Below are 72089 nucleotides of genomic sequence, written 5' to 3'. Positions count from 1 at the left end.
TAGAAAACTTAGAGGAAATGGATAATTTCTTGGAAACACATGAACAGCTTAGACTGACCTCAGAAGACATAGAAGACCCAAGAATAAATAGAAAACCAGTCACAAGTAAAGAGATCCAATCTGTCATCAAAAAGCTTCCCACAAATAAAAGCCTAGGACCAGATGGCTTCACAGGAGAATTTCACCAAACTTCCCAAAAAGAACTGACACAATTCCTCCTCAAACTCTTTCAAAAAAATTGATGTAAATAGAACAGTACCTAACTCATTTTATGAAGCTAACATCACTCTAATACCTAAACCAGACAAAGATGCTATGAGAAAGGAAAACTACAGGCCAATCCCCCTAATTAATATAGATGCAAAAATTCTAAACAAAATGCAATCTGAAGACACATTAAAAGAATCATAACAACACAACCAGAAGGGATTCATTCCAGGCATGCAAGGGTGGTTCAACATAAGAATATCAATCATTGGAATACAACACATTAACAAATTGAAAGGGAAAAATAAAATGGTCACCTTGATAGATGCTGAAAAAGCATTCAACAAAATTCAGCATCCTTTTTAGATAAAATCACTTCAAAAGGTAGAAATTGAGGGAAAATTCCTCAATATGATAAAGGGCATGTATGGAAAACCCATAGTCTCTAAATTGTGAGAGACTGAAAGCCTTCCTCCTAAGATCAGGAATGAGAAAATATGCCCACTGTCACAACTATTATTCAACATTGTGCTAGAAGTTCCAACCAGAGCATTCCAGCAAGACAAAGAAATACAAGGCATTCATATTGGGAAAGAAGAACTAAAACTGTCATTTGCAGATGGTATGCTTATATATTTTGAATATCCTGAAAACCCAATGACAGTTACTTGAGCTAATAAACAAATTCAGAAAAAAGGTGGGATACAAGATTAATATGCAAAACTCAGTAATGTTCCTATACACTAGAAATGAACTGACTGAAGAGACACTCAAGAAAAAAATTCCAGTCACAGTAGCAATTAAAAAAAATCAAATACCTAGTGATAAGCTTAACCAAGGATGTAAAAGACCTCTACACAGAAAATTACAAAACTTTACTAAAAAATCAAAGAGAACCTAAATTGGTGGAAAGATATTCCCTGTTCCAGGATAGGAATGCTAAACATCATTAAGATGTCTATTATACACAAACTGATCTACAGATTCAACACAATTCCAATCAAAATTCCAACAACCTGTTTTGCAGACTGGGGAAAGCTAGGTATCAAATTTATTTGGAAGGGAAATAGGCCTCGGATTGCCAAAAACATTCTTAAAAAAGAACAAAGTGGGAGGACTTATACTTCCTGTCTTTAAAGTCTACTATTAAGCCACAGTGATCAACATAGCAATGCAATGACACGGAGGTTGACATATTGATCAATGAAATTGAATCAAGAGTTAGGAAATAGACACCCAGATCAATGGTTGATTGATTTTTGATTAGGTCCCCAAATCCACTGTACTGGGACAGAGGAGTCTCTTCAACAAATGGGACTGGGAGAACTGAAAATCCAAATCCAAAAGTATGAAAGAGGACTCCACCTCACACCTTACACATAAATTAACTAAAAGTGGATCAAAGAACTATATTTTAGAGACAGTACCATAAAACTCCTAGAAGATAATGTAGGGAAACATCTTCAAGACCTAGTGTTAGGAGATAGCTGCTTTGACCTTACATCCAAATCACAAAAAACAAAAGGAAAAATAGATAAATGGGAACTCCAGAAAAATCAAAAGCTTCTGAAATTCAAAGGACTTTGTCAGAAAATTGAAGAGGCAGCCAATTCAATGGAGGAAAATATTTGGAAATCATATATCTGATAAGAGACATATCCAACATATGTAAAGAGATCCTACAACTCAACAACAATAGTACAAATAATCCAATTAAAAAATGGGCAAAAGATATGAAAATACATTTTTTGAAGAGTAAATAAAAATGGCTAAAAACACATGAAAAAATGTTCATTTTCATTAGCTATTAGGGAAATGCAAATCAAAACCACAGTGAGATATTATCTCACACCAATAAGAATGGCTGCCATTAAGCAAACAGAAATCTACAAATGCTGGAGAGGATGTGGAGAAATTGGAACTCTTATTCATTGCTGGTGGGACTATACAATGGTGCAGCCTCTCTGAAAGACAGTTTGGATTTCCTCAGAAAACTAGATATTGAGTTACCCTACAATCCAGCAATTTCACTTCTCAGTATATACCCAGAAAATCTGAAAGCAGTGGCAGGAACAGATATTTGCACACCATGTTCATAGTGGCATTGTTCAAAAAGGTGTAAAGAACTCAAGTGTCCTTGAACAGATAAGTGCATAAACAAAATGTGGTGTACACATACAATGGAATACTGTGCAGCAGTAAGAAAGAATGAGGTCCTGAAACATGACAACATGGATGAACCTTGAAGACATAATGCTGAGTGAAATAAGTCAGACAGAAAAGGAGAGATATTGTATGTTATCACTAATATGAACTCCCTGAACAATGTAAAATCAGTATCTTATAATGTAGAATAGAGTGGAGCTAGAGAGAGATGGAAGCTAGTGATGGGGGAATGATTACCTAATGATTACCTAATATGTACAGACATGTTAAGGAGGATAAAACTTATGGGAATGGACAGAGGTGATGACATTTCCTTAATGGTATTACAAATATCAGTGCCACAGTGAAGATGAAAATGACTGAAATGTCTTGTTTAAAGGTATGTTTCCCACAAATGCTTGCATGATCTACTTCAAGGGTTTGACACTGGCACAAAGAGTTAACACTGAATAGTATATGGGAAAAACTACAAATTGCATATTTTAGACTATATTTAATAGGAACATCTTATCATTAGCACACTAGTACTAGGGAAAAATAACCTGGGGCGAGAAGAAATTTGGAGTGTTTTGGGTTATGATAATTGTTTAAAATTGAGTGATGATTATACAACTAAGTGAAGATAATGTGAGATATTGATTGTTTATCTTGAACAGAATATATGTTAAAATTAGGAACGCCCTACTTAATAAGTCAAGTCCTCAATCTTATGGCTGTAAAGGGGAGGCTAAGCCTATCTATAATTACAGGAGTCACCCCCAGAGACCCTCTTTAGTTACTTAGATGTGACCTTTCTCTAAGCACAACTCTGCAAATATATTCATTACCCTCCTCCCTATATTGGATATGACTCCCAGGGAAGTGAATCTCCCAGGCAACATGGGACATGACTACCAGGAATGAGCCTGGCCCTGGCATTGAGGCATTGAGAATTCCTTTTTCACCAAAAGGGGGGGAAGAAAGTAACAAAATAAGGTTTTATTGGCTAAGAGATTTCAAATATTTTCTAGAGGCTATCCTGGAAGTTACTTTTATGCAAGCTCCAGCTAGATATTCCAAATGCCAACAGTATGCTAAGCCTTCTCTAACACTACTCCTGAAAATACTAAAGAATACCTAGGTCCCCATATGACACTCTGAAAAACTTTCACTCACTAAGTTTACTTTTCAGAAACTTAAATACTCCTATGCTAGGTAAGTCTCCAAACCCAGAGGCAAGAGCTTCTCCAAGAACATCAACCAGATACATCCCCCTTCCCTGTAATGTCAACACCACTATTCAACATGAACAATTTAGGGTGGTCACTGCCCATATATTCCTGAAGACTGAGACAGTGATCACACGAGAGGGAAGGGTAGCAACAGAAAAGAGAGGATTTAGCAAAGGATTATGAACAATGAGTCTTTACATAACTTTTTTTTTTTAGTTTCTATGGCATTAGAAGGAAATAACTGACATGCTGGAACTTTAACCCATAACATTCTTTCAAATTTGCTTTATAACTACCTGTGAAATAGCACTTTGAAAGTTGTCACCTTTCTGTATATATGTTGTATTTCACAATAAGGAAATAACTGAATTGATGAAACTGTAACCCATAATATACTTTTAATTTGCCATCTAGGTACTTGTTAAACCATACTTTGAGAGTTGACACTTTTCTGTATATTGTTATATTTCGCAATAAAAATGTAAAAAGAAAAAACTAAAAATATAATTTCAACAATAAAAAGAAAAAAATTATTGCAAATATTCAAACCTAACTGACTAGCAATGTCCTCCACCAAGGGGATTTAGAGGTTGTATTAGTTAGGGTTCTCCTTGGAAACAGAATCAATGAGAGATGTCTCTGATTATCAAATTGTAAAAGTGACTCACGCAACTGCGGGAGCGCATGAGTCCAAATTCTGCAGAACCGTCAACAAGCTGTCAACTCCAAGGAAGATGTCCGACGAACTCCTCGGGAAACGAACTGACAACTTTGACGAACTCCTCAGGAAACGAACCAGCAACTTTGACGAACTCCCCAGGAAATGCTTCACTGAGCAGCTGAAGAAAGAAGTGAAGGTTCTCTAACCCTCCAGCTTATAAGCCTCCAACTGATCATCTGGACCAAATCCAGCCAATTGCATTCTCTCACTGTGAAAGCACGCCCCTTGATGAGTCATCAGTCAGCTGAAGTCAATTGACTGATGATCCGACAAACCAGCCCGTTGGATTATTAACCAGCCTCAAATATCCTCACGGCAATCATCAGGCCAGTGCCACCTAGCCAAGTTGACACATGAACCCAACCATCACAGTCCACCTCTTGTCAACTTGCCAGTTGTACACATCACCTAAAACCATAACTTCAAAATGAACGTTACAGCTTATGCCTTATGATAAGGGGATAAGACAGAGAAGAAAGCAAAAATATTTTCTTTACAGACAAATACAAACATAATCATAACAAAACGAGGAGGAAATATTCATGTCATCATAGTCCTCGTTTCTGTAACTGGTCATGTGGCCGTAGTTCATATTTATCACGACCTTCTTCCACTACCCATTCCATATTCCCTTTACCCTCAGCAAGCACTTCAGCTGGCCGTGGTTCTTTGCCTGGTGGGGTGACCCAAACCTTCATTCCTGAAGTTTCTTGGCCATTGGTAGTCCTGCCTGGATTGGGTTGTTGCAGTTTTCCATTGACTTGAATCACGGGGCATGGTAGTACTAAGAGACATCCTAGGGGATCTCCTGTATTCCTGGAAAACTCTTCTTTACTTCCATTGTGTAGTTGCAGTGCTATTTCCCCTTGATAGTCAGGATCAATCACCCCAGCCAGTACAGTAATCCCCTTACTTGCCTGTTGATTCAGAGGCATAAGAAGCCCAAAGTGGCCAGGTGGCAGCCTTAACTTCCAGTTCAATGGGATTATTGTTGTGTTTCCTGGTGGAAGCACTCCTCCTTTTGGAACCAAGACTTGTAGACCAGCAGAGCTTAAACTTGCAGGGACAGGAAGCAAAAATTTCCCTAGTGGATCACTAGGAGTGATAGTGAGTGGTGCTACTCCTGTTTCCACCCCTTGATTTCTGGACCCATGAATCCTGGCTATGGGAGAAACAGCACCATAGAGTGGATGCTGATTCAGAGCATACACAGCCTCCTGGAGAACACTGTCCCAACCCTGCAAGGTATTGCCACCTAGTTGGCACCGTAATTGAGTCTTCAATAGGCCATTCCACCGTTCTATCAACCCAGCTGCTTCTGGATGATGGGGAACATGGTAAGACCACAGAATTCCATGAGCATGTGCCCATCCCCTCACTTCATTTGCTGTGAAGTGGGTTCCTCGGTCTGAAGCAATGCTGTGTGGAATACCATGATGGTGGATGAGGCATTCTGTAAGTCCACGTATCGTAGTTTTGGCAGAAGCATGTCGTGCAGGGAAGGCAAACCCATATCCGGAGTATGTGTCTATTCCAGTAAGAACAAATCGCTGCCCTTTCCATGATGGAAGTGGTCCGATGTAATCAACCTGCCACCAGGTAGCAGGCTGATCACCCCGAGGAATGGTGCCATATCGGGGACTGAGTGTGGGTCTCTGTTGCTGGCAAATTGGACACTCAGCAGTGGCTGTGGCCAGATCAGCCTTGGTGAGTGGAAGTCCATGTTGCTGAGCCCATGCATAACCTCCATCCCTACCACCATGACCACTTTGTTCATGAGCCCATTGGGCAATGACAGGAGTTGCTGGGGAAAGAGGCTGATTGGTATCCACCAAACGGGTCATTTTATCCACTTGGTTATTAGAACCTTCTGCTGAAGTCACCCTCTGGTGAGCATTCACATGGGACACAAATATCTTCATGTTGTTTGCCCACTCAGAAAGGCCTATCCACATGCCCCTTCCCCAGACTTCTTTGTCACCAGTCTTCCAATCATGTTCCTTCCAAGTTCCTGACCATCCAGCCAAACCATTAGCAACAGCCCAGGAATCAGTATACAGATGCACCTCTGGCCAGTTCTCCTTCCAAGCAAAGTGAACAACCAGGTGCACTGCTCAAAGTTCTGCCCACTGGGAGGATTTCTCCTCACCATTGTCCTTCAGGGATATCCCAGAAAGGGGCTGCAGTGCTGCAGCTGTCCACTTTCGGGTGGTGCCTGCATATCGTGCAGAACCATCTGTAAACCAGGTCCGAGTCTTCTCTTCCTCAGTCAACTGACTGTAAGGAACTCCCCAAGATGCCATAGCTGTGGGCTGGGAAAGAGAAGGTAAGGTGGAAGGAGTGGGGGCCATGGGCATTGGGCCACTTCCTCATGTAACTTACTTGTACCTTCAGGACCTGCTCGAGCTCTATCTCGTATATACCATTTCCATTTTATGATGGAGTGCTGCTGTGCACGCCCAACTTTATGGCTTGGTGGGTCAGATAACACCCAGCTCATGATAGGTAACTCAGGTCTCATGGTAACTTGGTGGCCCATGGTTAAGTGTTCTGTCTCTACTAAGGCCCAGTAGCAGGCCAACAGTTGTTTCTCAAATGGAGAGTAGTTATCTGCAGAGGATGGTAAAGCTTTACACCAAAATCCTAAGGGCCTGCATTGTGATTCTCCTATAGGAGCCTGCCAAAGGCTCCAAATAGCATCTCTATTTGCCACTGACACTTCCAGCACCTTTGGATCAGCTGGATCATATGGTCCAAGCAGCAGAGCAGCTTGCACAGCAGCCTGGACCTGTTGCAGAGCCTCATCTTGCTCCGGTCCCCACTCAAAACTAGAAGCTTTTCTAGTCGCTCGGTAAATGGGCTGGAGTAGCACACCTAAATGAGGAATATGTTGTCTCCAAAACCCAAAGAGGCCAACTAAGTGCTGTGCCTCTTTTTTGGTTGTAGGAGGGGCCAGATGCAGCAGCTTATCCTTCATCTTAGAAGGAATATCTCGACAGGCCCCACACCACTGGACACCTAGAAATTTTACTGAGGTGGAAGGCCCCTGTATTTTTGTTGGGTTTATCTTCCATCCTCTGTCACGCAAATACCTTACCAACAAATCTAGAGTAGTTGCTACTTCTTGCTCACTAGGTCCAATCAACATGATATCATCAATATAATGGACCAGTGTGATGTCTTGTGGGAGGGAGAAATGATCAAGATCCCTGCAGACAATATTATGACATAGGGCTGGAGAGTTGATATAAATCTGAGGTAGCACGGTGAATGTAAACTGCTGGCCTTGCCAGCTGAATGCAAACTGTTTCTGTTGGTCCTTGCTGACAGCAATAAAGAAAAAAGCATTTGCCAGATCAATAGCTGCATACCAGGTACCAGGGGATGTGTTGATTTGCTCAAGCAATGATACCACATCTGGGACAGCAGCTGAAATTGGAGTCACCACCTGGTTAAGCTTACGATAATCCACAGTCATCCTCCAAGACCCATCTGTTTTCTGCACAGGCCAAATAGGAGAGTTGAATGGGGATGTGGTGGGAATCACCACCCCTGCATCCTTCAAGTCCTTAAGAGTGGCATTAATCTCTGCAATCCCTCCAGGAATCCAGTATTGCTTCTGGTTCACTACTTTGCTAGGCAGGGGAAGCTCTAGTGGCTTCCACTTGGCCTTTCCCACCATAATAGCCCTCACTCCAGGAGTCAGGGAACCAATGTGAGGATTCTGCCAGTTGCTGAGTATGTCTATTCCAATTATGCATTCTGGCACTTGGGAAATAACCACAGAATGGGTCCAGGGACCCACTGGACCCACTGTGAGATGGACCTGGGCTAAAACTCCATCAATCATCTGACTTCCATAAGCCTCAACTCTGACTGGTGGACCAGAGTGACGTTTTGGGTCTCCGGGAATTAAGGTCACTTCTGACCCAGTGTCTAATAATCCATGAAATATCTGATCATTTCCTTTTCCCCAATGCACAGTCACCCTGGTAAAAGGCCGTAGGCCCCCCTGGGGAAGGCTGGGAGGATGATTAACAGTATAAATTTTTGGCAGTGTGACAGGGTCCTTCAAGGGTACCCGGCCTTCCCTTCATTCAAGGGGATCTGGATCCGTAAACTGTCTCAAGTCTGGGAATTGATTAAGGGGCCGTGACTCTCTGTTTTTGTAATTCAAGGGAGATTTCTGTTCACGTGGCCTAGAATTCTTCTGCTTATATAGTTCAAACAAGAATTTAGTCAATTGCCCATCTATTTTACTACTTGGTACTCCATGATCCACTAGCCAACGCCATAAGTCTCTGAGAGTCATATTATTTTGATTGCTGCTTTGAGCCTGTTTTCCATTATGGTAGCCATGACCACCTTGTCTGTGGTGATTAACTGCAGCCACTTGGCTTCTGCTGACTCGGGACCCGATTATCCCCATTGTGTTTAAGGATTCCAGTTCAGTGACAGCAGTTCCTACAGTAATATCTGACCTACAGAGAAGGGCGAATACAGAGCTCTTCAGGGATGATGGAGCTAGTTTCACAAATTTATTCCTTACAGTCCTGGTAAAAGGTGTGTCCTCTGGACATTCCAGGGCTGTGTGAGCAGGTCTTCCGTGATAAATCCACTCTAACATTCCAATCTCTCTAAGCCTTTGAATCCCCTCCTCCACATTATACCAGGGCAGTTCTGGCATTTCAACCTCTGGTAATGCTGGCCACTTTTTGATCCATGTTTCAGCCAGCCACCCAAACACTTAACACCATTTCTAACCCCTCGAGCTACAACATTGAATGCAGAATCTCTGCTTAGTGGGCCCATATCAGTAAATTCAGCCTGATCCAACCTTATATTCCTTCCACCATTATCCCACATTCTCAATATCCATTCCCACACATATTCCCCTGGTTTCTGTCTGTATAAATTGGAAAACTCATACAGTTCTTTTGGAATACAGCGTACTCCCTCATGGGTCACACTTTGTACCTCACCCTTTGGGGCTTGTTGGGACTTGAGCCTAGTTATAGGTCTTGAAGCAAAAACTGGTGGTGGGGGTGGGTCATGAAAAGAGTTAGAATTATCTCTCAAGCCATTCACCTCAGGACACTCTGTTGCATTTTCATCTCTTAAAATAGGATTAATCTCTCCAGACAAAAGAGTGAGGGTGCTTCCTCAGGGGAGGTGACTACAAGTTTAGCAGGCATTGAAGGGTTAATCTCCTTAGGTGGGGGTGGAGTGGCAGGCTCCTTAGGGCAGACTGGAGGCAGAGAAGCTGTTTCCCCAGGACAGCCCTCTACAGGTAAATCTAACAATGACCCAGCAGAATCCAGGGTTCCAATGTCCTCACTATCATTATTATCAATCCATATGTCCCCATCCCAAGTTTCTGGATCCCATTCTTTTCCAATCAATGCCTTTACTTTAACAGCAGACACCCTGAGAGGTTGAGATTTTAGTTTACGCTGTAAATGTGCTACTCGTACAATAAGAGACTGCATCTGATTTTCAGAAACCTCCAGTCTGCGGGCACAGGAAATAAGATTTTCTTTCAGGGCACAGATGGAACCCTTTACATCTGTCATACAGCATTCAGGTTTTGAATTTGAAGCCTTTAGCTCATCCCTTTCTCTTACAACTGTATCCAAAGTATTTAAGAGCAGCCAGCCAACATCATTATACTTCTTAATACTGCAAAACTCCGTGAACGTGGTGAAAACACTGTCTCCCAGAGCCTCACTTCGTACTAGAGCACAATTAGGAGAATCAAATGGTGCTATTTTGCATATTTCCTTTGCCAACTCCTGCCATGGACTGTTAGTACCCTCTTGATTATTGGAAATAGAGTCATTAGTGCCTCTGAATCTAATCAGAGTAGAAAACAAATTGTAAAAGCCCATTTTAAGATTCTGTTTCTCAAGAACCACTCTCGGTACCAAGTTGTATTAGTTAGGGTTCTCCTTGGAAACAGAATCAATGAGAGATGTCTCTGATTATCAAATTGTAAAAGTGACGCACGAGTCCAAATTCTGCAGAGCCATCAACAAGCTGTCAACTCCAAGGAAGATGTCCGACGAACTCCTCAGGAAACGAACTGACAACTTTGATGAACTCCCCAGGAAACGCTTCACTGAGCAGCTGAAGAAAGAAGTGAAGGTTCTCTAACTGTCTGGCTTATAAACCTCCAACTGATCACCCAGACCAAATCCAGCCAATTGCGTTCTCTCACTGTGGAAGCATGCCCCTTGATGAGTCATCAGTCAGCTGCAGTCAATTGACTGATGATCCGACAAACCAGCCCGTTGGATTATTAACCAGCCTCAAATATCCTCACGGCAATCGTCAGGCCAGTGCCACCTAGCCAAGTTGACACATGAACCCAACCATCACAGAGGTATAGTATAAGTTCTTTAGTTAAATAAAACAGTAATTTTACTGTGCTCCTGAGGAAAATAAAGTATAATAAAATAGCTTCAATTAAAGGGACAAAATGCATCAGGGCTCCATTTATCTTTTTCTTTGAAGGATTTCTGAGAAAGAGGATTGTGAGCAGTGTTCGTTTTAGAATAATGGAGCTGCAATTTTTTGGTACCCTGTATGTATTAAGAAAGGGCAAATATATGCAATCAAATTATACCAATGATAAACATCTTATTCCAATGTTAGGTAAAGATTTAGTGAATTTATAACATTGAAAAAAAATCATCCTTTCCTAACATTATGGTGAGTATTATTTTTATGAAAATTGGTGTAAGAATTCTTGGGCTGTGGCTTTTTTCTTTCTCTCTTTCTCTCTCTTCTTTTTCCTCCCTTCCCTCCCTCCCTCCTTCCCTCTCTTCCTCCTTCTCTTCCTTCTTTCCTTCCTTCCTTTCTTCCTTCCTTCCTTCCTTCCTTCCTTCCATCTTCCTTTCATTGTTGCTTGAATTTCATTCCATGGATTTTTTTCTTCCCTTTAAATTTAATTGCTTAATTGTTGTCTGAGTTTAAAAAAAATTTAACAGTTTATAGCAAATAAACTGTGTAATACCATCTTCTCTGTACAGCAGGGCCTTGTGTTTTCCTTGGAAACTCCTTAGAAATTAAATATGAAATGATTCAATACAAACTGGCTATCAATTTAAGGTATATAGCATAATTAGAATAAGATTTGTAATCTAGTTCTGTTGGATCTGTTCACTGCTTGTCTTTAACACAGTTTCTTTCAAAAACTTGAGGAATAATTTATGAAGCCAGCATAGTATCTGATCAATCAATAATATATTTTCATATTATAATTAAGTTGATTAAGAGTATCATTAGGAAAAAATAGAATAATATCCAAAGTAAGAGTAAGTACTCTAAATTATAATGTCTGGGAAAGTTTTTATGTTACAATAATATTTAAGATGGAAATTAGAAATTGTATAGGGATTATTTAATGATTCTACTTCCTACTTGTTAAAAAGCTTTGTCATACAATATCTCATTGATATTCACAATGTAAATAGGAAATTATAAAAGTGATCATTATTACTTCTTATTCAGAGCTTGTCACAAATCCCATAGCAAATTATAGATTATTAGTTTCTAGTTTGTTGTCCAATTATTACTTTTTAAAATTTTACTTTGTTCTTTTTTTCCCCAAAATAGTCACCTGTTAGAACATTGGAGATAAGAAAAAAAGGGGACCCCTGTGTAATTGAGACATAGAGGCAAACACAAAGTACTATAATGATACTACATCCTCACACCAAACACTGAAGGAGCATATAGCGCATGATAGCAAATAATAGGAATTGTTATCCCTTCATGAATGTACTGTATTGATTAGATACTGTACTGTATTCATTAGATACTCAAGTAAGAAACAGAATACAAACATTTTATTCTATGATCCCTTGGTATTACTTGTAGCAAAGTGACTTCTATTTTGATTCAGGTAGGCCTGAATTCAAATCTCAATAGTCCTTTTACCTGCTATGTGGTCTTGGTTGATTTATATAGCATGCTTGAGTCCAAATTTCATTGTGGTGAAAGAATTGCCTCACAGCACACTGTGAGGATTAAATAAGATGGATTCTGTGACAATCCCTAATAGAGTGTTAAAATTATTGCAGATGATCATTAAGTTCCAAGTTTTACCATAGTCACTAAGTTAGCAAGCTCTTGCCTAGATTTTGTATTGTCTCTTCCTGTCATTCTCCATATGAACCTATGTTCAAGAAGCTACAACCAACTTTAGGGCCCAAATGCAATACTGAGACACTGGAATGTATGTATCTCCTTTATCAGTATTATAAGAACTGTACCATGGAGACTACCAGTTTGAACAAATTTCAAATATATAAGCCCTCTGTGAATCAAACCCTTATGGAGATGCCCTGTGGGCTGTTGGCATCACAGAATCACAGAAAGAGTTGTAAGGTAAACCTCCGAAACTAATTATTGAGAAAGAGAGGGAGAAAGAGTGAGAGAGCAAAAGAGAGAGTAAAATTTGTGAAATAAATTATTCCTGATTTAACAGCATAGAGTAAATAACATAAAAAGTGGGAAGACAGGAGAGCTCAGGAAAGACTTGGATGAGCTGGGAGATCCTGAAAAAGAAACTGGGACTTATGTGCAACTCATAGAGCACTGTTGTAAAAGAGTGAGGACATGCCAAGCAAAATGAATACATGAGCAGATTTGGAAGGGCAGATTGGGTATGGCTCCAGATTCTACTTAGACCACAAACCTTTTAATTCTCTCTTCCTTTGACTTGAATCATAATTGAAAACATGGCTACTGATTTCAGGAATTCACATCCAAATACAAAGCCAATATTAAAAAGTTGATAAATATCTTTTTGTTCCTCTGTTGGTCAATTCTTTATGACTTCTTTCAATTAAAATAAAATCACTATAAGAAACAATAGAATGCAAGAATTCAGGGAGATCACCCAGTATGATAAACATTTCTAGTTTATTCATTTAACATGTTTGCATGGAATCTCCTAAAAATCTTTCAGAGAAACAAAGTGAGAGTAAATACAAGTATTTTCAAAGAAATATCATGAAAAAGGAGAATTGAGGGAAAAGACTTTCAACCAAAATTGTCAATTCATTTGCAGTAATTTCTATTTTTTTATTTTTAATTTTATTTTTATTAACATAGTTATGATACAACTCTTATAGTACTATTATAAAAATTGAATAACAATACAAGACATTACATAGCTTGCTATCAAAAAGAAGAAAATATAGCCATCCCTTAGAAGACCTAATTTGGGATAGGAATATATTTTTATGGATGATTTTGAGTAAAAGAATGACATTTTTAGCCATAATTTATAATGAAATTTGTATGTTTTATAGAACCAGTTCTTCATGATTTTGTGACTTTTGAAAGCATGGTGTACTTATTTTATAGCTAATAAAACTACAACCCAAGCAAATAAAGTGAATTTTTATATCTTTAATTCATTATTTTCATAGATGTTACCTAGAGACCAATGAGCAGAAGGCAATTTCTCTTCAGTGGTGAGATTAATTCTCCTGAGATTTTCTGACTTTTCAAACCTCCACAGGCTCCTATTTGAAATTTTCTCTCTCATATACACATTTATCATTATAGGAATTGGTCTTATCATGATAATCATGAGGGTAGACTCTGCTCTTCAGATTGCATGGATTTTTTTCTGGCAAATTTTCTCTCATTGGAAAACTGTTTTATGTCAGTCACTGTCCTTAGGATTCTGGTGAACCTTTGGACTTGGGATGAAAGCATTTCATTGCTGGGCTGCACCACCCAAATGTGCTTCTTCCTTATGGTGGGAGCCACTGAATGTTTCCTCCTGGCTGTGATGGCCTATGACCGCTATGTAGCCATTTGTAACCCTCTGCTCTATCCTATAGTCATGAACCAAAAGATATGTACCCAGCTGTCAGTTGGCTCCTGGATCAGAGGAATTCTGGTTCAGATAAGGCATACATTTCAGGTGTTCTCATTGCCATTCTGTGGTTCTAACCAAATCAACCACTTCTTCTGTGAGATTCCCGCATTGGTCAAGCTGGCCTGTGGTGACACTGCACTTAATGAGATTTGTGTCTATTTAGTTGCTGTATTATTTGCCATGATTCTTTTTGTATTCATACTAAACTCTCACATCAGAAAATCATCTCCACCATCTTAAAGTTACCCTCAACCACAAGTCAGTTCAAAGCTTTCTCCACCTGTTCTTCCCACCACATAGTTGTGGTTTTGTTCTTTGGTCCTGGCACCTGTTTGAGGTAGAAATCAAATCATTCTCTCATTTTTACATCTTTGTGACTCCACTGTTGAATCCCATCATATATAGGCTTAGGAACAAGGATGTGGTTGCAGCACTGAAAAATTATTATGCAGGAAACAGAAAGAGGATCTTAGTCAATTTTTAATAAATTTCCTCAGTTATCTCAGAGATATATTTTCATTTTCTGATAGAATACTAATTAAATATTATCATGTATTTTATGTTCCTGATCTGAAATAAGTTGTGACTGAATCTTTAACAAGCAAATCAATTAGTTTTCAAAAGCTCTACTCCATGGCACAATTCTTCTTTTTTCACTTCAAATTATAAATTTATCCATTTTTCAAAATTGTTCAGATAATTAAACTCTTAGAATTTTAAGTTACAATATGTCAATGAAATACTTCTTACCTTTGTCCTTGACCAAATATTTACAGATATTTTGCTGATCTGACTCCATCACCCTGCTTTAAATATATTTCTTCAGTCTATTTCATAAGTCTCAGTGATGCATTTCCAACTCCTTAGAATTCTCGATTGCTCAAGTTGCAGTGCAAAATGCATTATGACTTTACTCAAACCTAATTTAAGGGCAAATTTGAAACTTAGAAGGGGTGTTTGAAAAGTTAAAAGAGAGATTGATTTACAATTAACTAGTAATTAACAAGTAGAAATCTATACGATTTGAAAAGCCCTTACACAACCTACCTACAAATTATATTTAAATTAGTATCATTGTATCCAATTTTGCCCCTTATTCTTGTTTCATTTATTTTAAAGTTACCAGAGAGCAGAGGTAAAATCATGAAGCAGTTAATAATGCACATTCTAATAGGCTGAAAAAAAAATACTGTCGGGAATTAGCAATACTGCACTTACCCACTTTTCTGAATATGCAAATTGGGGAAATTCAAAGTCTCTATTCTCACTATTTTTGCTGATATTTGCATAATGAATCACTTATATGACAATTATACCACCTTGTAGGTTTGATTATTTATATAGATGCTTGCTCCTTTAGTTTCTCTGTACCAGACAGTATAATCAATTTTGTCTAAAACATTTGGTTTATAATCAATTTTGTCTAAAACATTTGGTTTATAATCAATTTGGTTTATAATCAATTTTGTCTAAAACATTTGGTTTATAATCAATTTGGTTTATAATCAATTTTGTCTAAAACATTTGGTTTATAAGCTTACCTTTTAAACTCACATCACATAATGTGATATCCTTTATCATCTTTGTTTCATATGCATATCTGAATGTAAATATCTTAATCTACCTCATGCACTCTGTTGCATGTATCAAGAATTAAATACGTGTTCCATGGTGATCATAATGGCAATGTTAAAGAATATTGCAATAATGTGGAGGTACTATTCTTTGCTCTAAATCTTGGACAAGCAAGTGGCACAGTGTAATCAAGACAGTCCAGACATCCAGAGAATCAATTTTTTTGCATTCTTGAGTCATTCAATTTGCTGTCATTTGTCTCAATTTCACAGTCTATAAAATGATAACAATGCCTAATATTACTGACAAACTTACAGCAACATTATCAATTTATAATGATGATTGTGGATCAAAGGAGTCTCAGAAAATTCAAGAACATTGGGGAAGAAGACATTTGACAAAATCCTGTTTCCAGAGAATTAAGGTTTCCATTAAACCTTGATTATTTTGTTACACAATATTAGTGCAAATCTTTCTATAATGATTTCCAAATTTCCCTGCATTCTTCAACTTATATGCAGAGTTCATGCTGCTTTGGCTTCTCAAGATAGGCATAAAATATTTGCTACTTTCCTGGGCTTCCAGGGCCTATTGCCGCCTGTAGACATAGGATGCAGTTTACCTTTATACTGATTCTCCATTGACCACTTCATTTTATTCTATTTCTCATCACTCCTTACTCCCCAACAATTAATTTTCAAAGTATCAGTCCTTGGAAATATTTTCCAGCTATTTAATTTTTAAATGTTTCTCATATTTGTCTGTTGTCATTCCTTATTTACAATGGAGAAAATCACAGTTTAAAGAAGTAATCATCTTATTGTACTCGCATTTTAAATGTGACCCCACTTCTCTGATAGGAATAAATGGCAAAAATTTCCTCACATCTCTTTTCCTTTTCCTTGCCATAGGATATAAAACAGTTTTCTGAAATTTACATATTCTGCCTATATGGAAACTAAATATGTGGGCAGCCTATAGAATAATTAATAGATTCACTGTTCACTGAATATTTTGACTGTCAAGGAATACTGATTCTCAATGGTGAATATATATGTCATCATATGTGTTTGGAAACCTTAATCAACATAAATATAATGAGTTAAATGAAACCAATTAGAAATGTAAGTCCACAAATGCATTGACACACATATACATCATCTATCTAGCTAGCTAGCTATAATCTGCTTGCATACAAAGAGTAAACATATATACATAAATATGTAAATGTTTTGTGTATGAGGCTTATTATGACAGAGTTCAACATTCCTCCCCTTTTGAACTTTCAGCATCACCTTTCCAGAGACTTTTTAATTTTTTTCTCATTTACATAATTTTTGTTGCTTTTGACTCCTTACTGTAAATTAGTCTATATGGTCACCTTTCATTTTTATTCCAACTCTTTATTCTATTTCCTTATATATACTCCATAACAATTATTGAACATCTTAATAAAATAAGCTTTGCATTCAATGTTTTTATTTGACAGATTAAGCAACATTTTATCAACATAAGAAGACTTTACAGCACATTACTATCCCAAGTAAATATATAAGTATATATTAGATATAGATGATATATTAATAGACACATATTTTTATAAAAAGGAGTAAAGATAAGATTGTCTATTGCTATGCACTACATATCTTTTTCAAATAAGAACCTATAGTATAAATCTAGATTCAAACTGAAGATACATATAGTAATTTTTTCCTCAACTCAAATTTGTAATCTAAAGATGCCACACAGACCCCAGAACTCTCTCCACATCCCCTATCAATTGACTTCAGTCCAGTATAACAAATAAATGTCTGTATTCATATTCCCGAAGAAGTCAGTTTTGAGCACTGTGAGTTTCTCTGAGAATATTTCAATTCAAAATAATTAGAAAAAAAGTTCATCTTGTTAAAGACATTTATAACTTTCAAAGTACTTATATTAGCTGCACACATTCATCATATTTTACAAGTCGCCATGCAAGTGAAGTTTTTTCTTCCATTTTCATCAAAGTGAAGATTGTTTTAGATTTTTTATGTCACCTAATATAATGATAAAATAGCTTTTGAATATCTGCCCGTTGATTTTTTGAAGAGTGAGGGAACTTATTAGATACCAAAATAATCATAGACTTCAAGAACACAGCTCTCATTTGCCCTTCTCTGCAAAAAACCTAAACTAATTCATGTCAGTTAGAGTGATTAATATTATAAAAATATTATTTTGCCCCTCGTAAGTATTTCTTTTCTAACAACCAACATTTTTCCATATAAGACAGCTGGGACCTTGAGAATGAGAGGACTTCGTAGTTTGTCTCTCACACCTTCCAACATTTAATAGCTTCAAGAGTGACCCAATTCCTGCCTGGAAAATTTCCAGGAATTACTTTTTGTTAATATGTTTGTAATTAAAAGCAATTGCCAGCCTCTAATCATTTCCATAATGTTTTTTTCTTTAATTTTGTATACATGTATTGTCTGAGATTCTTAATGATTTATTCCTGGTTTTCTTTGCACTTGGGCAGGGTAAATAATTTCTTCTTGAGTTTGCCATCAGGATGGTGAAAATGTATTCTGGCTGTATTGTTCTGAGTAGAAACCAGTAATACAATTCCCTGTGCACTTGGAGTTAGGTATGTCCATGTAAATGTGAACTCGGACTTGCTTCATTTCTTGGAAAAAGCCTTAAAAGCAGGTACATGCTTCACCACACTTTTTCATTACAGTACATGGCCTCTTAGAGATGTGTTGTGTTCCCATATGAAGGATTCATTAGTAAGCATGGAATATTGTAAAAGGATGTGATTAATTATATCACTTTAAATTGGGAAACAACACACATAAATAAATACTATCCTTTTCCTTATCCATAATGGATACAGATTTATTATCTTTTTGATTACATGGAGATCACAAGTTCATTGTAGTAAACATCAAAAAAATTAAAAAAGCAAAATAAAAATCATTGAAAAATATACCCTTAAATATCCACAATTAAAATTTGATGATTATATTTAAAGTCATTTCCAATGTGTATGTATGCATAACTATGTATATGATATACATGATATCTTTTTATAGCAGATATCTTAACTATATTTTAAATTTCTTTCTTCTCTCCTAATTTTCATGTCCCTTTTATCATCTTAAGGAGCATACATATTAAAAAATGTGACTATTCCCATGCTTCTTCTAATTATATGCATATATTTTAAAAGATAATATGAGTGTGATCAAATATAGTATTGTGTTATGTTGAAATCTTTACTCTGATATACATATAAACCACACCTAATAATCACTTGTATTGATGTGCCATCATCTTTATTAAACTGCAACCCCATTGAAAGGTTCTTTCTCTAGAGAGCCATTGCTGGGCAAAACCGCATGTAGATTTTCATTTAACGTACATTGCCAACCTGTTTTTAAAATAGATATTACCACTGTGTGAAAATCAACAATATCATTTGCAATAGCTGATGTAATAGGGTCCATATTTCAAACCACCATATACCATCAGCCATTATCATAAGTTTTTATTGAGAGGAACATTATACAGTAAAATTATAGAATTATTAAAGCAATGATTTGCAATTTGCATATATATATATATATATATATATATATATATAATTTGGATAACAATATAGAAAAGTCCCTCAATATTAAATTCCATACACTGGAAATAATTGCCACTGAATTGTCAGGCAACAAGTATAGTTAAAAGTGAATATCTGTTGAAACCTCATTACAAATATATAAGAAATCATCTCTTGTAAATATAACTCATTCTTTAATTACTAAATTATTTACATAGAAATTTTCTCAGTGCCATGATAACATCCTTGTTCCTTAGACTGTATATCATGGGATTAAACATGGGAGTCACAATGGTATAGAAAAGAGAAATTATTTTGTCAGTTCCTGCTGAGTAGCTGGTCTTGGGTATTAAATACGCAATTGCTGCTGACCCATAGAACAACACCACAACCATAAGATGAGATGAGCAGGTGGAGAAGGCTTTTGCCCTATTTGTGACTGAAGGTAATTTAAGAATTGTGCATATGATTTTGGTGTAGGAGAAGAGTATTAGCAGATATGGAACTGTGACAAACAACACAGCAGCTATGTAGACCAACATTTCATTCATAAAAATGTTTCCACAGGCCAGCTTGAGTATTGGAGGGATATCACAGAAGAAGTGGTTTATATGGTTAGACCCACAAAAGGACAAAGAAAAAATCTGGCATGTCTGCCCTATCTGGACTGGAATTCCACTGATCCAAGAGCCAGCCACCAGTTGGATACACATCTTTTGGCTCATGACTAGAGAATAGCGCAGTGGGTTACAAATGGCCATGTAGCGGTCATAGGCCATCACTGCCAGGAGGAAGCACTCTGTGGCTCCCAACATAAGGCCAAAGTACATTTGTGTAGCACAGGCAACTAAAGAAATTCTTCTTCTCTGGGTCCCAAGATTCATGAGCATTCTGGGAATAGTAACTGATACATAGCACATTTCCAAGAAGGAAAAATTGCCAAGGAAAAAATACATGGGGGTCTGGAGAGTAGGATCCAGTTTTGTTATCAGATATATGGTGCCATTGCCCAGCAGTATAATGATATAGATGACCAAGAATAATCCAAACAGAAACCATTGGAGATGAGGAATATCAGCAAAGCCCAAAAGAACAAATTCAGTCAATTCAGTTAGATTTTCTTCTGATGGTTTTTCTTGGTGTTTCATCTGTAGAAAGGAAAAATTAAATATGAGCATTTCATTTTACCTTCCTGGATTTCATTGCCTGTACTCCACATTGTATATGGGTGTCCAGATTGATTTTCATGTTCCCTGCAATTTTTTTCCAATTTAAGAATATTATTTGTGTATTTTCCACTTTCCCCTGTTTAGATCATAAAGATTATCACTGTAATCACTGCAATGAAACTTTCTTTAATACCACTTCATTGCACATCTACTCATAGCATGGGATCAACCAAACTATACTTTCTCAGCACAGACACTGGAGCCATTTGAAACTGCTTTAGATAGACACAATTTTGCCGACTGCTTTCACTTTTAATGAATTACAATTCTGGATAATCCTATTGTACTTTTCAGTGCACTTTCACAATCATGCTTCAGCAGCATTATGTCATAAATTGCAAGCTCAAATTCTTTTTCAACTACTTATTTCAACCATCGTTTTACTCCACTCACTTGATGATCTAGAGCATAGTTATCCCATTATATATTTGATAATATACAGCTTACATATGAAAAATTGAGAGAAGAGTTATTGAGGTAGGAAAATAATGCAAATATCTTTTAGTAGAATATTAATTGCAAAATATAAGAGTTTTACTCAGAAAATTTATCCTGGGAAGATTTATCCAGATTGAAGCAAATACACAGGGTAACCCTAGGAAAACAGGTATAGCATGAGTGTATCCATTACCTGTCCGTATGTGTATGGGCAGGAGGACAAAAGATATTGGTTGCTGTATTATACACAGATTACTGTGTGCATGCTCCACTATCTTTGTTGTTCCTCAGAAAAACACAATACTTTGGATGAGTATTTCTAAACTAATGTTTCATTTGATATAAGAATATTGAGACTTACTAAGGTGGATAGTTTCACCAATTTCACACAGGTTTTGTGATGGCCAGTCAATGCCTATTTTTTTAAATGTAGTTTAATCTTCCATGATTGATTATCTGGATTATAATAAGAAATTATTTAAACTTACTAAAACTTGAATTAATTGAAAAACATTGGTAAATTATCATCTATCAATTTAAACTGATCATTTATTATTTATATTTCTATAACTATAATAATGGTTACGATATTGTGTCCATTAAGTCCGCAGCTGTCAGAGTGTAACATGTTGCCCACTATAACAGGCATTTAATCATGAGTTATTGAGTCCCTGTTGATTATTTTTTTCTACCTTTCCCTTTATGAGGGCCAGGAATGAGTTGAGGCTGCAAGTTTGCAAAATTTAAGGTGGTACTCATTCTCAGGGCCATTTCTGCACTTGTACAATCTCGAAAGGGAGAGCCTCCTTAAATTTTGCACCCAGGTACTTCTTGCCTCACCACCAGTCTCCTCCTGCTGGGTTTGCACCTGGTCCACTAAACAGTGTCAGTAAAGTGTCACGTCATGGTTAAAAAGCACTGTCCTCCCCAGATGGAATGGAATTGAGTTATGACTCTGCCACCTGCTAGCTCTGTGATACCATGCAGATTACATCATGCAATTACTCTCCCTGTCCCACAGTTTCATTAGCTATGAAAAGGGGCAGGAATTGTCAACCCTTACATTTATTATGTTATTTACATCATTTAATGTAAGTAAAATGTCTTAAGTTGTGGCATTTATAAAAGGCTAAGTGCTAGTTATTATTATTATTAAAAGCTAAATTTTATTTATTTTTATGAACTTTACTCAGTGTTCAGCATGAAACATAATGCCTCTCTAGTTTATTTTCCTGCATTTTGGACAATTATTATGGGGAAAAAGTGAGATATTAAAACAATGATCAAAATTCTAATTATCTCAAACTATTCAACTCTGAAATTGTAAATTCTCCATAAATTCTCTGCTATATTATCTTCTGTACTCTGAGAACTGAACACTTCTATTATGCCTCATTGTTCAATGCTAAGTATTGCAAACTGACTAATTCCTTTCTTGTGTCCCTAAACCCCCACCCTTGCTGACACTAAATTATCTAAGTTGTAATGGCTGTGACTAATTTCCTACTTGGAATCAATAAAGATCTTAAAAACTGGTTGTGTACCTATCATTTCACTCAATATTTTGTCATGAACTGAAATAAAGTAAAACACTATTCAGATGAAATCATCACTATTAAATGAGAGAAGAATCAAGACACAAGAAGACAAAAGAGTCAAATGTTTATGTATCGGGTTTATGACAGGCAGCATTTAATACAAATAAATTCACTCTCATTATTTGAATAAAATGCCTTCCAGTGCTAAATAAAATATAATTTTAATGTTCAAAATCAAATTGATGTTGGTGAAATTATCAGTGTGTAACATGAAATATGTAAGACTTGTGTATGTTTTTATCAGTAGGGGGAGAGGGTAGAAGGATTCAAGCCATCTATATTACTCTTCTTTCTTAATGTTTAGGTTCTTTTTAATCAAGATTAATAAAACATGATGTTAGCATTTTTATTTCAAACAAACATCCATATGTTTGCTGGAAAAGTAGAAATGATTAAGGGAGTTGTAACAATATTTTAATTCAGTTAGATATTAGTCACTCTCAACGCCTCTATTCTACTAAGTGTCAGCTATGTGGTATATTTAACATAAATTAGCAATTTCAACACTAATGTTGATTTAAAAAAACAGTATTGAACTTTAAAAAAATATTATTTTATGTCTTTAACTTTATATAATATTTGTTTTTGGTAAAATAAATGTTTCTTCCCTTGCCAAATGGTGTAAATTTATGTCATAGATTATTTTACTTTAAATAACCTATTAAAATATCAAGTCAAAATTCATAAACTAAATATATAAATGTGTGCCACAAACTCTTGGTTCATAATGAAGTTTTCTATAGTATTATTTACTATAGTTACAAGAATTATAAGTTATTCAAAGTTTTAGTTTTTCAAATTGAGGCAATATCATATTAAAGATTATTAAATTTTTAATTTTTAATTATATTTAATAGACTCAGAAACAAGTAGAACTTGCTTTAATGAAAGAAAACATTTGTGACTGTATGTGAAATATTAATATTAAATTTAAAAATATTATGGAAAGCTGAATATCAACAAAAAATCATACATATTTACCTTTCTTATTTGAAATGATGTTGATTCTTTCTCAGTGAAAAGGCCTTAAATACTTAATTTAGTTGAAACCAATTGTATATATTGAACCAAATACATTCAACCGACCTTTAAATAGTCTGTTCTCTCTGACCATGAATTGTTCTTTAAATAAAAACGTAGTCACCCCTACCCCATGGGATCTCTTCCACCTGAAACATTTAAATTTCTAATTAAAACCATCTTTTTGTCACCCTATGGCTTATTTATTTTTCCCAGATAGCAGTGACTCTACCTAGAATACTCTTTCTCTTCAGCTTCTTCATGGAACAGAGTGCTCAAAACATTTTATTTTTTAGACATGAATATGGTGCTGAGCAATATCATTTGAGGCCATCCAAAAGAGACACAAATCTAATTCTTATATTATCTATTTCAAATGCTAATTGTATGACCCTCTGCTCCTATTAGAATTAAGCTCCCATATCATTTCCCTAAATATATATATTTTTTATTATTTCCTCTAAAATAGGTGTCTATTCTATCAGAAGCCAGACTTTGTAACTGTTGTAATAAATATCCTGATAACAAAGAATATATTACCTGTAAAAAACATGATCAATTTTTGATTTCTTCATGGCAATCTGGAGAATCTATGAGTTAGCTGTTGGATGTATTAAATCTAGCTTAAATTAATTTTGAATCAAATATTATTATTAATAGGCAAAAAATTCTTCTTTTTCTTCCAGTGTTTTGCGATCCTCCTGATTTCATCACTCTTGGAACTCATCTTTAAGATTGAATACAATCAGCTAAACTTAGGAGATGATGAATAAGTCCAGCTAAGATAATGGGAAAGTTGCCAGGAAAATAATCTGTCTTTTCTAGGTTTCCAATCCAGGAAATACAATTCTTTTAAGAATATTGTCTTGAAGCCAAACAACTCTTATCCAAATTAGGATGTTACTTCCTATTATTTAGTTGAAAGTGATTTCTGGAAGTTTATGATTACAAATAGAAAATATTGCCAGAGAAGGAACTCTGTAGAATTGTGATACAGATTGCAATTAAGAAAATTAATTGCAAAGCATCAGGAGTAATGATCCTGTTAGTATGAAAAGTGAGTGAACAGCAGGTGGTGAGAGAGGCTTCATGCAGGAACCAGATGTGTCTGAGGACAGCAAGGGGGTGAGAAGGCAGACAGACCTGAGGTACTGCAGGTGCCCATCTAAGAAGTACCTAAACTGAAAAGGAGTTCTACCAGCTCATAATTAGCATAGTATAGTATTGTGCATGAATAGAAGGATTTGCTGATGACAAACAATATGAAGTTTAGAAGAAGACTCAATTTCAATAGAGAATTTGTCATATAATAAAAATAGCATACCAAATCAGAGTAACATGGTCTTTAAAATAAATGCTATTGGGAAAACTGTGTAGCATTTGAGGAAAAATGATATTTTTAAATTAAGACTTCACAGTACAGCAGAAAACACTCCAATTGGTATGCAGGTTTATATATTTAGAAAATGAAAAAATAAAATAACTTCTAAGAAAAAGTGTTTTATTTTATTTTGTGTAAGGAAGGTTTTCTAACTATGACTCAAAATTTAAAACGTAAGACACAAAAATGGAAAAAAAGAAACAGTATGTAAAAATAAATAATTCTACATGGTTAAAACAGACAAAGAACAAGAGTAAAGTCAAAAGAGAATCAATAAACTGGGAAAAGTAAATATAAATCACATCTAATATAAACAGCTAATTGTCCTTATAAATAAAATGTTCTTAAATGTGAACAAGGGAGCTTCATTATGTATGTCTCATACTGTGACCCAGGAGAAATAATGAGGACAACTTGATCAACTACCTCAGTACTATCAACCAAGTCTTGGGCCAAGGCATTCATGGAAGCTTCACAGGCTGCTGCAGACATCTTTATGATTGGGCAATTTGGTGTTGGTTTTTATTCTGTACATTTGGTTGTTGAGAAAGTGACGATGATCACCAAACATAATGATGATGAGCAAAATGCCTGGATGTCTTCCAGGGGAAGGTCATTCACAGTTAGAACTGGCACAGGTGAACCTACAGGTCATGCAAAAAAAGGTTATTTAGCATGTTAAAGAAGACCAAACTTGGTGTAAAAAGAATAAAGGGTATTGTGCAGATACATTCTCAATTTATTGAGTATCCAATTACTCTTCTTTTGGAGAAAGAATGTGACAAAGAAGTAAGTGATGATGAGGCTAAATAAAATAAAGATAGAAAGAAAGAAGGAAAAAGAGGAAAAGGTGTCTATGACAAGCAAGAGATAGAAGATATTGGTTCTGATGAAGAAGTAGAAGAAAAGAAGAATAGTGACAAGAAGAAGAGGAAGATCAAGTAAAAATACATTGATGAAGAAGAACTGAACAAAAAAAGCTTCCCTGGACCAGAAACTCTGATGATATTATAAATGAAGAATATGGAGAATTCTGTGAGAACTTGACCAATTATTGGGAAGACCATTTGGTAGTGAAGCATTTTTCAGTTGAAGAACAATTGGAATTCGGGGCTCTTCTCTTTCCCAAGATGTGCTCCCTTTGACCAATTTCACAACAGAAAAATATGACCAAATTTAAGTATTTTGTATGCAGAGTTTTCATCATGGATAATTGTGAGGAGCTATCCTTGAATAAGTGCATTCAACTAGAGGTGTAGTGGACTCTGATGACCTCCCTACAAATATTTTGCTTGAAATCTTGCAACAAAGCAAAATCTGGGAAATTATCTCAAAGAATCTGGTCAAAAAGTGCCTAAAGCTCTTCATTGAACTAGCAAAATAAAGAGAACTACAAGAAGTTTTATGAGAAGTTCTCCAAAATTATTAAGTGAGAATACATGAAGACTCTCAAGACCCTAAGAAGCTCTCAGAGCTGTTAAGATATTGCAAGTCTGCTTCTGGTGATGAGATGGTTTCACAGGGACTGCTTTAGCAAGATGAAGGAAAACAAATAACATATTTATTACATCACTGGTAAAAACAAGGACCTGGTTTTAAACTCAGTATTTGTGGAGCATCTTTATTAGCATGACTTAAAGTTATTATGTGATTGAGCCTAACAATGAGCTCTGTATCAAACAGCTGAAGGGATTTGAGGGGAGGATTTTATTCCTGTCACCAAACAATATTTGGAAATTCCAGACTATGAAGAAAAGGGAAAGAAACAAACAGAGTAAAAAATCCTGCAAAATCACGAGAAATATCTCAGAGAAAAAAGTTGAAAAGTTGGTAGTTTCATATGGTGGTCACTTCTCCCTGCTGCATTGTCACAAGCTCATCTCCCTGGACAGAAAACATGGAAAGAAAGATGCAGGCTCAAGCTCTAAGAGACAACTCATCAGTGGCTTGTAGGACAGCAAAGAAACACTTGGAGTTCAACCATTCCATTATTGAAATTTTAAGGCAGAAGGCAGAGGCTGACAAGAATGATTAAGTCTGTAAAGGGTCTGATCATCTTATGCTACCAAGCCATACTCCTGTCTTCTGGCTTCCATCTGGAAGTTTCCCAGACACATGCTAACAGGATCTTCAGGATTATCAGACTTGTTCTTGGTACTGATGAGGATGACCCTACAGCTTACTTTACCAAATCTGTCTTAACTGAAGAAACACCATCTCTTATAGGAGAAAAGACATTATGCATGGAAGAAGTAGACTACATTATGCTGCAGAATACTAGTACACATGTTCAATATTTTCTCTTCATTCCTGTACAGAATAGATTTTCAAGGTTTTTTTTTTTCCTTTATTTTGGTTAACATTTTAAAAATCTGTATGCCACTACAACTGCTTAAGGAGAAGATAAGATTACTTTCTAATTCAAAGTGTGATATTCTGTGATACTTTAGGAAATAAAGCAAAACTGGTAATTTTGTTTCTTGTTATGGGATTGAGGTACCATTTGTTGTAATATTAACTTTTTGGTCTTAAGTGGTTAGCTATCAAGTGGATTCCTTCTTTGACCAAATCTTTTCTCACTGACATGTGTGTTCTGAGGTATGCATTGCGCAAAAGAGAAATCTTTGTTAAAGTGACTTGAGTTTCATCTTAGAGGACCTACTTTTTAAACCTTCCATCCCCTGTAGTTAACAACTCTGCATATACTAGGACTCGAGAAGTTACTTTGTAAAACAACCAACTCAATAGGAAGAAATATCCAGAGAACTTGTTTTGCAAACAAAAGTATTGTTTAGGGTAGCAAAATACAAGGCTGCCTCAGCTGTTGTAAAGCAGTGAAAAGTATCTCAGAGTCAGGCTTTGAAAGGAACTGTGGTGCCCAAATCCCATTCTGCTTAAACATGTGTAACAAATACAGTTGAATTAAAAAGAAAAGTTGCATGACAAAGAAAAAAGAAAGTACTGCACATTTTACTAGCTGATGTCTTTATGGAAAAAATAAATAATACCTATACAAAGGATGAAAGAAACAAGAATATTCACTATGATTTTAGTGAAAAAGTATTGTGACATCAATTACCAGATAAGGGATACTATGTTACTCAGTGAACAGTCCCAGATTCCCACTTAATTTGTGGAGGTAGTAACCTAGTCCACTAAATATGAGATTCGTTAAAAAATTGGTTTCTTATTGGCACCAGAACCACAGTTGATAAACCTTGATATTGAAAAGTGCAGCAATAAATGATAAGTTCAAGAATAAGTAATTACTATAAATCTATACTAAAGCAGGGAAACAAACTGAAAGTTAATATCTGATGGTAAGATAGCAAAAGTAAATGAACAAAGACTGCTGAGTACAAATGCATTATAAGTTAAGGTAGAATTTTTTTCAAGGTCATCGTGACCTCTTTATTCTTCAGACTGCATATCATTGTGTTAACATTGTGGTGACAATGATATGGAAAAGAGAGAGAAATTTGTCTGCTCCAGAAGAATGTTTGGATTTGGGTTTCAAATATGTAATGATTCCTGATCTGAAGAATGAAGCCATAACTATGACATGAGATGAATGGATGGACAAGGTTTTGGCTCATCCTGTTGCTGATGGCAACCTCAGTATGGTGGCAATGATTTTGCTGTAGGAACCCAGGCTTAACAGAAAAGGGATCTTAATGAACAGCACAGCCTCTATGAAGACCAAAATCTTATTCACAAAGGTTTCACCACAGGCCAGCTTAAGTACTGGGGGTATGTCACAGAAGAAGTGATTGATTTGGTAGAACCACAAAATAGTGGAGAGGAAATCTAGCTGGTCTGTCTAATTTGAACTGGAATTCTTCTGATCCAGGAGCCAGCCACCAGCTGAATACAGACATTGTGGTGCCAATTCAAGGTATTGAAGAGGGTTACAAATGGTCAGGTAGCAGACATAGACCATCAAGCCAAGAGGAAGATTTCTATTTTTCCAAGCATAAGGACAAAACACATTTAAATAGCACAGGCAATGAAAGAAGTGTTTATTTTCTGCTTCCAACAGTTTATGAGTATTCTAGGAAGAGTGACAGACACATAACAGATTTCCAAGAAAGAAAAATTACTCAGGAAAATAGTACATAGGTATCTGGAAATCCTGGTCAGTCCCAATTATGAAGATGATATTATTTCTATCATTTCTCAGCAGCATAGTCACATACAAATTCCATCATTGAAGTGAGGTTTACTTCTGTATTTTGTTTTGTTTTGTTTTGTTTTGCTCTTCCATCTGTGAAAATAGTGAAATCAGTCATGTATCTATTTGACTATTTCCCAATTTTATGCATTACACTGTTTGGGAGAATTAGGAAACAAGATTTTTACTCCTAACTTAAATTCCAGCATTTTATATCCTACAATCAAAAAGCATATCTGAGGTCCAATGGCAAATGTGCTAAATTCTAATCATATCAACATATTTGATATTGAGCTTGCATTTGTATAGAATAATGAACTCCATAATTATGCATTTGTAGGCAGATTAAATTGAATCTTTTTTTCACTTCGTATGTTAACAAAGAGAATCCTGATGTAGAAACATTTACGTCTCTCACATTTTACCAGAGGAAAGCCCATCACCAAATTTTGAAATGTATTTTTCCATAATGCTTCAATTCTTCCACAAAGTCTTTTGCAAATACAGCATGTGCAAAACTTTCCTAGTATAGCTATAGCTCTTACTGTTTGTTTATGCAATTTAATTTTTAATAGTGTTCTTATTTCCTTTCTATCAAAATAAACATCATTGTGATTACCCATTATATTTCAAGATATCATTTGTATCTCATCACTCAGCTGATGTTCGATAATTTTTTTTACATATTGCTTAATTAGTTATAACAATGTTGAATGAATTACATTGAGGATATGATTTCAGGATCTCTGCCTAGTCCATTCATATTCAGGTGCCTCACTATCTACCATTGGCTATTCTCATAAAAACAGTCTTATTTTAGTAATATAGCTGTGATGGAGCCCATGGAAATCAAAGTTTGAAAATGCAAATTATTATAAAATGTAATTATTAGACAGATGTCCAAAAGACAAAAAGCAGAGAATATTTCTTTTAGGTAGAGATAATGTGAGCAAATATATTTTGGTAGTGATTATAAAACCTACAGCTGTTTAATAGCATTCTGAAGTTTGAAATTTTGGTGCACAAAACAGGAATTTAAACAATAAAGGCAATTAACAGAATTATAGAATTGGACAATACCTAGAAGAGAGGAATGAAATGGTTTTAAACTGAGTTATTGGTGTGTAAGCCAAGTTCTTACCAAATGACATTTTCTCATTTATTTCTCAAATATTCTTCTTGAATTAAATGGTAATGTCCTCATGTTATTCTTTTGGATGAAGAAACAAGACTAAAAGTTTGCAATAATTTCTCCCATTCCATACACATGCTGGAGTTTCAATTCACTACTCATTTATATTTTTAGACTTAGCTTTCAATTGGAACTACCATGACTTTAGTTTTTGGTTGTCTTGGCAATTATTCAAACATTCAAACCAATTCTGATATTTGAAAAAAATACGGAACTAAATATCTAACTTACAGAGTTGTGAGAGTTACTGAGAAATTGTAAAGAGCTTACTTACAATTTATTTATTTTATCATTTTGCATTTTTATTTTCTGTAATTATGATCCCATTTGTGATCAAGGAATCTCCAGAACATAACAGCTTAAGACAGCACTCAATATATAGTTGTTCAGCAAGTTTGTTAAATATTCAAAAACCCACTGTTTCCTTACATGCAATGTCATCTCCATCATTATTACTTTGACATTGACAGTTCAACATATGTCCTTTATTTTTATTTTTGTAGCAGTTTTCTAAATAGCAAATTAGTTTATTTAGGACTTTTCCATTTCATATCATCAGGAGATTGATTTCAACTTTCCTTTTACTTTTATCAGACCAGTTGGTGTTCAAAACTGTACCACTAGACTCTATAACTGGATTACTCATGGCATGCTTTACCTCATCAGAACCATATGAATAGATCTGTTGAAATAATTTGTTTAAATCAGCATGTCCACCTCTCATTCTCTTCTTCTTCTTTGAGCATGCCAACCAATTTATTCCAATTTCTTGTATAATGAAAAGATGATGGATATAAGTTCTTGGCTCTGAACTCCTTTAGCTTAGCACACCTTGCTCCTCCAGCTAATAAAGCTGAGTAATATCTTACAACCTCTGAATTTTTCATTTTAATTTTAATATTTGTTAATATTGTAAAGAGCTTACCTACAATTTATTTATTTTATCATTTTGCATTTTTATTTTCTGTAATTATGATCCCATTTGTGAGCAATTTCAAATTGTAATTATCTCTATTAGGAAGTTTCATTAAAGTAGACAAGTCTTTATTGTGAAAGTACCGCAAATGTATCATTCTTCTGAACATTCTTGATCATAGCTGTAGTGATTAGTTGAGATTATATTGATAGCAATTATAATTAATTTTAACTGATGAGTCAGCTGGTATACAGAGACCTCAGACACTGATCCTTTCTGATTGGGGTATTATCTGATACATGAAATAAGTTGTGGTTTTCTTACATGGTTCTCAGTCATTTACTTTATGTGTATTAGAAGATATTTTATGTACTACATGATAGTTAAATTTAAGCCATCAAAAGTGTTTTAAGAATATCAAATGTTTTAACCATCAATTTGGAAGACCTTCATGAATCCCTTAGATGTTAAGTGTTAGTATATAATCAGCTTTTATCCCTTAATACCTAAATTATGTACCACTTAATATTGATTTTAGAGCCCTTTATGCCTCTGTCATGTCTGCCCCCCACCCAATTACATCAAATAAAGCAGGGAATGTGTTTCACAATTATTGACATTTCCCTAGAAACTAACAGAGTTTTGACACATCAAATGTTTGTGAATACTATACCATATTTAATTTAAGGTTAGTGTTCCAGTTTGCCAAAGCTGCCATTATGCAAAATACCAGAAATGGATTGGCTTTTATAAAGGGGAATTATTTGTTTACAAATTTAAAATTCTAAGGCCACAAAAGTATTCAAATTAAGGCTCAACAAGAGGATATCTTCACTGAAGAATAGCTTATGGTTTCTGGAACACCTCTGTCAGCTGGGAAAGCATGTGGCTGCCATCTGCTGGTCCTTGGCTCCCAGGTTGTGTTTCAAAATTGCTTCTCCGAAATGTCTCTGGGTTTCTCTTAGATTCTCAGGCATGAACTCTGGGCTTTATCTCTTAGCTTAGCATCTCCAAACATCCATCTGTCTGAATCTCCAAATGTCTTCAAATGTCAGCATCAGTGCCTGTATTGGTTCCTGATTCTCTTAAATACTCCAGTGAAATACTTAAGACTCATTCTGAATGTGTGGGGCCATGCCTCAATGGAAATATCTCATCAAAATGTTTCATCTACAGCAGGGTGAATTACATCTCCATGGAAACAACCTAATCCAAATATCCCAAAAGATCTGATTAAAACATGGCTTTTAGGGGACTTAATATATCCAAACCAGCACAGTAATCATACTATAAGAATCCACTACATATGCTTAAAAAGAAAAAAGAATGTAAGGTCTTGACAAAAATTGTAATGCCATATTATAAGGTCCAAGTAAATGTCAATTCATATATCAAGAAACAAAATGGTTTCAACTGCTTTATTAGAAAGAAAGGAAACAGGGTCATAATTTTTATGTCACTATCACCTTTAATTATGTATATGATGTCAATTGGCTATTATTTTATCCTATCCAATGATAGCTCTAAGTAGAAATGTGGGATACTATCCCTGAAACCTTCAACACTAGCTGTCTCTCACAAATTCAGTATTTCTCAATACATCTCAAGAAAAGTTAAATATTGACTTAAAGGTTTTAGCATTTTTTATGACATCAAGTATCATTCTGAGAGGGGAAAAATAATAAAAAATATGACTAAGAAATTATTACTTTTTTAGTTCTATCATTTTAAATAGGAAAATTTCAAGAGGAAATTTGTTTGAAGAGAATAAGATCAGAGATTTGGTCTTAAAACCTTAAAATAGTATGTATCTTTTTCTGAATTGAGTCATAGAAGTGTCTGAAAATTTTGTGCTTAAAATCTTATTTACCTGTGGAGTATGTCAAATCTTGATTCTCAGAGTTCTATAGTGTTCTAAAATAAGTATAGAATATTAATACAAAATCATCAACATAAAAGAGATCATACTTACTTTCCCAGATTTGGGTAGAGCTTTTATTTCCTTGAGTAAAACAGTATAAGTAAAAAGTTTAAAACTATACATTTATGTTGAGTAAGACACTTCCATATTAGACAAAAATTTATAAATTGGGGCTCACATCTCTATCAGAATATTTGTGCTTTCTGTAATATAAATATGTTTCTTATTCTACCAGATGTATTTCCTTTTCCATATGTCATCTTAATATTTAACTTCATATCTCTGCTTGCAACTCATTCTAATTTGTTTTCCCAGACATTTTGGCGAAATCATCTTTTCCTGCACTCTCCCTTTGGAATTCAGATTTCCACCCTAACTATATCTTGGCAAGAAGTAAGAATACCCACACCAGAGCTATATCACTTAGTTGTCCACCATTAGTCACTGGAGAATATTCAAACTCAATGTTAAATATTTGAGGCCCTTTCTCACCTTCATTTTTCTTAATGTTTCTCCCTTGATTCCTTTACCTGGACCCTGGAAAATAGTAACCCAAACTTCTCTCACCATCATCACCAATGTAGGTTGTTGCTTTAATTACAGTATTCTAATTTTTTAACTCACAATCCTAGCTGGAGTGCTAATTAATTCTTTTCACAGACAATATAGATGTGTTAAATATACACATTTTAAATATGGACTATATGAGAGAAAAAATGGAATTACAACATAATTCCCTATTCTGGATGAACATAATTTATTAGAAATAAGTGAGATTTCTGTGCTCACTCTTCTACTATATTCTAATTTGAACAAGATACTGTTTGATCCATGGTGCATTTTTTCTCTCTCTTTTTGATTCTAAGCCTAAACTCACCATGCTTGCCTCAAATTCTCTGATTCTAGACTGCCCATAGAGATATGGCATCTACATTTTCTACAATTTAATTATACTTCATATTAACTTAGAGCATTCATCAATGTACAATGGAACAGAATGGAAAAGTCCAGAAGTGAACTAATACATTTATGGCCAATTTATTTCCAACAAAATTGCAATGGCAGTTCAGTGGAGAAAGGACAATCTTCACCAATTTTTACTGGAGTAATTAGATTCCCATATTTAATGATGAATTTAGATCTACATCTCAGACTGCTATAAAAATTACCTCAATTGGGATCATAAACCTAAATATAAAGCCTAAAAACCTTAAACTTACAGAAAAAAAAAAATAGGAGAAAGCCTTTGTGGTCTTGGGTTAGGCAAAATTTTTCTAGAAACATCAGAGAATCACTGTTCTTCACTGACTGATTTCTAAGGTCTTCACAGCTGTTGTTTCATGTATTTTGCCTTTTTTTACAGTTGTTTCAATCTTGAGGTAAATCAGGTCTTGTTACTCCACCTAGGCTGGAAGTGATAGTTTTGTATCATAAATTCATTGAGCAATTTTTATCCCCTTATGTTCAGAATTTAAAGTTTTATTATACAAGCAACACCCCAGCTTCCCTTTAACACAAATCATTATAAAACACAAATTTGAGCATGTCATTTTATTTCTCAAAAGATATTGAAAAGGACAATACTATAGGAGAGGAGTACATTATCATATCATGTTGAGAATGTGATTTTTTAAGTTTTACTGAGTTTTAAATGAAAGCAATGTGAATTTTTCTAAATATTTTCAATATTTTTCAAGAAAATCATATGCTTTTTTACTTTGAAATATTATCATGATAAAAAAAAAAAGTGTGCCCGTAAAATGAAGTCTGGCTCCTACTGAACACTGGGGAATATTTTCTTGAATTCAAATGAAATAATAGAACTTAAAATATTAAACAATGTAAACTTTTGTCAATTTATGACTGTTGAAGTTATCTTCAACAATTATGGTGGTATGTGTATATGAATATATTTATGTACTTGTTAAATTCATACATTTTGGAATATATGCATTTTGTTCTATTATTTATAGCCTTAGAAATGTTATATGAAATACTCTCTTATAATTAAATCACCTAGTTGTTAGGATATTAATTTCTCTCTTATTTCTAGTAGTGATTATGTTTGATTTGTTCTTCCTTGATAACAACACTTGCCATGGATTACTTAGCTCCATTTCTCAAGGAACTTCCCCATCAAAATTTGCTGCTTCCATTTTGCAAAATATTATTAAGTTTTTGCTTTTGTATTTTTATCATTGTTTCCTGATTTTAGTTTTTGTTTATTTGATAACTGTGGTAGGTAAAATTGTAATATGGTCCCCACGATTTCTGTCTCCTGGTGTACACATACTTTCTTCTAGTTTTTCAATCAGACAGGAATCTAACTGTTACTGAGAAAGGATTTTACAGATATAATTAAGCTCCCAATTTCATTTGACTTTACACTAGGGAGACTTCTAGTTGGGTCTTATCTAATCACAAGAGCCTTTTAAAACTGGGTGTAGAGCAAGAGAGGAGGAATCAGAGATTCAATGTGAGGGAGATGGAACATACTCTATGGCATGGAATACAGGCAGGATCTAAGAGCTGAGAGTGGCCCCTAGTTGACATCTAGAGAGGTATGGGAACCTCATTACAAGTGGATTCTGCCAAATACTATAAATTAAGTTGGGAGCAGTTTCTTCCCCAGGATTTCCATACAAAAACTTAACCCAACTGACACCTTGATTTGAGCTTTTGAGACACTAAGCAGAGAAATCAGCCACACCAGACCAGATTCTGACCTACAGAAATTTTGAGATAATAAATTTGTTTTGTTTTAACCACTAAGTTTGTGGTTATCTGTTATGCAGCATTAGGAAACTAACACTAAATTTAGTAGGTATTGACTTAAATAATTTCAATTATGGTGATAGACTTGATTGACAAAACTCTGTCTTTATCCCTCGGAACTATCCTGGAGACTTAACTGAAGTTTTGTAACTGTCCTGAGGAGTTTGGCAAGCCTAGCATGACTTCAAGACCGAGAGAACTCTCTTCACCCTCCAAATCAATTTACCTTACAAGCCAAAGTGCATCCTTGTATATGCAAAGGAAAGGATCCTGGGAGTTTCCTTTGGTGAGCATCTCTCAAACCTCCAATGCTTGCCTGCATTTTATATTTCTCACTTCACACATTATTTACTTTTAAATGAAAACCTTTAGCAGGTAGACTAGGTGGAGTCTGGTGAAATCTTTGAAATACTCAAAGCGGAGCACATAGTGCAATTATGTTTATTTTCTTTTAGGTTTAATAATAAAATTTTTATGGATAGGAAGTTTTCTTTTGATCAATGGTATGGAGTTAGTCAAAAATGTATATTTTCTTTAGATTAAAGAGTATTTTTTGGTATGAAACTCCAACTCTTTACTTCCTAAAATTGTTTAAATGCAAATGCATAAATAATAATGAAAATGGGACATGCAGTGTACAAAGATATAAATGGGGAAAAAGTACAAAAAAGTGGGGGACAGAAAGGTATAGGAAAATTATATGTGCATGCTATTGAAGTTAAGTTGGTATCAAACCAATATGATTGTTATATCTGTAGGATGTTAAATGTTAACCTTATTGCAACTGAATAAAAGTAGATGGAAAACATATCCAGATAGAGAAGAGAAAGAACTCAATATGGTACAACACACAAAAAATCAAATATATACATGCATATATATATATACATATATACGTACGTATATATGTATAAATACATAATATATATATATTAAAGGAAGTGAGGAAAAAAAGAGATAAGACTCACAAAGGCTAAATACCAAAATGGTGGAATAAAGTCCTGAATTATTAGCCATCACTTTAATTGTAAATAGATTAAACTCTCCAGTCAAAAGGCAGATATTGGCAGGATGGATTAAAAAGCATGACTCAATTATATGCTGTCTGCAAGAGATTCACCTTAAATTCGTAGATTCAAGTAGGTTGAAGGTGAAGGCTGGCCAAAAATACATAATATGTAAGTAGTAACCAAAATAGATCTGGGGTATCTATATTATATTTGATAAAATAATTTTAAGTCAAAAACAGTTATGATGAACAAAAATGGTGATTATATACAGAAAAAGGGGACAATCCAACAGGAAAATGTAAGAATTATAAATATATGTGCACTTAGCCCCAATATATTTGATGCAAATACTGATAGATATGAGGGGAGAAATTGGAGGTTTAATATGAACAGTAGGAGATTTTGATACACCACTGTCAATAATGGGTAGAACATCTAGTCAGAAGATCAATAAACAAGTACTGGACTTGAATGATAATCTAAACCAACTGTACCTAACAAACATATATAGAACAATGCATTCATGAAAAACAAAGTATATATTCTTCTTGAGTGCACATAGTTCATTCTCCCTGATGGATCATAGGTTGGGTCACAAAACAAGTCTCAATAAATCCAAACATACTGAAATCATTCACTGTATCTTCACTGACCACAACAGATTGAAGATAGAATCCAATAACAGAGGGGGAAATAGAAAAATAATTATTTTCCACTTTATTAAATTTACAATATGTGGAAAATAAACAACATATTTTAAACAACCAATGTGTTGAAGAGGACATTAGAAGTGAAATTAAGAATTACAATGAGATGAATAAAAATGAAAATACAACACATTCAAATTAAGGGATATAAAAAAGTCAGTGCTGAGAGGGACAATTATAGGTCTAAATGTATGTACTATAAAAGGAGAAAGAGTTCACATCATAGACCTAGCCTCAAAATTGGATGTACTTGGAAAAGAAGAGCAAACTAAACCCACAGTGAGCATAAGGAAAAATAGCAAATATAAGAATAGAGAAAAATAAAATAGAATCCAACAAATATAGAGAGAAAAAACAAAACCAAATATGTTTCCTTAAAAAGATCAATAAACTTGACAACCATAACTAGACCAACAAAGAAAAACATAAAGAGGATACAAATAACAAAACTCAGAAATTAAAAGGGGACATTACTACTGAAATGCTGAAATGAAAAGGGCTATAAGATGATACTATGAACAACTGTATGCCAATAAATTGGATGGCCTAGATGAAATGGAAAAAAAAATTAGAAACATGCAAACTACCTACATTGAATCAAGAAGAAATAGAAGATATCAACAAACCAATTATTAGTAAACAGATGGGATCAGTCATGAAAACCTTCAACAAATAAAAGTCCAGGAGTAGACAAATTCACAGGAAAGTCATTGGATAAAAGAGCAATACCCCCAAATCAGTAGTGATTCTTTACACATACAATGAACAATCAGAAAAATGATATTAAGGAAAAAAAGTCCATTCACAATAGAAACTAAAAGAACCAAGCATAATATTGTGAGCCCAATTAGCAGTGCTGAAATATATATCCACAGGTGATTAAAAGGAGGAAATGATAGATTGTAAATATTGTAAGAGAATAAAAATTTTTTAAAAATACCAATGGCACTGCACTACAGAAACTGTGAACCCTAAGATAATTCATGGTATTTTTTAAAAAAAGTATAATTATAGCATGTGCTATCATTTCTTATAACAAAAGTTCCACAACAATGAAAGGTGTTGTTCATGAAGTGGTGTATTGGAATCCTGTACTTTATACATGATTGTTTTGTAAACCCACAATCTCTCTAATAAAGAAAAAAAGTAAAGAAAAAAATGAACAGTAAAAGGATGTAAAAATGTATGCCTGTAAATATAAGTACATAAATAAAACTGTGCAAAAGTACTATTACAAGGGTTAGGCCTCTGGATTCCAAATATATGAAGGACAGTATAAAATAATAATAAGGCAAATTTTTCAGAAAAGTGTAAAAATTCTAGACAGAGCTTCAAAATACATGAAAAACTGAGAGTTAAAAGGAGGAATAGAATTGTTTTAATTGACATTGAGTAATTGTCAGTGATAAGGTTCTAATTTTTGAAATTAGGACAAATAAGTCATCTTTCCTTTCTGTTTCCTAGTCCTGATTTTCTGTCAGAATCATTTTACTGTTGTAGATGTTATATTGTACCCCCAACAACAAAGATTTAGCAATAGATTTAGTCATAAAAGTTTTTTGAGTTATTCTTTCTATGACTATTACTTATATTATTTGAAAATATACTTAATGACTATAACAATTTGGTCTCAATGCTGGAAGAAAAACTCCCTCATGTGAATTTGCAAGGAGTAAGCAGACCCTGTTGAGGTAGAATTGACATAAGACACCTTAAAACCCAAGGTCACCTATTGTGAAATAAATTAAAGCTGGATTTTTAAACTCCAAATAAAGCTTCCCTGCATGTCACTGAATTTTTGCTGAATTGAGAATTGTACATTTGAAACTTCATCAAATATATAATATACTATTTTGCAATTCCATGATACATGATACACATCATCAAATTCTCTCCTGAAATTCTTCAATATTAAAGGCATTTCTTGCAGGAGTTGCTTCCAAATTTATATGAAAGTTGATTTCATGTCATTAATTAATGATAGAGCGACAGGGATGCATTTCACCTGGTTGTATAGAGAAGAGGTAAGCTTTTGGCCATTAAGATAATCACAAACTCTTTACTCATCTCAGCACTGATTTTTAGTTTCTTCTCTCATGACTCATTTAATATAATAAAAGCCATATACACCAAAATAATAAACCAAATTGCACAAATGTTTTTGTGGTTAACTACAAACTGTATTGATGAATTAGTTGACACTCCCAAACCTGAGTGGAGAAACACTCAGGTTTTCCTTGTGAAACCTTATAAAAGCTCATTCATGCTCTGGTGAACACTCCTAGAAAGAAGTTACTAATGTTACACCATTCAATGCAAAATATGACATCGTGGGTTTTAAAAAAGTCTATTGTAACATAGGTCAAGGTTTATTATAAATGTTTAATAATAATATCAGGATATTTCTGAAAATTTAATGTGATAAAATTACATTAACCCACAGTATAATATATGTAAATAAGCTTTATATGCACAAAGGAAAATACTAGGAAGAAAATATATCCAAAGGATAACATTTGTGAACAACTGTCATATACTTCTTTTAATTTTGTTGTATAATCATGGTTGTGTAATGAACAAGGTTTAATCCTAGAATAGTGTCACATTTTTAAATACAAAAATACTTCACTGGGAAAAATGTGCTATCCTATCTCTGGGGGTTAAAGATCTGACCTTTCAGTCACAGATTAATTAAGTATCTTTAGAAATAACTTCTCTTTTACCCAGTCATAAATTACAGCAGCAGAAAGAATACCAAAATATGATACTCAAAATTATGTGACTTTCATGGAGAAAGCAAGTCTACATTACAAAACCTAACATGGAAGCATTAGTCCTTGAACTTTTATCTTTGGAAAGAAGCCAAGCAGTCTACCTTGAAAATTGGTCCCAGAGATGATCAAATGTATTATCCATCTTACCTAATAAAAGATGTGTCATTGTCAGGCAGAAAGTCGAGGGATAATCTGCTCTATGCTTTTATTCATAATAGCTACCTGATATGCATTCAGAGTTTAGATTCTAGATCTCCCAGATTTTAAGCTTTATATCCCTTAGTAAGTCACTGAAAGTTTAAAAATAGGGAGAATATAATGCATTACTAATAAAATTTTGACCATGATCATCAGAATGCTTACATTCTTGCAAAATTTTAAATACACATTTTCTATGAAAATATTCACTGGTGTTTTATATTTTTGCTAATCCTATCCATAAATAAGCAGCTAAAAAAGAAAAACAAACTTTAATATTTGGCCTTAGAGCAAAGTAAAATATTGTGACAGAATTAAGGTATATAAAAAAATATATGCATACATTGAAGAAAATTTTCAAATTATTTTATATTGTAAAGAAAATCAAAGTATCATACCCACCTTTTAAAGTTTTGTTCATGGTCTTCTAGTCTAATCTTATGTTAAGAAAGTATACTTTCTTCATTTTCTGTTATTTGATTACTTGTATTTAAACCTAAGCAATGGTTATTAGATATATTTTTCCTTTCAAGTGATTTGTATTCTTTTAATTTATATTATATTTTCCTTTGTAGAATTATATTTTCCTATATGATTTTCAAAAGGTTAAAATAAATTTTAGCCTGTTTTATGATTAAAATTTTAAAAATTATAAAAAGTTCATTATTTTTTATTACTTTATTCAAATAATTAAAATGTGTCTTATTTGCTTCCATATAATGGATTTACATAAACATTTTAACTGATATATAATATCCATATAAATTATTGTAATAAGATTGAGTTTTGCTCTGTTGCCTGGAATATATATATATTGCCATTCTTCTTTGTTGTTTTTTTTTTTTTTTTTCAGTTACCTATGTCTTTGATAAGTATTTGTTTTTTAGTAATATACTTTTTTAACTAATTCCTTATCTAGTACATGCATTGTGTCTTTCCATATACATATAGATGGTTTACATTTTATATTTTGGGGTGTTAATTATGAATTGTGATGGCCTTCCTTTCATTTTTATACATTTCTATGATTAAGAAAATGTACATTATTGGTTTACGTTGACAAAGATGATCAACAGATCTTCTAACTTTTCATACAGTAGTAAGTTCAAGGATTGCATATGTTATAATTAAATTTGCCCTGCCCTGTCCTCTCATAACATATTCTAGAAAGCACTTATGATATTATTATATAAATGTCATATAACCTTTGAGGGCTGTGAAAACATTAGAGCATTTACATTGTCCCACGATTTTCCCTATATCTATCAGTACATATGTTTTTTGTAAGATGTGGTCTGAAATATTCCTAATGCAAAACTTTTTTGTTCATAGTTGTATGTCAAAATTCAATCTATTGAGAGGCAGGGCAAAATGGCAATGTAGGGAGATGTGGAATTTAGATACTACATTAGAGCAGCTAGTAAATAGCTCAGAACTGTCTGGAACAGTTGTTTGGGGACATCCATGACCAGAGACACATCATACACCACTCTGGAATGGGTGGAATGGCTAAGATCACAGCATGGAACTGTAAGGAAAGCCCATAATCTGCAGAGACTGATGCTCCTCCCACAATAGTACAGCAGGCTGGTTTGGAGTCACATCCCTGTGGGTAAAAGAAGCAGTCTCTATGAGGAGCAAGGAAAAGTAGCTCAACCAAACTCCAACTGTCATTTTAATTAACAAACTTGGGCTGCCAAATATAAGCTATTTGTACATATAAACCCAGAACAATTAGGAAAGGAATCCTGAAATCTCTCCCAGCAGAGAGGAGGTATGCTGATGGATAGATAGATAGATAAATAAATAAATAAATAAGTAAATAAATAAATAAATAAAAGACTTTTGGAGTCAGCCAAGATCAGAATACTGGAAAACAGCTGTATCCCAAGAAAAGGTGCACATAGAGGTGGATACCAGCTCTGGATCTTGACTGGCAAAACTTCCTGACTAGGAACTGGCTCTGAAAAAGGGATTTCTTTCTTTTTTTTTTTTTTTCTTTTTTTAAACTATTCTAAGTAGCTCATTGGACAAATTCTCAGGGCATCTTCAACTATTAGCTCTGACTTAGGCAAGGGTGGGGTTAAGATGGTTCTGAGAGACCAAGTAAGGACTCTATTGAAGGACATTATTCCCTAAAGGGCATACTGTCCCCAAGAAAAGGGAGGTGGTGCCCAGCTCAAGTGGCCACCCTTCTTCAGAAAATTCAAACCCCAGGGGCTGGAAAACAGATACAGTGTAAACCCTCCTTATTCCTCAGCCCGAGTCTCAATCATGCCCCCTGGAAGGGGCAGGGTCTGCTGATAATGAAAGACACCACTCTTTACATTGGTTGGGAGCTGCATGCTGACAAGTTTCCCCTGCTGGGCAGGGTAGGAAAAGCAAGACTTGAGGGGCTTCACAGGGAGCACTAGTGGTCTCATCTTCAGGGAAACTTTATTCTGACTACACTCACCTCCTGAGACCTGGGCCTGTGTGATCTGGAAAAACTGATACAGGTTGATCATTTCTGGGTAGACCCTCCTCAAAAAAAAAAAAAAAAAAAATCCATATAGACAGGGGAAGGACCAGAATAGCAAGAGCTGAAAAATTCTGATCAGTTAAACAGATTCTATGTGAGACACTTAGAATAATTTGAACTGTATGCCAAAGAACAGATAGAGAACAAAGCCAACCAACAAGAAAATCCTAGGTACAAAAGTGGAAAAAACTTCTAGAATAAACTAATCAAGGGAACCAGATGCCTAGAGACCAATAAAAATTATTAGTCACTCTAAGAAAAATGAAGATATGGCCCAGTCAAAGGAACATACTACTGCATCAAACGAGATGCATGAGTTGAAGCAAGTCATTAAAAAGATGTTCAAACAAACATCTTATATCAATTCAAAAATTAAATCAATGAGTGGAGAGAAGACATGACAAAAGAGATGAAGGATATAAAAAAAGACAATGGGTGAACATAAGAAAGAACTCAAAAGTTTGTAAAAACAAATGGCAGAACTTGCGGGAATAAAAAGCACAATAGAAGAGATGAAAAACACAACGGAGACTTACAAAAGCAGATTTGTAGAAGCAGAAGAATGGATTGGTGAACTAGAGGACAACCTATCTGAAATCCTACACACAAAAGAACAAATAAGGGAAAGAATGGGAGAATATGAGCAAGGTCTCAGAATTGAATGTCAACATGAATTGCACAAATATATGTGCCATGGATGTCCCAGAAGAAGAGAAGGGATAAGGCACAAAAAGAATAATAGTGGAAACAATCAGTGACAATTTCCCATCTTTTATGAATGACACAAAATTACAGACCCAGGAAGCACAGCATACCCTGAATATACCTACTCCAAAACACTTACTAATCAGATTGTCAAATGTCAAAGACAAAGAGAGAATTATGAAAGCAGCAAGAGCACAGTGATCCATCACACACAAGGGAAGCTCAATAAAACTATGTGTGGATTTTTCAGTGGAAACCATAGAGGCAAGAAGGCAGTACAATGATATATTTAAGATACTGTAAGAGAAAAGCTCTCAATCAAGTACTCTATATCTGGCAAAACTGTCCTTCAAAAATAAGGGAGAATTTAAAATATATTCAGGCAGACAGACATTGAGAGAATTTGTGAACAAGAGACCTGCTTTACAAGATGTACTAAAGGGAGCACTACAGACAGAAAGGAAAAGACATGAGAGAGAGAGGTTTAGAGAAAAGTGTAGAAATGAAGACTCTCTTTAAGGGTAAAGGGAGAGAGAGAAAAAAATCACTAACATGAACTAACATTAATGAGTGAACTTTGAGAGGTAAAGCTGAGAACACAGGTTATCAGGGGATAATAAGAAGGTAGAGATTGGGAATTTGATGCTGAATGAGTAAAGAATGTTCAGCAGGATTAATTGTAAAGATCCAGAAATGGATAGCACAATTCAATGTATAGTAGCATAATATTGTAAATACGCTGAATAAAGATGAGTTTGAGTATGGTTGAAAGAGGAAGAGTAGGGGCATGTATGACACCACAAGGAAAGATGGCAGATAAGGTCTGGGACTGTATAACTTAGCAAACCCAAGCATGGAAAATGATGGTGATTAAATGTGCAAATATAAGAATGTTTTTACATGAAGGAGAACAAGTGATTGTCAAAATTACAAGGTTTAGAAAATGGGATGGTATATGGAAAAATATAATCAAGGCAAATTAGAAACTATAGTTAACATTAACAATGTAATATACTTCCATTGTAATAGAAGTACTTCCAATGTAATATACTTCATTACACAGGTAATATTCAAAATATTCAAAATATAAATGTCAAAAAGATGAGGATATAAGGGAGACATATGAGATTCTTGGTATTATTTTTGTTGTTTCTCCCTTTTATTTTATTTATTTATTTATTTATTTATTTATTTATTTATTTATTTATTTATTTATTATTTTATTCTTTATGCTTTATTCTTCATTTCATTTTCCTCTTCTTTCTTTGCAAAAGAAATGGAAATATCCTCACATAGATTGTGGTGATGAATGCATAACTATTTGATTATTCCAGGAACCTTTGATTGGTTACTTAGGATGGATTGCATGGGTGCAAATAAAACTGTTTAAAAAATAAAGAAAGATGCAAGTTCTGGAGAAAATGTGGAGAGAGGCATGTACCCAATCACTGTTGGTAGGGATGTAGAATGGTGCACCCCATCTGGAGGGAAGAGTGCTGGTTCCAAAGGAGGTTAAGTAAAGGGTTGCCATATGATCCTGCAACCCCATTATTAGGTATATACTTGAAAGAACTGAAAGCAGGGACACAAATGAACATTTCCACACTGGTGTTTATGATAGCAATCTTCACAATTTGCAATAGTTGGGGGTGGCCTAAGGATACATTGACTGATGAACAGATACATAAAGTGGAATATTGAGTGGCTGCAAGAAAGGAGTTGTGAGGCATGCAACTAGGTGTTTTAGCCAGAAGCAAAAAGATAAATATTATAAAGCCTCACTCATATGGTCTAAATATAATGTGCAAACACTGAGAATTGAATTTGAGATCATAAGTAATCAAGGGAATTCTTATTGTAAAGGATCCTAGATTGTCAGCTCTTACAGCAGTCACATGTCTTCCTGAGTTGTCACAGTTATTTCTAAATTCTGAGATGCTGAGCTCTTTGTGTATAACCTGGTCATCCCCTGGAACTTTGGGTACGTGTGTGACACCTGAGACTCTGAGATAGAATTTTGAAGTTATCGTAGTCAGAATTACCCCCATGCAGCAACTGTTAAAAAAACTGAAAAAGAACTCAGACTTCAATAAGAAATATGAATGAAGCTGATCTGGTAAGGACTAAGGCAAATCAGATTAAAGGGTTAAAGATAGTATTAAATGTGTTTTAAAACTTCAATTTCTGTGTGTTACCAGAGGAAGAGATGTTTATTTGGTGCAAAATCTATATTTTCTGCAACACACTATCTATTTTAACTTGTATGGTCAGTTTATTCTAGCACCATGTTACTATAGAGCCTTGAATTTGGAGTGAGGACTTGTTGATTTGTACAAGTTAGTGTGATGCATACTAGGGTAATTTGGGCACAGAATAAAAAAGTATTTCCAAAGCCCTTTGAGGGACTGGGGAAAAATGTGAAAATATTAAACTTTCCCACCTGGGTAATTTCTGATATTCTTGCAAGCACTAGGTACTCTCAATTTAATGTAAGCCCTTGATCTTGGGGCTTGCCCTTATGAAATATATTCCTGCAAAGGAGAAGCTAAGCTGACTTATAATTAAGCTTAAGAGTCACACCCAAAGAACCTATTTGTTGCTTAGATGTGGCCTCTCTCCCTAAGATAACTCTGAAGGTAAACTCACTGCCCTCCCGCCTATGTTATATATGACTCCCAGGGGTATAAATCTCCCTGGCAACATGGGGCATGATTCCTGGGTATGAAGCTGGTGATGGCATTGTGGGATTCAGAAAGCCTTCTTGTACCAAAAGGGGGAAGAGAAATGAAACAAAATAAAACAGTGCTAAAAGATTTCAAATAGAATTGATAGGTCATTCTGGAATTTATTCTTATGCATTATATAGATATCTTTTTTTTAGATTTTAGTGTATTAGAATAGCTAGAAGTAAAAACTTGAAACTGTTGAACTATAGTCCAGTAACCTTGATTCTTGATGATGGTTGTATAACTATATAGCTTTTATAGTATGACTGTGTAAGTATGACAGCATTGTGACTGATCCTTTTTTACAGTGTATGGACAGATGTGTAAGAAATAAAGACAAAAATAAATAAATAACAGGGGGAAATAAGAGGTATGGGAGGCTTTGTGTGTTCCTTTTTATTTTTATTCTTATTTTCATATTTTTGGATTAATAAAACATTCTAAATTTGTAGTGATGAATGTACAGCTATGTGATGATAACATGAACTCTTGATTATATGCTTTGTATGATTATCTGATATATAAATATATCTCAATATAATTGCATTTCAATAAAGTTCTATGTATTGCAAAGGTTGAACTGCTAAAATAAATGGTAAAGATAAGTCAGAAATAGTGCATGACAAAATATGAGCAATAGTTTTTGTTTGCGAATGTTTGATGTTATATAATTACAGTAAACTAGATTATACTTACTGAGCACCTAGTGAATGCCAGGCAATATTCAAAGAGCCTTAGTTGTATAATTAGCTTAGTTTATCTCCACAAGCTTTAGGTACTTGCAATATCTAAACTTATCTTCAGTAATGGAAACCATCTTCCTACTTGTTCAGGCAAATTTTTAAGATTCATCCTGGCATTTTCTCTATGTGACACATCTTAAATCAAGTCCATAAACATATCATATTGATTCTCTGTGCAGAAAACATTTGGAATTGGACTATTTCTCAACATCTCCTCTTATACCACCATGGCCAAAAGAATCATAACCACAGTCTTCAAATTATTGCCACAACTTTCTAGATTGTCTCTCTCTCTCTCTTCTGCCTTATACCACTTGAGTCTAATATTTTCAGAGTCCAGAGTGATGGTACTAAAATATAAGCTGTATCATGTCAGTTTTCTCACAAAACCTACAAGATTCCCCATCACATTAAGCATAAAAATAAACAATTTTTAAAAGACTACACATCCAACATGATCTTGCCCTTTCCTCTTATGTCTATGAATTCATTCTTTATCATCTATCATGCTCATTTTGGAGCAGCCTCACTGACCTCCTCACTCTTCCCTATACAGATTAGTTCTGATGCTGCCTGGGATATTTGTATATTTTCTTCTTTCTGAACTTCCCTTTTCCCAGATTAATGCATGTGTCTTTTCTTATTCTCTTCCCCTTAACACCATCTATTACAACCTATTTATCATCCCACCTACCCACACATCATCAATGTTTCATTTTGTTTTCCATAGCAGTTATCCGCATCTAATATTCTCTGCTTAAATGTTTTGTTTCTCCTCTTTTTTCTCCATTATGAAAACTCTGTGAGCACAAGATTTTTGCAATTTATGTTTAAAGTTGTATCCTCAACACCTGGAGTAGTGCCACAATAAATGTATCTGAATACCTGGAGTTTACAGATGATGAAACTGGGGCAGAGAACATTTATAGCTTGCTCATGGTCACATAATAGGTTAAAGGACAAGCACAAATTTGAACCCAGACAGACTGACTCTAGAACTCACATTCTTCACCACCACTTTATGATGTGACATTTTTTTCCTATGAAATTATAACACTCTTTATCAGAGTTGAAAATGTATAACAGTACTATATTTAAATGTATTAGCAAACAGGGATGAGATGAGTATGTTGCTGTCAGGCTTCACTAGAACTGCTACTAGAATGTGTAAATTTGGAGATAGCTGCTAAATGTTCTCAAACATTCATGTATACTCGTATTTACAGAAAGAAAGAACTTTGTATAGCAAAGAGTGATTTATTATGTGATGTGATTGGGTTGGGGAGAGACCCTGAATTAGTCAGGTACAGGCTGGTTGGTTTAAGAGAGAACTTCAGAAACAGGCTGGCCCAACAAAGGGAGAGTAAAGACCTTGGGTGTAACAGTGCAGACTCTAGCTGACTAGGCTTTTTGGCTCTTTTCCTTGAGGCTTCTTTTATGTTGTTGCTCTACCATCTTCCAAGATATTGTTCACTTCTGCATGGTTGAAGATGTTCACATTGTATAGGCCACATTCCAGTCTGAGGGAAAAGTGAGATTTTCATATTTGGAAAATAGTTCCTGAATTTTTGTAACTTGGTAGGTTCAGAAATTTTGTCATTAGGAAAATTTCAATTTCTTTAATAGACATAGGACTAAACAGGTTACATATTTCTTCTCATGTGAGCATTAAAGGAACTGTACATTTCTTCTAAATTATCAAATTTAACAAATAAAAGTTGTTTATAACACTTTCTTACTATCTTTTGATATTTATGACTATAGTAATATCCCTACTTCAATCCCTTATATATGTAATTTTGGTTTCTTTTCTTTGTAGCTGCTGCCCTAGGGATTACTATATGCATTATTAATTTATACTAGTCTATCTAAAATAATATGTCACGCAACTTAGAAACATTAGAACTATAAAATAGTAGAGATTCAGTTCTTCTTTAGCATACTGTTATTTTTTTCATAAATTTTATTTCTAAATATGGATTAACCCAACAGTTCATAAACCTAGTTTTGTTTTAAGCAATTACCTTTAAATTCATTAAAATTTTACATATCAAATATTTGATATATTTACCTTCAATTTTGCATTTTTAGCATCATTCAGTGTGTATGTTTTGACCCAATCCTCCTTCTATTGTCATATTCCTGGCTGGATAATTTTTAAAGCACAAGTCTGCTGGAAAAAAAATGATTTTTCAGTACATGTGTGTGTGTGTGTGTGTGTGTTTGTGTGTGTGTGTGTGTGTGTGTTTTGTATGTGTTAAGTTTTCTAAAAAGTCTTTATTTTATTCTTATAATTGAAAGATTTTCACATGGAATTCTGCAGTGTAATTTTATCTTTCAGATATAATTCAGATGTTTCTTAAATATATCTTATCTCCTGGCTTGTATCATTATCAATGGCAAATCTAATACTAGTTATTTTTCTTCTTTCATATGTGATATTTATTTTCCCCTGACTACCTTCTATATTGTATATTTAACTTCATTTTTCAACAGTGAGTATGATGAATCTAGATCTGTTTTATGGTTGGTTGATTTGCTTTTTGTATTTATTCTTCCAGGGGGTTCACTGACATTTGTGGCCTATGATATGATGTCTTTCCTTATTTTTGGAAAAATCTTGGCCTTTATCTCCTTAAATTTCTTCAGGTTCATTCTCTCTCTATTCCTTTTGTTGAATTATAGCCACATGTGTATTACAATGTTTGATATTGCCCCACAGCTCTTGGATAATTTTTTCTCAGTCTGTTTTTCCTGAAATTTCTTTATGTTTGAAAAATTCCTATTGGCTTATCTTCAAGTTCATTCATTCTTTTCTCAGTTGTATCAACTCCATTGATGAACCTTGTAGAAGGAATTATTTATTTTTGATACTGTGTTTGTTTATGTGCACTTTTTAAAATTTTATTTATAGCCTTTCATTGAACACTAACTTATGGCATTAATTCTCTGATACAATTTCCCATGTAACTGCACATGTTATTTATTCTCTCAGTTGGATATTTTAAGCAAGTAATTGTCTAAAAAGCTATGTGGAAATGTGCAGTTTCTAAGTAACAGGGTGTTAGAAAGAACCTATGGTTTGATTTATGCTTTGTTTGGATGATTAAGGGGAGTGTATAAGGAAGCAAAGATGTGTTATAGATTGGATCTTCTCAGAAAGCAGGAGCAATTCTGCTTTCTGAGAATTCTAATTTATTTAGGTATCTCAATAAATCTTATCTATTGTTAGGGCAAACTAAAGTAAGAATAAGACTTCAGTTGGCAAAGTAGTAGCAGTCCCTCAATTGGTAAGAGAGGATGATGCTTGGTATTTTGTGAGTTGCATGGTTATCTTGCCTGCCCCCAAACTTTCTCATGAACACTTGGTAGAGACTTGTAGAGAAGGCATTGAGTGTGAAGGAAAACCCCTTGAATCTAGGCTACTATTATTTTCCCATCTGAAATGGAACATCAGAATCATTATGGGTAAAACTGATTTCATTGTCTTTGCTTTTCCAAATGTTTTCCTTCTTCACCTTATTCCTTTTTTCTTTCTCCTCATTTTCTTCTCCTCCTTCTCCTCCTCCTTGTCCTTCTTCTTCCTCCTCCTCTATCTTTTTCTATGTCTACTTCTAGTTTTATCATCTTCTTAATATTGATTACCCTGGATAAAATCCTGCAAATTCTACATGTATCAATTCTCTGATTTGATTTGTCAAATTCAGAGGAATCAGTTGTCCCCTGCTTCATAGAATCATTCCTTTCTCTCTTATTTCTGCCATTGACTTAAGGGAGACCTTCATTATTTCATAAGGTATGGTCAGGAGGCCTAGTAATCAGTGGATAAAGGCAGAAGATCATTTTGTTCTTTCATTCTATTTATTAAAGTGCTTTAAAGTGGGTGCTGTGTTCAGGAAACTTAGCTTTGAATATTGTTATCATATGAGCTATGTGGTTTCCAGGAAATTACTTAAAGTTTGTATGCTTCTGTCTTCATGTGTTATCTATGGCATTAGGTAAGAATAATCCCCCTTCTTGGAGCTATTGTGAGAATACAATTAGTAAGTATACATAAAGCATTTACATATTGTCTAGTAACTACTAAGCTGCATAAATGTTCTAACTATTGCTATTAATTATTACTCATTTCTGACTCAAGATTCATTAAACATATACATATTTTCTGAGTAAACTACATGTTCTTGGAAGTTCATGATGTCCTGAGGACACAAGTGTGTGGACAGACAAAACCTGCCTTTAAGCAAATTAAAGTGTCAGTGCAATGATAGACCTAGATAGTAATCAAAGTTTCATATCAACAAATATTAAATGATGATAAGTATATAAAAGAGAGGTTCAATGTAAGCAATGGAAGATAAAGAATTCTTTCTTGCTGGAATGATAATTGAGCTTAGATAAGAAGTGTGAAAATTTCTTAACTTGAGAGTTTAGTATACCATTTTACCCTTTTGATCTCATGAACAAAACATCATGGCAATTATTTATTTTCAGTGATCTCTACTAAGAGAAAAAGAAGATACAGCAATTTTCATGCAGATTAATTTTATATCAATTTGCCTAAATTCTAGATGGATATCAGATATTGACAGATATAATTGAATGCTTCCTTATTCCTAGTGCTAATATCTTTCTTTCCAATAGAAAAAAATATTTTTTGATAATTTGAGGGAACAACAGCAGATGAAACAGGATACAACCATGACTAAAACTTTGCCTTAATATATTGAAACTCTGATTTGAATGGAAGAAGTCATAAAATGATCTTGGAATGCTGCAAAATATTTTAATTTTAGAAAGAGATGGATATTTAGAATCACTTTTGAAGTAGTTTATTCCTTTATTACAGAAAAATCACCTCAACAGATCATAATAAAGAAAGTTTTAAGATGCTATGCTTTCAAATTGCTTCATTTATTCTTAAAAAATATGAAATCCACATTAGGCTCAGTGTTTTGTCTCCAAAAATTTCTATTTTTTCAAGAGGAATTTTGAGTACAGATTTAAAACACTGTGTTATCAAATGTGTTTGTTCCAATGGCATATACAAGGTTATATAACTCACAAGAGTTTGCATAATTGATTGGAAACTGATGTCCTGAAAATTAGTGGACTGGATCTCCAATTCAGACTTAATAATTAACTATTTAATTACCTTTTTTTCATGGGCTTGTTACGGTGTACTCATGGGACAATTATCCTGGCTGGTAAAGAGGAAACTTAATTGAAAGAAAAGTAATTATCTACTCAAATACTCCTTCAGGTAAACAAATCCTGGAACAAAAATAACAAAGTAGAATGAATAAGGCATAAGAGGGGCATGTTGAGTTAATGGGAGGTCATATCTTGTGGCTTTGCTCCTTGGAGTATATTTTTGGGAATGACGACAAATGAAAGTCCTTTTCTTAAATATAGAGGACAAAGGGAGAACTAGGAAATAAGCAAGAACCTACATCAGGGGAAACACCAAAGGTAGTCTAACTAGCTATGCAGATATTTTCAGATCTTTCAGATCTTCAGATCATCTGTATATTGTAGCTAGTAGTAAGTTATTCTTTGAAGTGTATTTTGTTTTCCTTGAGTCTTAATTACATTCTCAACAAATATTTCTGCCTCATCTCAATATACCTTTGGGAGATTCAGAATGGATCTAATAAATTTCCATAATTTGACAGTGGGAAGGAAATAATGGGATAAATATGTATTGTGTTGAGCCAAAGATTGCAAAATGCATATCCAAAGGCCAGGATGGATCTGAGAGTGTAAGAGCACATGGAGCAAGTGAGGTAACTTAGGTGAGCTTTTCACAGGGATTCCAGAACAGGAAATTCACTTCATAATGATTGCTGAGGATTTACTATGAACATAAGATTATATTAAGCTGTCATCTCCAGAGGACATCTTCTGCAATTTTATTAAGTGAAAGTCAGATTACATAAAGACTAACATCAATATAAGTTAATCAATGAATATTTAATATAGACCTGTTTGAACATAATCATAGGCACATTGATGATGCAAATTATCTCTATATATAAAATACTGCATTAAAGCATCAATGACACTTTGATTAGAAATATTCTGAGATATGCAAACATTTTCTTCTCTCATTTGTCACCATAGACATATGGGTTAATATGTAACATTCCTTTAAGTTTTACTCAATGCTAAAATTGTGCTTTATTTATGAACCAATTTTTTTAAACAATTTTTTCATGGCCTCTTTAATATCATTTTTCCTCAAACTGTAAATGATGGGATTTAGTATGGGAATCATAAGTGGAAAACATAGACACTATCATATCATGGTCCAAAGCATAGCTGGAAATTGGACTCACATACATGAAGTGAATTGTCCCATGATAAATTGATACTCCAGTTAGGTGAGAGTCAAAAATAGAGAAGACTTTTTGCCTCCCTTCAGCAGAAAGAATCTTCAAAGTGGCCAACAGAATGAAACCATAGGGGATCAAGGCAATTAGTTATCATGGTTATCTCAGTAAAGCCTACAGAGGAGAAATGCAGAAGCTGGTTGATGTGATTATCAGAACAAGATATAGTAAAAAGTGAAGAAATATCACAAAGGCTTGTCTAATTTCATTAGATGCACAGTAGGATTTGCTAAAAGTGGCCACTATGTTTAAAGCAGTGTCCAAAATGCTGCCAATATATGAAACAATCAAGACTGGTAGGTTGATTTGGAGAGGCATGTTAACTTAATAGAGCAGTGGGTTAACTTAGTAGAGCACTAGATTGCTCCATAGTGGTCATAAGCCACTGCAGCCAAGAAAAAACACTCTGTAATCAAAAAAGGAAACAGAAATAAACAACTGTTTTACACATGCAAGGCTTAAAATTGTTTTATTCTCTGCCAGATTGACTAATATTTTGGGGGTGACAAAAGAAAAACAGTAGGCATCTAAGAATAAAAATACACTCAGAAGATAGCATATGGTATTGTGGAGCTGGAAATCCCTAATGTCCAATACACCCAGTCCCACATTTCCTACCAGAATAAAGAGATAAAGTTCTAGAAATAATAAATATAGAAGGATGTGCAGCTCAAAATCATCAATGGAGTTCAGCAACATAAACATGGTTACTTCAGTCACATTCTTCAATGAAATCCTGTATATATCCAACTCAGATGGCAACCCTGACTGTTTCAGTTTGCTAATACTGCCGTTACACAAAATAGCAGAAATGGATAGGCTTTTATAAAGTGGATTTATTTGGTTACACAGTTATAGTCTGAAGGTCATAAAGTGTTCAAGGTAAGGCATCAACATTCGAGTACCTTCAGTGAAGGATGGCCAATGGTATCCAGAAAATCTCCGTTAGCTGGGAAGGCACATTACTGGCATCTGCTCTGGAGTTCTGGTTTCAAACTGGCTTTCTCCAAAATGTCAGTGTCAGCTTCCAATGGCTGTCTTCAAAATGTGTCTCTCAGCTGCAGCCAGCTACTTCTATCTGAGCTCTTATATAGGGCTTTAGTAAACTAATCAAGGCCCATGCTGAATAGGTGGGGCTGCATCTCCATGGAAATTATCCAATTAGAGTTATCACCTACAGTTGAGTGGATCATATCTCCATGGAAACACTCAATCAGAAGGTTCCAACCTCATCAACCCTACTAATATGTCTGTCTCCACATGATTGCATCAAAGATAATGGTGTTTTTCTGGGGGACATAAACTAGCACATTCCACCCCCAGGCCCTAGAAAAACATGTTCTTTCCAAATACAAAATAGATTAATCCCCATCACAATATCACAAAATTTAAATTATTTCAGTAACAATAGGTAAGTACAAGGTCCCATCAAAATCAGTTACAGGCATGGTCTTGTCCTAAAGCAAAATTCCCCTCTAGCTGTGGACCTGTGAAACTCAGAACAAGTTATCTGCTTCCAATATACAAAGGAGGGACAGTCATAGGATAAATATTCCCACTAACAAAAGGAGAAACTGAAAGGAAATCATGGTTCAAGGGACAAAAACAGTTCCTAAAACCTGCAGGACAAACTCCACTAAATTTCAAAGTCTGAGAGTCATTTACAGAATGACATTTTTATCCTTTGGACTTAAGAAAGTGGCTGTGCTACCCTTTCCAGGCCCTTTGGGGCAGACCTTTCCTCTCCAAATGCTGGGGTGAGTGCACCAAAATGTCCACACAATGGAGACACCACCTTCTTCTTGGCCCCACCCTCCACAAGCAATGAGGTACCACCCGGACTCTGCCTCTCTGGAGCAAAGTATCTCCTCTCACCAAACAGCGGGGTGGTGGCTAGGCTCTACCCAGTCCCTGGGGAATGTGCTCCAACCTCTCTGAGGCCTGGGGTGGCAGCACTCTTCCTGAGCATCAAGCCAGAAATCCCACACTCTGTCTCTGGGGCAAACTCACTCTTACCATATGCATGGGCCCCTTAGCTCTCCCTGCCTGAGACATCTTGACTCCAGACCTCAATCTCCATGGCTCTGTCTTTGAAGAAATTTTTCCTTCAATTTGCTCCTCTGTCCCCTCCAGTCCAGACCAGCCATGGCTCTGGCTATACAGCTCTCTCAAAAATCTCGTTGGTTTGGCATGAAGCATACAGGGTGCTAAACCATCAGACAATAGGACTTTCCACAAATCCTTTCAGGGTAACTCCATCTCCAATCCTGGCTTGTACTGAAATGGTGGTCAGTTTCCATGGTTGGTTAAATACTCATGTGGGGCTGTAGCTTGTGGGTTATCACTTTCTGGAAGCCCAGAATTTTCCAAAATATCAGTTTCTGGTTTCTCTGAACTGAAGAGTTCATTTTGCAGCTTCTCTCTCCTGTCACATTTTACTATAAGCTTCAAGGAGAATTCAGGCTGCACTTATGATATTTAGTTTCAAAATTTGTTCAGCTAAGTTTCCCAGCTCATTGTTTTCAAATTCCACCTTCCATCTGACACCAGTACACAATTTTGCCAAAGTTTCTGCCACTTTAATAGAGGGATCACCTTCCTTCCAGTTTGCAATGACATATTCATCATTCCTGCTCAAGGCCTCATCAGAAGTATCTTTAGAGTCCGTATTTCTCCCAACAGTCTCTTCAAAGCAATCTAGGTGTTTCTCTCAAGCTCCTCACAATTCTTCTAGAATTTTCCCCTTATCCATTTAAAAAGCCATTCTAACATGTTTGGTATTTGCAAGCTCAAGAGCACCCCACTCTTGGTATCAAAATCCATTCTGGTTTGCTAATGCTGCCATTCTGCAAAATAGCAGAAATGGAATGGCTCTTGTATAGTGGGTTTATTTGGATACACAGTTACAGTCTGAAGGACATAAAGCATCTAAGGTAAGGCATCAACATTCAGGTACCTTTAATGAAGGATGACCAATGGCATCTGGGAAACCTCTGTTAGCTGGGAAGGCATGTAGCTGGCATCTACTCCAGAGTTCTGGTTTAAAAATGGCTTTCTCCAAGATGTCAGTGTCAGCTTCCAATGGCTGTCTTCAAAATGTGTCTCTCAGCTGCAGCCAGCTACTTCTGTCTGAGCTCTTAAATAGGGCTTTAGTAAACTAATCAAGGCCCACGCTGAATGGGCAGGGCTGTACCTCCATGGAAATTATCCAGAGTTATCTCCTACAATTGGGTGGGTCATATCTCCATGGAAACACTAAATCAGAAGTTTCCAACCTCATCAACACTACTAATATGTCTGCCTACACATGATTGCATCAATGATGTTTTTCTGGAGGACATAGTATATACAAATGAGTACACTGTCATTTCAGCATATATTTATAGGTCCTTGAGGATATATCCTGTGAAATATTACATTACCTTGGAATTTACAAATACAAATGAATGTTGGAATTTTTACATCCAAAATGTTATTGTGGAAAGTACAAACCTGAGTACTAGACTCATATTAGCTTCAATATGCATAAAATGACTTTCCTTATTGATTGTAAATACAAGAATTAGGAACCATATTCACATCACAAGGTTGTATTCAATTTAAAGTAGAATCAGAATGAAAATTATGTAATTGTTAAATGTTTTTCAGGAGACTATAAATTGGGATAAGTTAGACTCACATGTCAACTTGTCTAACAGATCAGCCTTCGTTACCAAATGATATTGTATTCTTTCCTAGCAGTGATGTTTTTCCATTAACCCTTCAGGAATAGTGGTGAACAGAGTAGCAGAGAGTATTCTAGAGGGAGATGAAAATTGTTTACAATCCAAAACAGTGAAATGTATTTTTAATCAGTTTTCTTTCTTGAAATACATATCATAACTTCCCTGACTTAGATTTTGCAGTATATTTAAGCATTATTATTGTTTTTCACATTTTGATTTAATTATAATATAAAGTATTCCTCTATTCAAATGCTCATTATTCCTTCAATGTCCTTGTGTTGATTTTTGTGACATATTTCTTTCAATAAGAAATCATAGCTATTTCATTAATATATTATCTTTGCTTATGTAGTTGCTAAAATAACTATGAAATAAATAAAACTCAATGATCGTTAATGTAAAATTGTTTTAAAAGCTATTGCTAAAAGGGTTAAATCATGATATTTGACACAAGTAGTATTTCATTTCTAATATCTTTCCCTAAGTCATCAGACTGTTTCTCATTTAGTGGAGTGTGAAGAAAGGAAAGTCTTGTGTTAGGGTTCTCCAAGGAGTCAGAACTGACAGGAGATCTATATCTATCGGTATATATCTAAATCTATACAGTTAGATAGATAGATAGATAGATAGATAGATAGATAGATAGATAGATAGGTAATGCAAGTATTATGAGATTTTTTTAAAAATTGGAATTGGTTCATGTGACTGTGGGGATGATTAAGTCCAAATTCTGTATGGCAAGCTGCAATATGGTAATTTCAGTGACGCTTTAAGATGAATTTCCAAGGAGACCAAACAACTGAAGAGCATAATGTGGCCATCCAATCAGTCTCATCCAATTAGATTCTAATGAGTCTTAGCCAGATAAACCTGTAATGGTCTGACTTTCTGAATCAACCACCAAACCTCCAGTCTGCCCTGAGAACCAGTCTCCTGACTTCTGCTCTTCCCTGAGGAATCTGCCATCCAACTTCCACTTGAAGAGATAAACTCTTCTGTGCTTAAACCTGTAACCACTTCCCCTGGAGAAATAGCCCTCACTCCTTTGTTTTCAAAAACTAATTCTGTTTCACAGGATGAAAATGAAATGAGAAGCCCTGAAGTGGTTGGCTTGCAAGACATTTCTAATTGATTGCATCTACAACTCTTTGTATATACAGTCAACAAAGAAATTTGCCAACTGCAATGTGAGGAGCCTCTCCCTACAATTAATTGGAGGACTTAAAATTCAGCACTGAGGAATTCAGAAGTCAAAAAGAAGAATTTATGCTTCTACATCAGGGAGCCAGCTTCCACTGGGAAATTCAACTTCACTTCCATGGGATTTTCTAATTCACAGCTGCTCTATGGAATTCAGAATTGGCAACCCCACAGTCTGGTTATGAGTCAATTTCTATAAAAAAAACTGTCAGTGTATACGATACCAGTTCTGTCAAAAAAACTTTTTGGTTTGCCAGATTTCCATTAAAAATACCACACAATGGATTGGCTTAAACAACAGTAATTTATTGGTTCATGGTTTTAAAAATTAGAGGTCCAAATTCAAGATTTTGGCAAGTCTTGTTTTCTCCCCAAAGTCTGTAGCTTTCAGGGGCTGACTTGCTGCAATCCTTGAGGTTCTTGAGCTTGTACCTCTGCTTCCTATTTCATGGAGATCACCCTCTCTGACCCCTTGCTTCTGCTGTTAATGTTTCCAGTAGTAGGGTAGGTGAAAGTTCCCTTCAATGTCATTTTCTTCTGCACATTCTTATACTTCATGACCTGTGGAGTGGGTTCCTTGGTCACTTTCAATACAGACAGGGAGTCCATACATTACACTTAATTTCTGTAATCCCCAGATGTTGACTTGCTGAGATGCTCTCTTTGTTGGGAAAGTCTGTACCAAGCTTGTGGCTCTGTCCATACATATAAGAACATATTTTTATCCTTTTGATACCAGTAAGGGTCTGATATAGCCTATTGGCCATCTATGCATGGCTGGTTTGCTCATGCCTGTTCTTGTTGATGTGCCACTGTCTGAGGCTGCTGCATCTGGCATGCAGGACACAGGTTGCAAGCCATTTGGTAATTTGAATAGTGCATCATCAGTCTCATCTACCTTGAGAGGGCCCATAGGGCCTTTTGTCCTTTGGGGCCAGCCTTACAGTGTAGTCATGCAGAAACATTGTCCACCAGCACTTTTTCCAGGGCTCCAAAATGAGCTGGTTAATCCTCCTGCTTATTTCTCAGTGGAGTTTGAGCAATATATGCAGCTATATGAAAAACAGTCAATTCCATTCTTTTTAAGCAGGCTTTATTTGTTTATTTATTTATTTTACACTTCCTGTCCCCATAAGGGTTTATTTAAAATTGTCCAATTTTGACTCTCTCATTGGGACAGCCCATTGGCCCTTGTATACAGCCCAGTGGTAGGGATAGAGGGATACCTCCGTGGTCCCACTATCTGCCATGGACTGGTAGAACAAGATTTAAAGAAAATGCACTATAATGATATCATGCTAACCAGTAATTTTTTTTTTCAGAACTAGGAATCACTGCTAGCACAGTGGTGACCCACCTTGAAAGTTGAGGATGGGCAATAAGTCAAAGCAAATTACAAGGGCCTGGATATTCTATCAAGTTCTTGGGTATTGTCTGGTTGGGTAAAATTAAAGCTATTCCTACAGCTGTTGCTGTTAAAATACAGAGTTGTCCTACACTACTAACTCCTAAATAATTAATAGCTTTTCTTGGTTTATTAGGCTATTGGAAAATGTTTATACTCTATTAAATACAAATTTGAAAACCTCTGTACACCCTAAGTAGAAAAGGAAAAGCATGTGAATGGGATTTTCCATGGCAGGCTCTGTTTATAAAAGCTAAGCGAACTATCACACAAGCACATGCTTTAAGGGGGGTGGCCCCAGATATACACTGTGAATTGGATGTGGCCAGTGCCAGTATTGGCTTTGGGTGGTGTTTGTAGAAAGGCAACAGGCTAAATGTGTAACTACGAGATTCTGGTCCCAGCTATGGAAGGACATAGAACTCAGACACAGCACTTTGAAAAACCAACTAGGTGCAGCTTGTTATGCTCTGTTACAAGTTGAAGGTCTAACTCAAAAGTTCCCAGTGAACTTATGAATAGCCATACCCATACAGGGGTGTATGTAGGACACTATAAATAAGCCCCACTCAGGTAGTGCTCAGCTAAGCATGCTGACAAAATGGAAAACCTACATCCTACAATGTCAAATTTTTGTCTATAGCCCTTTGAGTGAAGAGATGCATGAAATTTTAGGACAAGTCTCCCATGTGGAAAAGCAGCATGCCCTGCCTCCTGCTGATCCTCCTGAGGTAGCTACCACCATGTCCACCATTGATGGTCAAGGGAGCATACTTGAACTCGGCATGGTATATTGACGGACTGGTACTCAGGCAACATGCTACCTGAATGGCTGTGGCTGACACCACCTGGTGGGAGATGAACTTTGCAAAGCAGCCAGTGGGTTGAGCAGTGGGCAGTATGGATTGCCATGTGGAATCAGAAGCAATGGATGGTGATGGACTGCTCCCTAAGTGGGAAGGAACTGGGGGAAGACATCCGGATGGCCTGCCAGAGATGTAAGGTAGCTGCTTTCCATATTTCTGCATATAATGTTGATTCATTGCCAGGTAACACAGAAGCAGATGCCCTAGCAGTGTTCCTAAGCCTGACACCAATGATGCATGAGGTGTCTGAATGGCTGCATTAAAAAATTGAGCACTGAGGGTATCAGACCCTGTGGAATCGAGCACAGCAGTTTCAGCTGCCTATTATCTGACCACATTGGCCGAGTCCAGATCCCTCTCACCTGGTGGCACATAAACTATATTTCCCCCTTCCCCTGTCCAAAGTGGCAAAATATGACTTCATCAAAATAGATATGGGTACAGGACTGCTGCTGGCCCTCCCAGTGGGCAAGGCCAACTAATGAACTACCATATATTGCTTGGAAAAATTAAGTGCCTTTTACAGGGTCCCCACACATGTGGGCAGCAATAGGGGACCCCTTTACTGGGCAATTAACCCAAGCCTGGGCTACAGAACAGAACGTCCTTTGAATATTTCACTTGTCCTATAATCCCACAGCAGCTGGGTTAATTGAAAGAATGAATAACCTTTAAAAGGAACACTTAAAGGATGATAGAACTCCTTACAGCAATGGACTTGATGACTGTATCAGCATTACCTCTAGATGCAAAGCAGTGGCTCCTACCCCTGTAGAAATGGTAACCATGGGGCCCATGCAAGCCTTACAAATTCAAATTAGGGGGGCCAGCTGCCCTCAAGTTGAAGTAAGGCAGTGATAATAATCTGCTCTTGCTTCTGTCACAAACACTAGAAATGAGGGAAAATAAGGTTAATTGGCTCTGGTTCTGGCCCATGCAGCCATGCTGGTTGAGAATCATAAGCACATGGTGTATTATGACAAGGTTTATTTATATTTCCCATCTGGGATACCCATCCCCCAGGGAACCGTATGTGTAACTTTTCAACCCCAAACTAACTATATATCTGACCCCGAAGGGGTCCCCACAGGAGTAGAAAATATGGCATTTAAAAAAACCCTCTCACCTGGAAATCTTCTATCCACTAATGAAAATTCAGATTATATATTTTTCCTACTTGTGCTATTAATTCTTGTTAAAAAAATGTATACTTCTGTTTCAATAATGCATTAACTAAAGTGTTTTAAGTATTCAGCATTATTCTAAGAAGTTTTAATTTTGGTGTTAATTGTATGCTGTAGTATGTTTGCTTGAAAATGGTTTCCAAAATTATTTTGGTAACTTAAGTATAAAAGGTATAAAGGATGTTTTCTATTAAAAGGAAAAGGACAGTAGTTTTGTCCTCAATGATGGGATGTTTCAGAATGAAGAAAAAGAGACAATGTAGGACAAAACCTCTATGAATATAGAAAGTTGCAGAAAGTTTGCAGAAAGGGAAATTTATTTCTGTGGTCAAAGTTAGGAAATGTAAAAACTAGAAATAGAGTAAAGCAGCCTGCCTGGTAGTTTTATCCTTTACCTACTTTAGCCCTTTGTATACCTGTGCTTTATTTAATATTCAATGTTGCCTATGTGTAACTAATTCACAAAATGTAGCACAAGCTCTTAATCACATGCCAGATAATATACAAAATATTGAACATCTATCTGATGATCCTTTGTCCAAATGGTTTAATTCATTAACTTTGACATGGTACCACTTGTTAATAGTATTACTGTCCATATGTACTTGTCTACTTGTACACTGCTGTTCACTGTATTGTTGTGAATTATGGATGCAATGTCTGCCCTATGGTCAACACAAATTTCTGTGTGGGGATAGATTGTGGGAGCCCCAGGCCTAGGGCCTTCCACAAGTGCATTGAAGACCCACACAGCAGTTTGCTTGACCTAAGACAGTTAATGTTTGACCTACAATCCTTGTAAAATCAGGCCTCTGGTGCTAAATGTAATCTATAACTACCTCCTCTCTGAAACTCCCTGACATAATTATCTACAAGATAATCTATAATTCTCCCCTCCTGCCTGTTGAGTACAATCAATCCCTCCCTACATTCCAAGACCCCTGCTCCTGCCTTATGCTCTCATACCCATTGGAATGTTGAGCCCTTATAACCTGCTTATTCATGTCCTCCAAAGTGCAGAGTATCTTCACATTGAGCTTTGAACTCACCAACATTCAGAGCAACTCCTGAATTCATGGTAATGTGACCCACTTCCCACCCTAGTAGGTAAGCCCCAAAATAAAAGCTCCTGTCTCAGAACATGTCCAATGTTTTCTTTAGTCCTTTGGCTGCAAAAGCCCTCTTGGGCTGTGACACCACTTCGTATGACTATCCCTTCACTAAAACTCCTAAGGCTTATATTTGCCTTACTGTTGTCAGCCTATTGAAAGGCTTCCTCTCTGGGGTTCCCCAATCCCAGATAGTCCCCTTCTTTATTAACTTATATAAGGGCCTTAATATTTGGACTAAGTAGGGTATAAAAGGCCACCCAAATACCAACCATCCTACAAAACTATCCAGTTGCTTTGATGATTGGGATGGGGGGAATGCTGGACCTTATCAATAACTGCCTGGGGGACAATGTGGGTCTTACCAGACCAGATAACATCCTAGTATTTTACTGAGAACCCCAACCCTTCAGTTTGCTGTCATTTACCACCCATCCTCTGCTTTTGAGATGAGCCACCAGATCAGGTGCAGCCATTTCCAGTAGCTGGAATGAGTTAGAGGTTAGCATAATATTATCTGTGTAATAAAACATAGCAAACCCTTCTGGACATACCCATTTAGACAGTTCTGCAGTCCATAACAAATTGCGGGGATGTAGTGGTATCTTTACAAGAGAATTTGAAAGGTTCATTGACTCCCTTCCCATGTGAAAGCAAATTGGTCTTCACTTTTGGCAGGCTATGGTTATGCTAAAGAATGCCATGTCCAAAACAAAGCAATAGGTAGCCAAAACCTCTCCTATTTGTTCCAACAGTTGAGTAATATACAGCAGAGTAGCATGTATATATCATACAATTTTATTTATTTACCAATAATCCACTGTCATCCTCCATGAACCATCACACTTTCTTACAGGCCAGACTGGGCTATTGAAGGGGCATTTGGCCAGCTGGATAATGTCTATATTATGGAGTCCTTAGATGATATCCCCATTGTTTTTATGTTCCCTAGGCAGCCAGTGTTCCTTTATAACTACTGCATGATGGGGACCTGGGAGTTTAATGGTCTCCTACTTAGCTGAACCTCACATAATGGATTTAATTGCTGCATCCATGGGTGAAATTCACCTGCTGATGCTGATAAAATTAATCCAGGACAGATAACAAGCCAAAAATTGTATTCAGGTGTAGGGGTTATGTATAAGTGCATAGCTTTTGGGAAGTAATCAGCCAATGTGCATTATAAGAGAGACCTACTACACCTTCACTATCCCACCCCTGTATCAATCAACAGACAGCAGGGACTCTAGGAAGGAATTTACATTACCATAAATCAGGGCATATTCTGCTCAGTATCCCTTAAAGCTAAACACTTTTAATTGTGGGGAGACCAATGGATAGTGAGGTCAACATTCTCCTGAAGAATACCTGAACCCTGGTTGACTTTGGAGTTGCAGCCCTCTTGTTTAAATTTTCTTTTATTTCATTATAAGGTATTATATTATTCATATGCTTGCTATGTTGCTTTTTTATTCTCTGAAATGTATAATTTTCAGAATATTATTTTTTCCATTTATCCTTTTATACTTTAAATACCATGATATGGAATTTAATTTTAATTTTTAAGTTCTCCCATGTTCAAATGTGATGTGTAATGTGAATTTTGGAAGGAAGTACAGACATAGGTTAAGAATGAGTCAAAATCAGTTTGGTATGCTGAGCACTCTATCTTGGGGATTGCCCTCATGAAGCTCATTACTGCAAAGGAGAGGCTAAACTTGCTTACAATTGTGCCTAAGATTCTCCCCCTGAGTACCTCTTTTTTGCTCAGATGTGACCCTCTGTCTCTAGGGAAGCCAACTCAGAAGGTGAACTCACTGCCCTCCCCTTCTATGTGGGGCCTGACTCCCAGGGGTATGAATCTCCCTGGCAGTGCAGGATATGACCCCCAGTGATGAATCTGGACCCAGCATCATGGGATTGAGAACATCTTCTATGCCAAAAGGGGGATGAAAAATGAAACAAAATAAATTTCATTGGCTGAGAGATTTTAAATGGAGTCAAGAGGTCACTTTGGTGGACATTCTTATGCACTATATAAATTACCTTTTTAGGTTTTAATATATTTAAATAGCTAGAAGTAAATACCTGAAACTATCAAACTCCAGCCCAGTAGCCTTGACTCTTGAAGACAGTTGTATATAACAGTGTAGCTTACAAGGGGTGACAGTGTGATTGTGAAAACCTTGTGGATTACACTACCCTCATCCAGGTATGGATGGATGAATAGAAAAATGGGGACAAAAACTAAATGAAAAATAGGGTGGGATGGGGGAATGACTTGGATGTTCTTTTTTACTTTTATATATGATGGTACTATGAACAGTTGATTGAACACCATGGATGATTTTATGGCATGTGAATATATCTCAATAAAACTGAATTTAACTTAAAAAAAGAATGAGTCAAAATGATTTTTACAGTTTCATGCAAAATGAATTACTATCAATTTTTTTTACAATGGATCTAAAATATTTTCCTTGTATAAAGGTACTTTAACATTAGGAGGTATGCCTGTTCAAACTTAGATAATCCACATCAAAGAAACAGTAAGAAAGTAGTGTCTATAGATAAATGGTCATGAAAAGTTAAGAGGGCAAGAAACCTTCAACCATCCAGTGGTTTATATTGTGATATAAAGAGGAAAGAAGAAAAATATTATTCTTTTAAACTTATTTTGCTAGCTACATAATCTAAAACCATTGCAAGTTATTATATGTTTCATATACTCTTAATGGAAGTCTTTTTAGTTAATAGTCTCTTTCTCTTGTCTTCATGGCATTAAAAATATCCACATACCTCAAGAATCATGTTTTGTTTTCTTTAATTATGTATGGAAGGAGTGGTCAAAGAACAAAACCATGGAATAATAGGCTGCAAAACACATTTGTGCAGAGTACATGCATATGAAAGGAAACCTGGAATTGAATCTTACTGTGCCATATGTGAAGCTGGAAGGGTAAATAGCTTTAGTAATTATTTTGATTTGCTTAAACTCTCATTTTACCCATGAAATTACAAAGAAGAAATAGAGGGCAAATAGATAGCCTGATATGCCAAAGATCCCTTGTTGTGCTGATGAAGACCCCTGATCTTGCTGAAGTAAACAAGTCAAACTGATGCCAGCAAATCTGTTAATCTTCACCAAATAGCCATAACCTCATAAAAAAATTCTGCTCATGCTAGTTGTTGCTTAACAGACAATGACCAAAAGACACCCTCCTCCAGAAAACACATGCCCCTTCTCAACTCATGAAGCCCACACTTCCCCCTCAACTCACACCTTCCTCACCCCTCTCTATCTCTCCATATCCCCCCTTTGTCCCAGTCGTACAAGCTGCCTCCCTGAACCCAGCCCTTTTGAGAAGTAACATTTTTGTTGCTGTGTTTATCCTTTTTCTTTCTTTAATTTAAATACAATTTTAGTGAGATATATTCACACACCATATAATCCATCAAAAGTATACCATCAATGGCTCACAGTATATTCATATAGTTGTACATTCATCACCACAATCAATTTTAGAGTGCTTGTTTTACTTCAAAAGAAAGAAAAAATAAACAGTAAAAAGAATAATGAAAATATCCCATAACTCTTATCCTCAGCTATTATTTATTTTTTGTTTTTATTTTACTACTCTTCTGTCTATACATGGGACAAAGGGAGCATCAATCACAAGGTTTTCACTATCCCATAATCACAAGAGAAAAGCAATATAGCTATACAATCATCATCAAGAATCAAGTCTACAGGATTACAGTTCAATAGATTCAGGGATTATATTCTAGCAATTCTAACACATTATATATATATATATATATATATATATATATATATAACACACACACACACACATATATATATACCACATTATAAAAATGGAATATCTTTATAATGTATAAGAATAATCTCTAGAATGACCTCTTGCTTTATTTCAAATCTTTTATCCAATGAAACTTCATTTTGTTTTATTTCTTTTCCCCCTTTTGTTCAAGAAGTCTTTCACAATCTCATGATGTCGGGTCCAGGTTCATCCCTGGGAGTCATGTCCCATGTTACCAAGGAAATTTACATCCCTGGGAGTCATGTCACATGTAGGAAGAGGGCAATGAGTTTACCTGCAGAGTTGGCTTACAGAGAGAGGCCACATCTGCGCAACAGAAGAGGTTCTCTGTGGGTGAATTTTTTGCACAATTGTAAGTTGGATTAGCCTCTCCTTTGCAGTAACAAGATTCTTATGGCAAGATACAAGATTGAGGGTTTGCCTTCTAGTTTTGTAGTCCACAGCACTTGTGTGAATATGAGTAATTCCCTTGGTGGGGAAGCTAATATTTCCAAAATTTTTCCCCAGTCCCTCAAGGGGGCTTTGGAAATACATTTTTCCGTGTCCAAATTACTCTTTGATGTAATGTGGCTTCACAATAACCTGTAAAATCTAACAATATCTCATACCCTATTAAAAGTTCTGTGTAATTATGGTATTTGAATAAACTTACCATACATGTTAAATTATATAGTGTGCTACAGAAAATATAGGTTTTGTAGTGAATAAACTTCTCTTCATTTGGTGTCACACAGATGCTGAAGTTTAAAAACAATATCAATATCATCCTTTAGTCTGATTTAACTTATTCCTAACAAAGTCCATTTTGTTCATATCTCTAATTGATAGCTGATCTCTTTTTTCAGTCACATTAACATTTGTTGTATGTGATAATGCTGACATTTTTAGTGGCTGAAATCTGGCCCTGAGTCTCAAGTATTAGACGGATACCCAAGGTTCCAGGAACCAACCAGGTTATACACAAAGAACACAGCATTTCAGAATATAGAAATAAGAATGACAACTCAGGAACAGATGTAAGTGCCATGAGAGATTACAATCTAGGGACCATTACAATAAGCCTTCCCCTGATAAGCTATGTTGTCAGATTCAATTTTCAGAGTTTGCACATTATAGTTAGTCCATATTAGTGAGGCATTATAATGTCTGCCTTTTCATTTCTGGCTTATTTCATGCAACATTTCTGTCCTTAAGGTCCATTGACTTAGTTGCATATGCCACAACTCCATTTCTTTTTGCAGCTGTCCAATATTACATTGCATTTATACACCAAGTTCACCATTCCATTCATCTGTGGATGTACCCTTAGGCCATCTCCATCCATTGAAAATGGTGAATACTGCTGCCATAAACACCAATGTTCAAAAGTCCATTTATGTCCCTGCTCTCAGTTTTTCAAGTATATACTCAATAATGGGGTTGCAGGACCATATGTCAACCCCATACTTAGCTTCCTGTATAACCACCACACTGCCCTCTATATCGGCTGCACCGTTCTACTTTTCCACCAACAGTGATTAGGCACATCCCTCTCTCCATATTTTCTGTAGCACTTGTATCCCTCTGTTTATTTTGTAAACATTACATTCTCTTTTAACAATCAGTAGTTCTCAGTATGATCTCATAGCTATACATACACTACCACGATCTATATGAGGAGATTTCCATTTCTTCTGCAAAGAAAGAGGAAGAGGGGAAAAAAGAAAGAAGAATAAAAGAGGAAAAAATGGCAAAAGAAAAAAGTAAATGAAAATACAGTGAAATACAATAAAAATGTCAGACAATACCACCATCACTAAGAATCCCATATCTCCCCCTTAAATCCTCCACTTATGGAAATTTAGGTTTTGTATATCAACTTTGTTACAATTAATGGAAGCCTATTACTATGCTACCATTAACTATAGAGTCTAGTTTGCATTGATTTTATTTTTCCCCAATACCCATTTTCAACACCTTGCAAAGTTGTCATTCATTTGTTCTCCCTCCTGTAATAATATTCTTACATTTGTACATTTAATAGCCCTTATTGACCACTCTAGGCTTCACTAAGTCAATCACACAGTCCCAGTCATTATCTTCCATCTTTCCTTCTGGTGTCATACCTGCACCTAGCCTTCCTCTTTCAACCATACTCACAGTCATCTTTGCTTAGTGTACTTAGAGTATCGTGCTACCATAACACTGTATTGTGCTATCCATTTCTGGATCTATACAATTAATCCTGATAAACATTCTATTATCTGTCAGCATCAAATGCCCAACCTCTACCCTCTTTCTACCACCTGATAACCTGTGTTCTCAGTGTTACGTCTCAAAGTTTGCTCATTAATGTTAAATCATGTTAGTAAGATCATACAGTATTTGTCCTTTTATTTCTGGCCAGTTCACTTAACATAACATCTTCAAGTTTCATCCACATTGTTACATGCTCCATGAATTTATTTTGTCTTACAGCTGTATAATATTCCATCATATGTATATACCACAGCCTATTTATCCACTCATTTGTTGATGGACACTTGGGCTGTTTTCATCTCTTGGCAATTGTGAAAAATGCCACTATAAACATCAGTACACAAATGTCTATTTGTGTCCTAGCCTTTCATTCCTCTGAGTATGGAAGTTCCTCCCTAGTAATGGGATTGCCAGATCATACATAAATTCTACACTTTTCCTGAGGAACTGCTATATTGTCTTTCAGAGTGGTTGCACCATTCTAAATTCCCATCAACAGAGAACAAGTGTGCTTCTTTCCCCAAATCCTCTCCAGTACTTGCAATTTTCTGGACTTTTTTTTTGATAATGGCCATTCTAGTAGGTGTCAGATAATACCTCATTGCAGTTTTAATTTACATTTCCCTAATGGCCAGTGAAGTTGAACATCTTTCATATGCTTTTTTTTTTAAGCCATTTTTATTTACTCTTCAGAAAATGGTCTGTCCATGTCTTTTGCCCATTTTTAAATTGGTTGTCTTTCTTTTCATTTTTGAGTTGTAGGATCTCTTAATATATTCTGGATATTAATCCCTTATCTGATATATAGTGTCCAAATATTTTTTTCCATTGTGTAGGCTGTCTTTTTACTTTTCTGACAAAGTCCCTTGTTGCACAGAAGTCTTCAATTTTTAGGAGATCCCATTTACCCATTTATTCCATTGTTTGTGCTTTGGGTATAAGGTCTAGCAAACCATGTCTTATCACCAGATTGTTAAGATGTTTCACTAAATTTTCTTCTAAAAGTTTTATTGTCTTAGTTCTACTGCTTAGGCCTTTGATCCATTTCAAGTTAATTTTTGTATATTGTGTGAGATAGTAGCCCTATTTTATTCATTTGGGTATGGATATCCAGTTCTCCAAACACCATTTATTTAAGAGGCTGCACTATCACAGTTGCATTGGCTTGATTCCCTTATCAAAGATCAATTATCCCTAGATGAGAGGGTCTATTTATGAACACTCAAATCAATTCCATTGGTCAAGTATATCTATCTTTATGACAATATCATACTGTTTTGACCCCTGTCAGGTTATGTGAGACATCCCACTTTATTCTTTCTCAGGATAATTTTGGCTATTCAGGGTACTCTGCCTTTTCAAATAAATTTTGTTATTGTTTTATCTTTCTGCAAAATAAATTGTTGGCATTTTAATTGGTACTGAATTGAATCTATAAATCAATTTAGATAGAATTGATACTTAACTACATTTAGTCTTCCAGTCCATGAATACAGTATGTCCTTCCATTTATTTAGTTCATCTTTGATTTCTTTTAGCAATTTCTTGTAGTTTTCTGTGTATAGGTCTTTTGTGGACTTGCTTAAGTTTATTCCTAAATACTTGATTATTTGGGTTGCTGTTGTAAATGGAACTATTTTCTTGATTTCCTTCTCATGTTGCTTATTACTAGCATATAAGAACACTACGGATTTTTGTATGTTTATATTGTACCCTGTCAGTTTGTTGTATTTATTTATTAGCTCTCATAGCTTTGCTGTAGATTCTTCTGGATTTTCTACATATAGAATCATGTCATCTTCAAACAGTAAAAGATTTACTTCTTCCTCTCCAATTTGGATGACTTTTATTTCCTTTTTTTGCCTAATTGTTCTTCCTAGAACATCCACCAAAATGTTGAATAACCATGGTGACCGTAGGAATCCTGTCTTGTTCCTGATCTTAGAGGGAAAGCTTTAAGTCTTTCCCCATTCAGTATGATGTCAGCTGTGGATTTTTCATATACTGAATTGCCTTTACCATATTGAGGAAAGGCCCTTCTATTCCTTCCTATCTTTTTGTGTGTTTTCAAGAAATGATGCTCAATTTTGCTAAAGGCATTTTCTGCATAAATGGAGATAATTGTGGTTTTAACACTGATCTATTTATGTGGTGTTTTACGTAAATTGATTTTCTTGTGTTGAACCAGCCTTGCATACCTGAAATAAATGCCATTTGTTCATAGTATACAATTCTTTTAATGTGCTGCTGGACTCTATTTGTGAGAATGTAGTTAAGGATTTTTGCATCTATGTCTATTAAAAAGATCGTTCTATAATTTTCTTTCCTTGTAGTATTTTGTCTGGCTTTGGTTTTAGGGTGATGCTGGTTTCATAGAATAAGTTAGGTATCTTTCCCTACTTTTCACTTTTTTTGGAGTTTGAGCATGATTTGTAGTAATTCTTTTTGAATGCTTGGTAGAATTCACACATGAAGCCATCTGGTTCTGAACTTTTCTTTTTTGGGAGCTTTTTGATGAGTGATTCAATATCTTTGCATGTGTTTGTTTTGTTGAGGTCATCTATTTCTTGAGTCAATGTTGATTGTGCTTTACCTAGGAAGTTGTCCAGTTCATCTAATTTGTCCAGTTTGTTAACACATAGTTGCTCATTGTATTCTCTCTTTATCTCCTTTATTCCCACACTCTCAGTAGTTATGTCCTGTTTCCCATTTCTAATTTTACTGATT

The 72089-nt window shown here is 35.4% G+C and overlaps 1 protein-coding gene and 3 pseudogenes across 1 annotated transcript; 2 read left to right on the top strand and 2 right to left on the bottom strand.

Annotated features, from left to right (window-relative positions):
• The window catches only part of LOC119536708, a 17519-nt pseudogene extending 2832 nt beyond the window's left edge, over positions 1–14687 (top strand).
• Positions 14688–19579: 4892 nt separating this feature from the next.
• On the bottom strand, positions 19580–20527 carry LOC119537559 (olfactory receptor 10AG1-like). Its single transcript, XM_037840067.1, has one exon. It carries the CDS (start codon positions 20519–20521, stop codon positions 19580–19582), a length of 942 nt encoding a protein of 313 aa, XP_037695995.1. The 5' UTR covers positions 20522–20527.
• A 4220-nt stretch (positions 20528–24747) lies between these two features.
• Positions 24748–26209, top strand: LOC119536707 (annotated as a pseudogene).
• Positions 26210–30929: 4720 nt separating this feature from the next.
• On the bottom strand, positions 30930–59628 carry LOC119536706 (annotated as a pseudogene).
• Between the last annotated feature and the right edge of the window lie 12461 nt (positions 59629–72089).

The sequence above is a fragment of the Choloepus didactylus genome, chromosome 6 (assembly GCF_015220235.1).
Source record: "Choloepus didactylus isolate mChoDid1 chromosome 6, mChoDid1.pri, whole genome shotgun sequence".
In the NCBI taxonomy this organism is placed as follows: Eukaryota; Metazoa; Chordata; class Mammalia; order Pilosa; family Megalonychidae; genus Choloepus; species Choloepus didactylus.
The sequence above is the reverse complement of the archived record's forward strand: the minus strand, read 5'-3'. Positions and strand labels throughout refer to the sequence as shown.

What these genes read in the sequence shown, in the direction of transcription:
- LOC119537559 (XM_037840067.1), bottom strand. Translation starts at nt 20,521, where the DNA reads ATGAAACACCAAGAAAAACCATCAGAAGAAAATCTAACTGAATTGACT.